General features: G+C 40.6%; 2 protein-coding genes and 2 non-coding genes across 7 annotated transcripts; 2 read left to right on the top strand and 2 right to left on the bottom strand.

Annotated features, from left to right (window-relative positions):
• The first annotated feature begins 34,683 nt into the window (after nucleotides 1-34,683).
• On the top strand, nucleotides 34,684-50,719 carry USPL1 (ubiquitin specific peptidase like 1). 4 transcript variants are annotated; one of them, XM_062567153.1, is made up of 9 exons: nucleotides 34,684-36,937; nucleotides 38,394-38,489; nucleotides 39,110-39,232; nucleotides 40,410-41,067; nucleotides 43,286-43,372; nucleotides 43,774-43,903; nucleotides 45,148-45,273; nucleotides 45,906-46,066; nucleotides 47,259-50,719. In XM_062567153.1, the coding sequence occupies exons 2-9, from the start codon at nucleotides 38,487-38,489 to the stop codon at nucleotides 49,160-49,162; spliced, it is 3,192 nt and encodes a 1,063-aa protein (XP_062423137.1). In that variant the 5' UTR covers nucleotides 34,684-36,937; nucleotides 38,394-38,486; the 3' UTR covers nucleotides 49,163-50,719. The 4 variants fall into 4 exon arrangements, with proteins under 4 accessions (XP_062423137.1, XP_062423136.1, XP_062423140.1 ...); XM_062567155.1 differs by having other exon boundaries at nucleotides 34,700-34,732; XM_062567152.1 differs by having other exon boundaries at nucleotides 34,684-38,489.
• Nucleotides 50,720-54,673: 3,954 nt separating this feature from the next.
• TRNAV-AAC (transfer RNA valine (anticodon AAC)) lies at nucleotides 54,674-54,746 on the bottom strand. Its single transcript has one exon. It is a non-coding gene; the product is annotated as a tRNA-Val (tRNA).
• A 219-nt stretch (nucleotides 54,747-54,965) lies between these two features.
• Nucleotides 54,966-55,039, bottom strand: TRNAN-GUU (transfer RNA asparagine (anticodon GUU)). Its single transcript has one exon. It is a non-coding gene; the product is annotated as a tRNA-Asn (tRNA).
• Nucleotides 55,040-60,206: 5,167 nt separating this feature from the next.
• ALOX5AP (arachidonate 5-lipoxygenase activating protein) lies at nucleotides 60,207-69,583 on the top strand. The gene is made up of 5 exons (XM_062576959.1): nucleotides 60,207-60,289; nucleotides 65,772-65,871; nucleotides 66,893-66,963; nucleotides 68,198-68,279; nucleotides 68,703-69,583. The coding sequence occupies exons 1-5, from the start codon at nucleotides 60,220-60,222 to the stop codon at nucleotides 68,863-68,865; spliced, it is 486 nt and encodes a 161-aa protein (XP_062432943.1). The 5' UTR covers nucleotides 60,207-60,219; the 3' UTR covers nucleotides 68,866-69,583.
• Nucleotides 69,584-71,734: the final 2,151 nt, after the last annotated feature.

The following is a 71,734-nucleotide window of genomic DNA, read 5'->3' as shown; positions in this document are numbered from 1 at the left end:
AAGAAAAAGAAAAGAAAAAAGAAAAGAAAAGAAAGAAACAGAACAGAAAAAACAAAACAAAGTCCCAAGCAATTGGAAGATTATCACCAGCCAGAGTGTCATCGAAGCGGACTCAGCAAAATCCTTCCGTTTTTATGAAGGTCATGCACAAGATGCTACTAGGCAAGGGTTGGACACATGCCATCCTCCAGACGCAGCTATGCCAGATGAAGAGGTGACTGTCCCTTCTACTCCTAGCTCCTCACCCCTGACCCCTTCACTAATCTACCACTCCTCTCCAATATGTTCACTGATCTGCTCACATGAGCACCTAAATGTTAGTTCCTTACTAGTCTAGCTCAGTTGGACTGAAATAAGTTATAGTGCAGTAACATAAGCAATTCACAGGGCAAACTGAAACAAGCAGTGTTTTTTTCTATCAGGAAGGACAATAACAAACAACTAGGGACCATAATGTCAACTAGTAGAGCTTCAATTATAAAGGGATGGGCACCTTAGGTGAGACATCACTTCATCCTGGATCAAAATCTGACAAAAAGAAAAAAGGTAAAATATTTGAGTAAATGATCAGTATAATTATGATCAATTTAATTCATAGCAGAGTTAACAGCCAAGTGTCACAAAGTAATGGATTTGGTCCTATGTTATTAGTATATTTATCAACTATCTAGAAACTGGAGTGGCTGAGTACCAATGACATTTAATCTACAGTTATTTAGATTACCCATGGAAAACTGTGTAAATCTAATTAAAACGAACAAACATGAAATTTAAATGTTGACAGCTAGCAAGCACATACAAGAATAAAAATAAAATGAAACACTATTCATTTTATAGGGTTTCAAATTAAAGGCTCAGTTGTATGGGTTGTTAGTGCAATAAAACTAAATGTGAGATATTATAGAAGCAGAAAGTGATAGTTTACAAAATTTCTGCATAAATTCATTTTTCCCCACTCATATGCATTCTCCTACAGATTCCACCCACTTACACTGCCATGCTCACATACTCACAAGCACCAAGACATGCATGTCCAAATGGTCAGTCCAGGATACTTCTGTGCAACACAAGACAAAGGTCATTAGCTGTCAAGTCCTCATCACATCTCTGAGGTTCTTCACACATAGCAGTAACAAACTAGTTTTTTGAGCAGATCTTTCATAACCTTTAGGAACCATCAGCTGTTACAGGTAGTCCTTTGCCTCAGAATCTTGCTTACGTCAGCTTCCATACCTTACGCGAGCTTGCTGCCCCGTCTGTTTTCCCTTGTTTGGTGTACAGGTCTGAAATGCCTTTCTGCAGCCTCTTTTCCTGTTCCGCTAACAGGAAAAAGAATGGCATCCGTGATATAGCACAACTTGGTGCCATCCTCTTAGCCTTAGGATGCAAGGTCTTCTGCTGGCACATTATCTGTGCTGTGGAACACAGACACTAGTGTCCTGGTGACAGTGTCCCTCATTACCAGTACCTGCCATTCCTTAACTTTTAAAAAATCTGTTTCTCCTTTTTTACACACACATTTCCATTCATACTGCATTCATACCAATCTAAATGTGTGTGTCAAAAATCTAAGCTTAGTAACTTTATGCCAGTTAAACTAATCTGATGACTAGTCAATGCAGAAAGGACAGCTTCTGCATTGCCTTCTATTGCCTCCTTCCTTTGCCATGTGCTTCTACATCTTCCTTGCAACAGCAGCAGTCCTCACTGGCAAGCCTGTTCAGGGAGCAAAACCATTAGGGTGGAGAGAGAGTAGGAAAAAAAAAAAAAAAAAAAAAAAAAAAAAAAAAAAAGGAAGAAAGAAAAAACCCCCACACTTTCTCCTTTTTTACTGGTAAGTTTTGGATTCCTTTTTCACTGGTGTAGCTCCACAAACTGGATCACTAGGTCAAATGAATACTAGTGAAAGGTGCAAGGAAGGTGGCACAACTGACTCTTTTCAATAGCAGTTGTTCTTCAGATCAGTTAAGCTATAATGTAAAAACACATCGAAAGCCTTGGCCCCGTGAAGGAACTAGGGCACCACTTAAGGAGTTTAGTCAAAAATTCTGTTTCAGTCAAAATAAAAACAACAACGAGGCTGCTTAAAGAATGGAAAAAGAGAATCAATTGAAAATGCCATAATAAGATTATTAAAGGGGGGGGGGATCAGTACTGTGACCTTACAAGGAAAACCACAGGTGGTTCAGGTCACCCCTTCTCCAAAAGCGCACTAAAGAACTGGAAAGGGTTCAAAGGTGAACAACAATAAGCAAAGAAAATAGCATATAAAAAGAAACTGGCAATTTTTAAATCAAGAGTGGACATCATATAAAATAGTAAGTGCTTTAGAAAGGTCTGATCAAAAGTTTCTATGCTTGCTGTCTTATATCATAAGTAAAAACATTGAGAAAAAAATGATGTATGCAAAATTCAAAAATGATCAGAAGAATTTTTTTCACATGCCAAGTAATTTATCCATGAAATTCACTGCCATGAGAGGTGACAGAGTTCAGTAACAGAGTAGGCTACCACGAAAATTCAGAGTTACTAATATAAATACAATGCCCCTATCAACAAAGTATTGTTATTATAGACTACAAGCTAAACCTTTTACTGTATAAAGAAACCAGGAAGAAATTTACTTGGCGTTAACATCAGCTTAAGCACCAGGATGTAGTTACTAATGAAACAGGAAACTGAATTATGGTTTAAGGCAGTATGGTAATTCTTATATAAAAATATCAATCAAAAGAAGGAACAGCAACTTGATTTCATTATTAAATTTTCATTCACAATATCAGGCTAACTTTTCCTACAGTTTGTACTATATGCCATTAAAAGCAAAATAACAATAGTATAGTCATAGCTGGAATTCTTGAAATAGATACTTCTAAAGCTTGGATACATTAAGCTCTTCTGTATGCAATAAAAATACATTGAAATGAAAATCAACATATAAATAATCATAAATAGAACTTGCAGTGCTGAAGATGATGAGTTTAAGTATTTTTTTCTTGATTTACAATCACAGCCAATTTCTTAGAAGTTTGTCTGACTACTTTTCAAAGACCTGAAATTGAACATTTTTTTCCCTTACCAAACTCTTCTCTGGATACCTACTTTCTTATCTGTTTAACTTGCAAATGGCTTTCAGTTTGATAACTCAAGCCATATTTGATTTTTTTATGTTTTATTTTTTTTAAAAAAGGGCTGTTTTAAAAGAATTCCTGTCACAGGCAACATCAAAAAGCACCTGAAGAGTGACTACTTACCAATCACTTACAAACATGGGGGCTAGGAATAGCTAGTTTCTTAAAGAATCGGTATGCCTTCACTATACTCCTTGCTTATTCTGATTACCGTATTCTGTTTAAGTTTGAAATGTATACATTGAAATGTATAGCATGTACAGAATACCATTACCTGACTGTATTATTCATTACGCAATACAGAAAACGATAATTTTTTCTCAAAGAGGAAAGAGCCTTAATACAATTTAAAAAGGGTAAGATGCAAAAAAAAAAAAAAAAAAAAAAAAAGAAAAAAAAAGAAAAGAAACAGAAGAGAGAACATAAGGAAGGGACTTCATATACTTTGCGATTTTTTTCCGCCCAGTACCTAGGAAGAACGTAACAGTGTCTGGGGGTATAAAAACAGTGAGACGCTGACAGCAATGCCAAAGCAAGGATGGGACTCTATAGTTTGATAAGAGAATGGATCAGGTTAAACATGTCAGGAATAAATAGCAGAAGCATCATGTAATAGAATAGAGGGAACAAATAAAGACTCACATGGTCAATAATAATAGATAGCACAAAGAATCATAAAGATAGCCTGGTAACTCTTTCTTGGGGAGAGAGAATGCCAGTGGCATCAAGACCAGAGAAACTGAGAATTTTAAAAAGCTAGATAAACTTTGAGCAGTGTCACTTGAACATAGGCCAGGGTACCGGTTCTGTTAGAGAAATAAATTTAAGCTGAGGTATAGCTGTGGGTCTGAGACCAGATTGACCACAGTGATAAGAGAGAAACCGTCTGGCATAAAAGAAGGCCAACAGATTGCAGAAAGGCAACACGCCACTTCTGAAGCCAAAAGGTAACATACCTTGCATCTGTGTTCCAAAAGAGGCAAACCAACAAACATCAGGAAATTCGAACACAAAATTTATTCCCTTTAGTTTATTGTGCTCTGCAGATCATACAGATTACAAATTTGTGAGTAAAAGAATGGCCACTTGCCAGATTTATCTTTTAGTATTATAGCTTTTGCCTGTTATCTTTTTAATAGTATCCCCCATCTACAAAAACTGATCGGTTTCTAAAATAAAAAGAGCATTTGCTCTTCTATGCAAAGCTATTTTATTATATTCTTAAAAATATGTAATAAATATAATATACCACACATTTTGCCATAAAGTTGCCATACACCTCCTTTTTTCTTTTTAAGGAGAAGGAAGACAATTCCAATAAAAGAAACTCATTGTGGAAGAGATACAAACTAACTCTAACTGCTTGAATGTGAAGGGATTTCTTGCTAAAGATGTTTATTTGCTCACTCTAATACTATGAAAACTGTTTATTTGGTAATAAATGAAACAGACGTTTATGAACTTGTTGATGATTAACGTACAGTTTAAGAGAGACGTTACATTGTGATGAGCACCAAGAAACCAAGTGTCGTATTACAAATCATCTTCTACTTCACTTTAATTCTAGTTTAACAGTAAGAACTCTCTCATTCTTAATATCTTGTTTTAAATGTTAAACTGCCAAGAATTTATCAGGATATGTTGCCATAAGACTAGAGCACCTATTTTGGATTGTGAATGTCATGTAAGCACCAAGCAGAAAATATTAAAATATTAACCACAGTATATTTTTGAACATGAAGATTTGGTAACATGCACTGTGTATATCAACAGAACATCTAAGTTCTAAGATATATACCTTGATGATAATAGAATAAAACATTTAAAATGGCAAGAAATATTTCATTTGCTTCAGGAAAATAACTTGTACAACATGGGGAACCAAATGGTAAGTGTAGTCTAAAAGTTTACTGTATGAGTTATAGTAATTTTGCTGCTTTGTTGATGATATTTTTCTTTATGCTATATTCTATTATCATCAAGGTATATATTTCAGAGGTACACAAAAGCTCTAAGTATGACTGTGTCTCCATTCTACATGGCACAGAACAACATACAAAGACCAAACAGTTCACAGCGCGTTGTCTCAATTGCTTTAGAACAACGCAGCATTTCACTACGGTGTTTCTAGAAATACTACAGTAGCACAAGGGCATCCCAGCTACAAGTCCTTTTGTGCAAACCATAGTTCAAATTCACTGTAAAAAGACAGTCCTTGGTCTAAAAACCTTGCTGCTAAAGTAGACCACACAATCGAGAGCAGCTAACCTAGTATAAGCCTTCAATGTGCTAGATACAAGACCACAGCCACTAACTATCCTAGCAGCACAGAGCTTATAGTCTAATGGACAGGAGGGACACAGGAGAGGAAAAGAGAGTAAATATGTAAGGAGAGTGAATTATCATGGTACCAAAGGGCCTCCTAGTTGAGGAACTGATGCAGGGTTCTTCTGGGAGGGAATGGAGGAGCTTAGCAATGAAGGGCTTGCATAAAGCCTGAATGGAACAGGCCACAACAAGGAAGGAGCTTACAGAAAGGAAAAAAAAAAAAAAAAAAGTACTTTGAAATGCAAGATAGCGAGGGAGGAGAAGGTGGAGGCGGAGGAGCCAATGAACAGCAGGCTGTGGAGGCAGCAGGCAGGCGGGCAGCAGCTGGCTGGGCGGGCAAAGGTCCCTGCTGGCCGCTGCAGCTCCCTGGCTGCGGCTCCAGCTGGCTCCTCTCCGCAGGTTTCTCCCAAGGCCGCATGAGGCAGGAAGGTGAGGAATGAGCCCGGTCCTAATGCCCCAGTGTCCGGAGGGGGCTGAGGCTGGTGAGGAGCAGGTTCCCTTGTGCTGACCCCATTTTATTTCCTACCCCTCAGTGCTGCTGTCCCTACATCAGTGCTTCTGCAGCTACCTCCACTGGCTGGAGTTACAGAACTGATGTTTTTACCATCTTAATCGGGACAATTTAATGATCATGCTGCTAGCTGGCCCAAGGCAACATTTGACTCTTGTATTGATCTTACAGAGAAAAATCTAAGGCCACTTGAACTTAGTCATGTGCAATACCTTAGTGTGCTGGGTGACTGGCAGAGCTGTGGATAGCCAGGGGTGAAATCACTGCCCCAAGACAAAAGGACTAAATGATTCAACATAGAGAGGAAAAGGTCAGTACATTCAGCACTTAACATAAAACCTATGTTTATAAGAACCCAGATTAAGTCCCCAAAACAGCCACTAAACTTAGCCTTAGAGCTTTGCTTCTTCGTCATACAGCACAAAAAAAAAGATAAGTGCTCTGAAAAAGGTGGAAAAACAAAGCATGAAGACAGAGATGGTGCCCTCTACATCTATCCTATTCTCTCAAATACATCAGCATAGCTCAGGAGTTGCTGCTGAAGCTACTTCCATTTTGCTGTCCTTCCTCTCCTCACCTACAGTTCAACACCATTTTAACATGGGACAGGGGTCTTACGATACATTTTTATATCAACTCTTTTAGCGAGACATCCTGAAGTGACTTGAGAATGGGTGCTAGAATTCAAGACAGGATTGAATTGATAACTTTTATTGCCCTCTAGGATATTCTATGGGAATTGTGATTAATTCTATTAATAATTAGGCTTAGTTTTCATTTGTGTCAAGTCTTGCAGCTCAAACCAAAGGATCAATGGCTCACCTCCATTAGGTGAGCACAGACAACATGCTCCTGAAAATGAAGAGGAACATAGGCAAAAAAGCTAACATACAATATATTGCCCTGAGAAGTGTAAAGCGAAAAATTTATAGAAACACTACTATTTAATATAAACATATCCATTCACTTTGGTATAGTCTTTCACTACATATTACACATGGTAGAATAGGACTGCTTTTTCAAAGCCAAAATACTTGATTCATGATGTCTTAATAACTCCACAGCAAGCAATCTATCTTACTATCATCAAAACCGCAGTCCATCATCCAGAGAGCAAAAACTCTGGCGATGATGGAAGCTTATAATTAATCCTACAAAATAGCATGTTAAAAAAATAAAATAAACCCTAACAATTCAAAATAATATCTGAAAAGTTTTATTTTTTCAATACCTTCCTCTCAGCTTGACACTGTGAGTACATATTTGTATTCCTATTACAATAGAGATAAGAGTGCACGATAAGAGCTACTTAAGAAATGTAGAACCAGAACCAGTTTAAGACTTGCTTTTTGCACTGCTCCAGCTCTGTATGAAGCTTCTGTATTATAAATGATAAGTTATGCAACCTATCATCAATAAACAAACCTGTTTTACTTTTGACATCTTTGATAAACTACAAAAAATTAAATTGGTAAGAAAGTCAAAATTCAAGGACAGCTAAGATAACCAGAGGCCAACAGGTTCACTCTAGTAGGTGTTTTTACAATATAGAGAACATTACATTTGAGCTATCAACTTGCCAAATAATATTTCTGAATTTGTCTAAGTTACTAAAAAAAATACAGATTGCAACACAAATATCTTTAGTCTCTCATCAAGTAGTCTGGAAATTAATATACAGAAACTGTACCACTTCAGGGAAAATTGAAAAAAAAATCACTTTCCCCACTTCCAACTTACGCTCACAAGAGAGATGCTGCCTATCAGCTCATCAAATTAGGGGCATGAAAAACAGCAATCAGATACAGTAAAATGGAACTTTTAAAAATAAAAGTACATTGAAGTAATTGATAGAACACATCTAATGTGCATATAATTTCTCAAGTAATCAAATGGGTATGAGCATCTATAGTATTTTTATATATAGTGGCATGAAGTTTTGCTGTGGGCTGCCATACTGAGGGCATGCCTTTAGGCTGACATGTTCATTTAGCATATGAGTCATTCAGTGTGGAAACAACGTAACAGAAACATTCACAAACTAATGAATTGTGGAAGAATTTTCCCCTTCAGGCTTCTGCCTACTAGAGTGTCACAAATAATGTTAATATCACAAAAATGATTCAGTAAAAGAGGAATTAAATACTAAATGATAGTCTAGTCTGCCTTTTACAAGATAAATCACTTCACTTTTAAAACCACCTGCTTTGACCATTTTTATTTGAAAAAATGTCATTCAGACATTTAGAATTGATCTTAGAAAAGATCAAAAAAAAGAAAAAAGTAGGTAACACTTCAGCATTGATTTTTATGACTACTTCAAATACAGATAAGATACCTTTATGACATGGAAATTGCAAACTATGTTTTCCTGATTTATATTGTCCTTCAGAATTTGATTTTTTTATAAACTGAAAAGGACTCACCTCCTTCTTTCCACCCCCACCTCACTAAAGACAACTTTAAAATATAAACAGAAAATAAATAACCAAACATTTGTCAAGCAATGAACGAGAAAGATTAGTACTGCAATATATATATATATATATATATACACACACACAAACATATATATGAGCAGTCTAACTTCTTCCTTCCAAGTTACTGTGATAGCCTACAGAATCACAGCAATTTGAAAAAGTATAATAAAACACATCTAGCACACACACACTTGTCCAGTGCCGCTTAAGGAACCTAGTAGTGTCCTTACACTACAGCTGCCAATGCATGTTTTATATTTTGGCATTGGAGTGAGTACATAGCACTTTGAAGGCCAGACTGTCTCTTCCATCCACCTAGAATGTGAAAATGAAAAGCTGAGTGTTGCAGAATGGGATGTTAAATAAAAGTCATTATTAGTCACTTTACAATTGATCTAAGTTCAAATGAGACTGCTCGCATTAATTTGTTCAGAAACTGTCTTAAAGCAGGCCTAACTTGTGCACTCCAGGCCTTTGGAGTATCCTCTGCCTGGCCACAGATCTCCCAGAAATTCATCTACCAGGCATTCTTCACACTTCCTTTCCCAGGCTGTTAGTGAGAATCCTCTGTTTAAAGTAATGCTGCTGTAGGTACCTCCATGTCTACACTGTGCTACTGAAGACAGTGCAACCACATCCGAAGTTCTGTGAACCACGCTGGTACTCCTCCCCTGCCAGGGTACCGTACAGCACTGTTAACATTGCACCAGGTGCCATACAGGATACCTGCGTTAGCACAACGATGTGCCTGAGCTCATTATCCTTGCCTAACAGGGCTAAGTGCTCTGAGGAACATGCAGCAGCATTTGGGGGCGGGGGGGGGGGGGGGAAGAGCTTTTACTCCTGTCAGACACAACCCCCCACCCCTCTAATGGATACTGTCCACCCTATTGATACCTTGCCACTGCTTGTGAATCAGCTTCTGAACCGCTACGGTTTTCAGCCCGGCACGCTGAAATAAAGAGTTCTTGAGGACTGTCAGAATCCTAATTTAACTGAAAACAGCATGCTGCTGGATAGGATAGCCACCCAGGTTCTGCAACCAGATTATCAGAAGGAAGCTCAGTTAGAATCTGCACTGCTATTCACTGCATACTGTATGCACATGCAGGATCCCAAAATACCTTTAAGAAGAATCGTAAAGAATTGCCAGCTGTTCCCAGAACAGTTCCAGGTGGTTAACAACAACCACCAGGGGAATTCAAGGAGTGGGAAGAAATACAAAAGCACAAGTTCTTTGTGAATTTCAAGATTTCAGTATATACAAATAAGATGGTAATTGATTTTAGTGAAAACAAGAATTTTGTGTAAAGATTTGTCGTCCTAAGGTTTTCACAGACTGAATTAAAAGTAATCACTCCTACTGTAGTTGATTTCAGTTAAAATAAAACTTCTGCTGATATTTCTACATGCACCTTCTAGTGTATGCAGTATTTGAATAGTGAAACTTCCAACCAACTAGTACCAGCATAATAGTGTAGCATGTTACAGTTATGTTTTTTTTTTTTTTAATCTATAGGAAGACAAAGTTTCCAGACATGATTAATTTGTCAATAAATACATAAATGTTCCTTATCTTCTGCAAAGTTGGATTGTTTCTTGTAATGTTTATTAGAACAGTTATATGCATACTGGTGAAATATATCACTAAAAGTTAAGTTATAAAAAGTTTGCTATAGGCCCATAAGTAGTCTGAGTGCTAAAATTCTTTTTTTTCTTTTTGACAGTTCAAAGAAAAAAAACAACAACAAAAAAACCCTAGCTTCTAAATATTCAGAGAAGCAGGCTCACAAACAGTGAGCCATAAATGGCTACTAACTACTTTTCTGAAATAGCTTATTGTTCTAAAAAGGTACTTCTAATTTACTTAGCAGTGACTTCTTACACATAAAAACAGTAAAAATTTTGAACACTGGTCCAGAGTTTAGAATAGTGAAATTCTCTTACTTTTCATATTTTATACAAAATACTTCCCTTAAGTGATCAGACAGTCTTCAGGGAGATGTATAAAAATATGTAATTCAGAACCATTACCTTTTGTTTAATAAATTACATTCAGACCCTTACCAGAGTGCCACTCTTCGTGAAGATGCCAGATCCATTCTTTCTTACTAGTACTCTTCCTGTTTCATACTCAATCCTCAAAACACTTTTCAGACAAACAACTCCCACCTATCAAAATGGTTTCTAGAAAGCAAATGTAAAAGCTGTAAAACACGGACAACAAACTAACAACCTGCAAACTACTGCGAGTGCAATGCAAACGTAGTCAATAGGAAATTCATTCCAAAATATTCATCCTATTATTCTGGATTGTAATAAAACTACTATTATAACATCTGTACATTTAAATCATGAGATCACTTGCAGAAAAACTGCAAGCACAGAATTCCTCTAACACGTGCACTCCTTCTCAATATAAAGGTAGTCATTTGCCTAGAAGTGATTTCTTATATAAAGGCAGGATAAAGGAATGTTACTCTTAATCATATTTATTACAGGTGCTTCTAAGGACTAATGAAAATTGAAGTTCCATTACGTTGGACAGCACATAAACACAGACTGTAAGATTAAAAAATCTTACAGTCTAAACAGATAAGACAGACAGCACGGGGGAAAAGTTCACACACAGCACAAACAGCTTGACTGTGGTAAACGCAACAGTAATTTCATTTTGGAGGTAACTTTTGCTTGCAAACAAAATGGAAGGAGATCAAGAATAAGGAGGGTGGAATGGGAGGAAAACATGCATATGAAGTAAGCAAATACCAAAGCAGAAGTGAAGAGGCAGAATGGAAGGAAAGAGAGTGGAGCAAACAGTCACTGAGCATAGGACAGAGAACAGCTAATCAAAGCTAGTCAGTGTTCTCTGGATGGCCAAAGGTCCCTGGGCTTTTGGCTCTTTCCGTTCCTGTTAGCTAGTCTCTGTCTGGGTCCTTTCTTCCCCGCTTTCAGGCTTAAAGCAGGAGGGTTATTCTGATTCTCAGTCTTTTCCCTGTCATGATCCCACACTAAAAGGAAGGGGGGGAGGAGAAAAGAAAACATCAAGATCTCGCTCTCATTTATGGCTTTAAAAATGAAATCATTGGGACCTGTTCAACTCTATTTTATAGAACACATGCATGCATCCTTATTTGTAAGTGTCTGAGTTCTCACATTCAGACTTCCACTTCCTATATTCTTAGCTGGGTAACACGTGTTGGACAAGATACTGATTTAAAAAGCAGCAGTGAAAGTTTGGTCAGAGTATATAAAACATTACGGATCATGCCAAACAATGGAAATTAAGTTAGGATTCAGAGGCTGTAGGTTCTAGTAACATGTAGCCAGATGAAAATATTCTAACCATTCAGTGAACTGTACTTCTTCTAGTATAAAACAAGTAAGATAGGCTTATATCAGAGAGAAAAATGCATTTTTATTACATTTATTACAAAAAACATTAACCATTTGTATCCTGTAACATAGATGTACATATATCAATACAGGGCAGATTTGCCCACACAGAAACAAAACTGAAGTAGCATCGCTTTTTATGCAGAGGCTGTGAAAAAACACAAACTATAATGAAATCACTTTTTTATACTGTCTCCACACAAAGAGTTGAAACAGGCAGAATAATAGCAATATAATTAAAAATAATTTCTGGAATTGAGCCAGCCTCCTAGATTGTTTCCTCCTATGTGGAAATAAGCTATCAATATATACTGTTTAATATCGAGAAGGCTGTATTCAAACTAGGGGGAAAGAGGGCTGCTACTTTAATTATGCTGGTACAAAGTAGCAAAACGTATGAATGGAGTAAGTACTGCTATGTTTAGACAAAGCCTTAAAAAGTCTCATATATAGTATATTAGCTGTTGCAAGATAGCTGCAATATTCCTAGCACAGCCAAGGCTTTAGAATATTAATTCTTAACTTAAAAACTAATCCCTCCTGTGTAATTCCCAGAACATGATCAACCTTTGAAATGTTAATGGAATTACTAGAGACAAACCATACTTTGAATTTCTGCCAGATTCTGTCAGGAGTTCAGCTGATGAGAGTTTTCTGCGTGCCACTAAGGTGTCACTATTCTTTTCAAAATACTCTTTCTTTCAAAAAATGACTTGTTTCAGCAACAACTCTGTGATAATTTCAAATCTTGGTGAAAACACTCTATCCTGACAAAATGGTTTGGGAAAAAAAAAAAAAAAAAAAAAAAAAAAACCCACACATTAAAAGCATCAGTCAGAACAGAGCTTTGAAAATGACCACTGCTTTACCTGTTAGTTTCCTTCACAAGATGGAGGATAAGTACACAATAAGTAGTTGTCTAAAAAAATTCCTTTAGTTCAGTTGCACAACAGTATTTCCACCACTATCTACTTTATTTGGTTGTTTGAAATATCATCTGCAAATTCTGACTGTGCTGTTAAAATAACCCTTTCCGCTTCTACAGGAACTAACTCCAGTTACTGCTACAAGTATTTCCTAAAGGAGAAAATAGCCAAAAAATGTTTAACTAGTACATTCCCCTTAGGACAGTATGAATGGTAGCTCACAGACTCCTGAGTTAAGACACTAGAATTATCTGACCAAAAAAAAAAAAAAAAAAAAAAAAAAAAAAAAGATGCATTTTTCTTCCTTGATGCTTGTACTACAATAATATCCAAAATGGACTCAACATAAACACATATATGCAGAGATGGAAATTCAGTAACTATATTTAAGTTGAAGTTCTAATATCTGAGTCTAGAAAATTTACTCATTACATTCCCTCAAACCAGGAAAACCATATCAACATAGAAGGCATATTTTGTCTCCTGATCTCCTTCTCCCTTCCCCTCTATCCTCTCCCCTCCACACACACAGTCTCCTAGAAATCTTTGGAATAAGTGAAATATCTTAAAGCAGTAACTTGCCTGTCAAAACTGAACTGTATGTATTTCCTTAAGAATGAGAACTATATCATACATAATCTAGTTAGCACATTGAAAGCACTGACAGACGTATTGGTGATAAAATATGTATTTTACAATTTGTTCTAATAACAATAATCTCAGAGATGAGTGGGTTGCAAACTACAGTATTTAAATTGTGTGTGAGAGGGTTGCCACTTGGCCAACTTAAGTCGGAACAAAAAAACTGAACATAAAAATCAACAATACAATTCTTATAATAGTAACACAAATACAAGGGAAATGCATATTTCTGTAGGAGATCTTGTTAAACAAACCTGACCTCTATATAGAGGATTATTTCATTATAATATAGTTAACAGAGTACTTTAAGGACCTAACAGTAAATTCAGTCTACAGTATTTAGGAACCGTAATTTCTTAATGCTATAGAATTCTGTAGAAAAAGTAACTTCATCTGAAATATTTGATACTTACAGAAAGCATTGTGAAGGATGCACATCTAGTGTGAATGCCATAAATTTTAAATTAATTTTGCTGTACATTGAGATGTGCAGGGTTTTCTTCTTTTCAAAGCTATGTGCAAAATTTTCTCCATTTTTTTCCCCAGGCATGTATTGGAACTTATTCTTTTTCTTACAGATCCCAAAGCCAGAATCTACAGTTGGAATTCTGGTTATATCTATTCCACTAAATAATTCCCTTCTCATGGAATTTATCTTTGGGGCCCACTTTGTACCCTGTGGTGCTATGATATTATTCATTATCCTTTGTTGTGTGAAGAATAATCAGAGAAAAAAGGTTGGAAGGTGAGAATGCTTATGACCGGTATCTTCACTGTGAAATGGTCCAGCAGGAAGTTAGTCCACAATGAATTGCAATTAAAGAGACTGAAATGGAGGAGGAGAAAGAAAGCAGTAGCAGAAACAGGGTAGGCTCTAAAATAAGCACCTACACCTGGTGTTTAAAAAGCAGAAGACTCTGCCAATGCAAGCATAGCTTAAAGAATCATGAGCATCTTCACTGACAAGCTAGGCACTGGGAACAGCAGTGAAAATAACTGGTAGAATTGGGTCTTTAACTAAAACAAAGCACATAGCAGTTTGTCCACCTACAAGCTGGAATACTTTGCTCCTTAATATAAGACGATCTTCAGCTGAACCAGTTATCCCTTTTGAGGTATCTGAGTCTCAAACCAAATTTCTGAATGACTGCTGTATTTAGTGCTGCATCAGATGGAGTTCAAGCCACTGACAGTCCCTCTCTGATGTGCTCACTGGAGTCCTTATTTGATAGTAAGTATAGAATTTCTGTCTCAAAAGATGGTATTCTACAACTTGGACTGTAACCTTAGAAAATGTATCCTCTTCCTGACCTACTGAATACTATTCTGTAATTCTTTCCTTCTGCTGTGCTTGTAACCTCTACTATGAAAAAGAATTGGGTGGATAAATACCAACTTGCTCTGTCTTTGGAATAGACATGGTACTTCAAATTTACTATCCTGACCACTGGGTACTGTTAAACCAAGCAACCAGGGGCCAGTACTACCTAACATACTCAATTATGGTAGAATAATGAAGTTCATCTTCAAGGTACTAGGTAGGTTTCATCTCTTTTCTTGAGGAGCATGTCAGGAACGAGATGTCCTCTGCTGGAAGACCTCAAAACTGCTATAGCTAGGCTGTAGATGAGGCAGAATGGTCTCACGCTCCAAAAATTTAACCAGCTAGCCCAATATAACAGCATTAAAAGAGTGGGATCCAAAACCAGAATATTCAACCTCAATTCTGACCATCAGGACAATGACTTCTTTGGTTTGCTCTCAGAAGAGTTTCCGCGATGGCTGGAACAAAAATCTGCACATTATGTTACTTACCTTAGGGCCTAACACTGAATCTCACAGGCAATGAGCCCTCTGCTCAGACATTCTCAGATTATAAGCCCCAAGAAGGTAAGATATGGCTCCAAAAAAGGGGAGACAAAGTTAAATGTAGTCCAAAGAGGAAGGGAATAAAGATGTTCCATAATACTCTCCAATATATTTATGTGTTAAGCATAGTTATGTGCACAACCTACATATTGCTCAGATATCACGCTTCTGATTTAGAATACTAAAAGCACATACCTATCTACTGTGTATTGTCTCTTAAAAGATGTCACTTCTCTCTAAGATTGAATATGCTGTCCACTAAACGATATTTTATTAATTATCAATAACTCTTAGTAACTATTACTCAGATTTTACATAACTTTACTATTTCAGGAAGCACACAAATTTGGCCCCATCTATTTAATATATCTGTGACAAGAATTATGGGAATTACTGAAGTGTCTATAGGGAAAAAAATATATATATTTTACATCACTGCTGAAAACGCATGTAATATCTTTTAACTTACAACAAGTGGGTAATATTTCTTCAGTTTAATTAACTAAATAAAGGAATTACCATGAACATGCTTATATTTTAAGAGTTTTCTCTACCCCACTGCTTGGTTGGAAAAGTTGTTTGCCTTCTTAAACCAGATGATCTGGTATTTGATACATCAGTTTCTCACAGTGTATATTCCCTGTAGAACTGAATATAGAAAATCCCAACCATCTCATTGAGGGTAGAACTTAAATATTTTTAAAAGGCATCACAAGCATTTCATGTTGTGTTGTAACCTCTCTTTTCTTAAAGTACCCTGTCTTTTTGTCTGGATCTTCAACTCAAATTATCGATCTTTTACAGCATCTTTCTTGCCTTTTTGAAGGCAGCAAGGAAGTAAGTCTGTAAATGAAATTGGGTAAGTTTTACAAACAAAACAAAACAAAAACATAAAAAGAAAAAAAATCCCCAAAGCTTGAATGTTTTCTCTTACTTTGATGCAGAAGAAAATAAACTGTTTTCTCTCTTTTTTTTTTTAAAAAAAAGGAATATTTCTATTTCTTCTTCTTCTTTTTCTACCAGTTAAAGAGCATTTTCTACTTTTTCACCAAAACAGAGAGTGAGAGGGGACCCTGAGTGATAAGCTACAGCAAATACAGATGACTGGTGATGGCCATAACAATTCATGTCCTCATTACCCAACCTATCCTCTGAATTTTCTGCCTCTACTACTACTGAGGTTGCAGTACCTGCTGCACCACTGCACTTTACCAAAACACAAGTAAAAGAAAAGCAGCAAAAGAAAAGCAGCATCAATTCAAGGTGATTTTAGGGCTCTAGGTTACAAACTACATTAAGGTGTTGCACAAAGAATGGCGCTGCTCTTTCCCTGGAGGAAGGTGGGACTAACAGGATCAGGAAATAAACTAATCACAGAATGTGAACAGAGCCCCTAACGCATATTTCAATATAGAAGCTGTAACTTCTGAATTTCTGAATTATGCAAGCATTACCAAAATACATCTGTTTTTGAAAAATGGAAATTACAGTAGCTGAACTAGAATCTCACTCATTGCTACACACTCAAAAACAAGACAAAAAGTTGCTAAGAATTGAACTAGATAGTGCTTCAGTGCTGGAAAAGAAGTCCTCTTTAGAAACAGTGTTCCTGAAATGTTAGCTAACTATGTAATGCTCAAATTGTAACCAAAAAGTCCTCTTGTAAACATAGGCATATCTATTTTAAATGTAGTTGTTAAGAGGAAAATATTTATAGTTTAAGTTGCACCCTTTGCTACTTAATTACCATAATTAAAAAAAGTAGAAACCTTTAAGTTCCTCCTCCAAAGAAGTTATTTACCTGAACTGTAGCTTGGAAGTTCCCAGTATCAGTCTGTTCTGAGATTCTCATCCCACTGAATGTCAAAGACCTAGCATTTCATGGATTTCAAAAATTACTTAGTGATGACTTAACTTTGTCTCACTAAAGATAAACCAGCACTTATTCCTACTCAGGTCAACTCATTGATTTCAAGGAAAACACATTTAGAAAGCAGAGATGAACACTTTGAAAATTTACCCATGAGATAAAGAGAAAAATAATCAAATAGTAACTGATAGAAGTCATTTCAGTCTTCTTGATGCATGATAACTGTCAAGTATTTTTGTACGTGCACTTGCTTTACAGACCATTGAAATTACTTTTAACTGCTCTCTGAAATAACATAATGTCAAAGACCTTACCTTCTTAACCATCAAATACGCGATTTTGTTTATTCTTTAAGGAAAACCAGCTTTGTCCACAAACCGGAGATTGTGCTAGGTACAATGGTAGTTCTGCTGAATAATTCAGAAAAAAAATACACTCACATAATACCTGCATTTTTGGCATCATAAGCAATATTGCTGAACCATACTGAAGTTGGTTTATGTTTTATTCTTGTCTTGCTTTGGCTTCTATTGTGCTCAGTAACAGTTTGCCTTCATGTATACCAAGAATTCATTCTCACCAAAAAGAAAATCTAATAAACTTAAAAATACTATTCTTTAAATATTTAAAATAAAATTAAGGTCAGGTGCATCATTTGTTCAGATTTTACAGTTTTGCTGCATTTATAAATAGCATTTTCATAATGATCTCTAGTAGACCTGATTCATTATATTCCTACTGCAAAACACAGAAATTTTAAGATGCATCTCTAGAACAAATTCTCTTCTGTGACGATTTTACTGAAATGCATTTCAATTTTTACAATTTCACTGAAGCAACAGTCTCATTTTCACTGAGTCTTGTTTGTATTTGGAGTAACTTACCAACAGTCCAAAAGCTTTTCTTAAGTGATTTCTAGTTTTTAGTCATCCATTACATTTACAAAAGTATTTAAGATATCCTCACATTTTCCCTAAGTATAAAAAGACTGAAGTATGGGTTTGCACTAAAAAAGCACTATTCTATCTATCCCTAATCACTTAGGCATCACTGTTACACCAGGATGACACTGATATAAAGCTAAGCATATGCACAAAAACATGCAGAACAGGAACCTCTATTTCTGGAGCCAAAAGATACAATAATATTAAGTTTTCAAAATCTGGTACTTAACATTCTGTGGGCTTGTTAGCAAGACAAATGGTATTGTCAAGGCTTTTCAGATAATATATGTACCTGTAAACATACATGCATGTATGCAGGTGATACAGTAATTTAGCAAGAAAGCAGACTCATGTCATAAAAAGGCTTTAGATTCAGGTGCACTACTGACAAACTATATTCTGCTATTCGGATAAGAAGCACCTTGCTTTTCTTTACAGATTATCCTTTTTAACTTATGGTTGGAACACCAAACCCATGGCCAGTTAGAAAACTCCCACAGTGTGTAACAAAAGCACAGGAAAAGAAATTCAAGTATCTTTGTAAATCTTCGTAAGTATTTTACTGATCTGCTGCTAACACTCCTCATTGTATGCACATTACATACAGTGCTCATACAGAATACTACTATTATCTGTACTATAAAACTGTGAACTGTGAAAAAGTCAATGTTATGTTGTAAAAATAAGTTTTAATTGGACGTCTAGAAAAACAAATGTATCATGTGTAGTGACAATTCATTTAAAAAAAATCCAAATCCAACATTAGCATGCCAAAATTTAAGGATCCATTTTGGCAAAAATTTTTCTATCTGTCTGACAGAAAATTTGAAAGTTGATATTTTAAAATAGAAAATGTGAAGACGTTCCAAGTTGTAGAAATGTGACTGCTACTTCTTTGTATTTTCTATCAATGATTTGAGACCTAATTATTAACTTTAACATCCATAACTACTCTGCCATAGCAAAATACTGAATACAGAAAATAAACAGATAAGAAAACTCCAAAAAAAGAATTCTTAGCAATAGTAGAACTGTGTCAGATAATCTCCACCCTCACCAGCTAGTCCAGATATTTAAGCTATGCTAAAATTACTTTCTAGACAACAATTTCCTTCCTTGCATCTCATAAGTATGCATGCTACTACATGCTGTGCCCTTCCATTTCAGGATACTTCATGTGTCAAATGACCAACATAAAGGCTGACAGGCTCTGACATGACACTGCTTATATGCCAATTTAAACAAAATACCCACATATCAAACAACAAATAAGTATAATTAAAAAATAACAGAGAGAAAGCACTTACCTGAACTTGACAAAGCACCTCTTTGCTGCATCAGTACTGTTTCACAAATGAAGGCTCCTCTTTGCAAATAAGTTAGCCTTCTTCGGATCATTATTCTGTGGCACAGGCTCCTCCAAATGGTAGAATAAATGTATTGCCATTACTGAAAAAGTACAGATAAACCAAAGAAAATGAACTGAAAGAAAGAAATACGGTAGCTTTATTTCAGTTATGCAAACTTACTGCAAACTTTAGTTTTCTAGAATTTCTATTATTTATAAACAACATTTTAGAACACATAAAGGGTATGTGTAAGTACTGACTGATAAAGTAGGTATAAATTACTGTAGTAATTAGACTAGATTGACTGTTAATATCATTTGAGCAGAAACCACAACTACAGAACCTTCATTTATGCTACTCTGGAGCACCATTGGGATAAATCTTAGGGCTGTTTCTTTTATAGTGTGCACTCTGAGAAGAGGGTTTCATTAAGGATCTATAAGGATACATGTGTTTTCACAGAGCATGTAATTTAGAAATATCTTCAAGTACTTCAAGTTATGCCTTCCACTGTGAGTTATTTTGTAACTGCAAATGCTGAATGAGATGTACGATCATTATGACAGTATCTCCATATTTAGATGATTGCCCTTAGTTCCTCACATCTTTCTCTAACGTTATGGAATGTACATAGTATATTTTACCTTGGACACTTATTTTAGGACGAGATTAATCACTTCCAAGATAGATGTCTAGAAGCATAATTCGATGAATGTCTATTTTGGAAAAAGATTTGATTCAAACAGATAAGACCTTTCCTCTGCGTTTTTGTCCTCGTGCTACATCCTTCTTTGTGTAGATATATCTACTTATGGAGCGGCTTAGTAAACCAATTTGAGGAATAAATTTGCAATAAAAATTGCTGCTTTTTATAGACTCAGTTTTAAAGCCAAGATTAACTCTCTGATCCAAGTCACTGCACTGCAACACAAATGACTGTGCTAATACAACAGAAGGGAAACAAAAAGAACAAGAACATGTAGCTAATTGCAGCTGCTAATGCCAGCATTTTTGAAACTGTTATTTGTCACCTAAGGCTAAGTTACCAGGTAGATCAGCTTTGCTGCTGAAAGCCCTGTAAGGTATTCCTGCACTGTTTTCCCCTTCATTTCCATTTCCACATCACAATTCACCATCCTCTCAATTGCACCAAAATCAGAGCTTACATAACCACACAAAATGATTTGATTCACATAGTTAAAAGAAAAATCATACATTGTAAATTTAATAAGCTGGAATAAACTGCACATTGAAAGTGGATATATGAATACATATGGCAATGTGTCTCTTCCACTAACAACAGAAAGAATTTACACAGAATCACAGAATGGTTGAGGTTGGAAGGGACCTCTGGAGATCATCTAGTCCAAGCTCCCTGCTCACGCAGGATCACCTAGAACACATTGCACAGGATCACAACCAGGCGGGTTTTGAATAGATACAAGGAAGGAGACTCCACTGTCTCTCTGGGCTACTTGTTTCCATGCTCCCCTCACGGTATCAAGTTTTTTCTCATGTTTAGATGGAACTTCCAGCGTTTCAGATTGTGCCCATTGCCTCTTGTTCCTGTCTTGGCACCACCGAAAATAGTCTGGCCCCATCCTCTTGATATCCCCCCTTCAGATATTTACAGACATTGATAAGATCTCCTCTCAGTCTTCTCTTCTCCAGGCTAAACAGGCCCAGCTCTCGCAATCTTTCCTCACAAGGAAGACGCTCCAGGTCTCTAATCATATCTTTAGGCCTACGCTGGACCCTCTCCAGTAGTGCCATGTCTCTTGTACTGGGGACACCAGAACTGGACACAGTACTCCAGATGTGGACCAAGGCTGAGTAGAGCAGCAGAATCACCTCCCTTGACCTGCTGGCAACATTCCTAATTTTCAGCCTTGAGACCACTGACCTTCTTGGCCACAAGGGCACATTGCTAGTCCACCAAAACTCCCACGTCCTTCTCTGCAGAGCTGCTTTCCAGAAGGTCAGCCCCCAGCCTGTACTAGTGCATGGGGTTATTCCTCCCTAGATGCAGGAACCTGCACTTGCCTTTGCTGAATTCATGAGGTTCCTCTCTGCCCAACTCTCCAGCCTGTCCAGGTCTCTCTGAATGGCAGTATAGCCTTCTAGTTTATCAGTTACTCCCCTAGTTTGGGATTATCAACAAACTTGCTGAGGAGGCACTCCGACCCTTCCTCCAGGTCAGTGATGAAGAAGCTGTACAAAATGGGACCCAGTACTGACCCCTGGGGAAACTCCACTAGCCAGAAGCCTCCAACCAGACTCTGTGTCACTGAGCACAACCCTCTGAGCTCTGCCTTTCAGCCAGTTCTCAATCCAACTAGCTGTCCACTCATCTAACCCACACTTCCTGAGCTTCTCTATGAAGGTGTCATTGGAAACAGTGTCAAAAGGCTTGCTGAAGTTAAGGTACACCCCTCATCTTCCCAGCCAGTCATTCAATCACAGAAGGCTATCAGATTGGTTAAGTATGATTTCTCCTTGGAATCCATGCTCACTACTCTTGATCAGCTTCTTTTCCTCCAGATGTCTGGAGATGACATCCAGAATGAGCTGTTCCATCACCTTTCCAGGGATGGAGGTGAGGCTGACTGGCCTGTAGTTCCCTGGGTCCTTCTTCTTGCCCTTTTTGAAGGCTGAACAGACATTGGCTTTCTTCCAGTCCTCAGGCACCTCTCCTGTTCTCTATGACCTTTCAAAGATGATGGAGAATGGCCTAGCAATAACATCTGCCAGCTCCCTCAGTACTCGTGGGTGCATCCCATCGGGGCCCATGGATTTTCGGGTGTAAGTTTGCCTAAAAGATCTCTAATCCTACCCTCCTTGACCAAAGGAAACTTCCATTCTCTAGACTTTCTCTCTTGCCTCTAGGTTGCAGGATTCTTGAGGGCTGCCCTTAGCAGTGAAGACTGAAGCAAAGAAGGCATTCAGTAATTCTGCCTTCTCTGTATCCTTTGTCCCCAAAGCCCCTGCCCCATTCAGTAGTGGGCCCACATTTTCCCTAGTCCTCCTCTTGCTACTGATGTATTTGAAGAAGCCCTTCTTGTTGTCCTTAACATCCCTCACCAGATTTAATTCCAAATGGGCCTTAGGCTTCTTGCATACTCTGCAACGTTCTTATATTCCTCCCAAGTGGCCTGACCTTTTTTCCACATTCTGTGTACTTTCCTCTTTTGTTGGAGTTTTGCCAGGAGCTCCTTGCTCATCCATGCAGGTCTCCTGCCCCCTTTGCTGGACTTCTTTCTCCTTGGGATGCACCACTCTTGAGCTTGGAGGAAGTGATGCTTGAATACTAGCCAGCTCTCCTGGACCCCCCTTCCTTCTACGGCCTTAACCTATGGGATTCCACCAAGTAGGTCCATGAAGAGGCTAAAGTGCTCTCCTGAAGTCCAGGGTTGTGATCCTACTTACTGCCCTGCTTCCTCCACACAGGATCCTGAACTCCACCATCTCATGGTCACTGCAGGCAAGGCTTCCCTTAATCTTCACATCTCTAACCAGTCCCTCTCTGTTGGTTAGGACAAGGTCCAGCAGGACACCCTTCCTTGTAGGCTCCTCTACGACCTGTGTCAAGAAGTTATCATCAATGCGTTGCAGGAGCCTCCTGGACTGTTTGTGCCTTGCTGTGTTGTCCCTCCAGCAGATGTCAGGGTGGTTGAAGTCCCCCATGAGAACCAGGGTCTGTGACCATGAGGCTGCTTCCAGCTGTCTGTAGAAGGCCTCATCTACTTCCTCTTCCTGGTCAGGTGGCCCGTAGTAGACACCAACAACAGTGTCCCCCATGCTAGCCTGCCCTTTAATCCTTACCATAACCTCTCAACTTGCCCCTCCTCCACCCCTAGGCAGAGCTCAATACATTCCAGTTGCTCTCGCACATAAAGAGCAACTCCACCACCTCATCTTCCTGGCCTTTCTTTCCTAAAAACCATATAGCCATCCATGACAGCATTCCAGTCATGCAAGCTATCCCACAATGTCTCTGTAACTGCAACGAGATCATGGCCCTGCGACCGCATACAGATCTCATTTAGACATGACAATCGCTGTTTAGACAGTTAAAGACAATAGAGATTAACATTATTTTATGTCTAGCTAGATTTTGTCTTACCCTTTATAACTAGAATCCACTCAGATTTCAACCAAATTTGTCAAAGCAGAAGAGTCAAAAGTCATTCACAGTTAGAGTAAGGATTCAAGTATTTCAAAATTTCAAGTGCTGGGTGGTTGAGTATAAAAGAAAGATCCACAAACTGTCTCAACTTAAACAAAACCTGCAGCATAAGCCCATGTTATTAGAGAAACATGCCTTATACAAACCCCATACTTGTAGTTACCTGTAAGATGTAACTGCATAAAAAACTAGCTTACAGAACTACATGACTATTCACTTAGTACTACAATCTACATGCCTGGCATTAACATATGGATTGTGGGTCTGCAAATTTCAAAACTGCTCCTTGTGCTCAGTTTAATAAAAGTATGGTATATGCAACACCTGCTAGCTTCCAGTCTTCTGACATAATATCTCTTCTTAATGAGGCATATTCTTATTAGCAGATCAGCCACTTCATTCTTTAGAACCACGGAAGGAATGAATCTCATCTAGTCCTCATGATGTAGGCATTCTCTCACCCGATAACCAGGTAACACCCCATCAACATTATTTGTGACAAGAATGGAAAGATCCACAACATCTTTTGTGGTGAAGAGTAACACAAAGAAATAATCCGGCTCCTTCCTAGAAGCTTTTACTCCTTTTAATTCCTTTCCACACTCTCTAACAGTCCAGGAGACCTGACAAGTCCTTAACAAATTGCTCATTTCCTCTACTTTGATAATCTTCCTTTTTCTTTTTCAATAAAACACTCAAGCAGTCAACAATTTCTCTGAAATATACTGCTAAATTTAAGGTATGCCAACAGCCGCCTCATGTTACATTGGCTAGTCCACACATTTGGAAGGGTTAAAACACTAAATAAAAACATTTTTTGGTCACATGCACGTGAAAGCAATTGGCCTTTTACAATGAATGATTGTGAGGTTTCCTCACACACTTACTTAAATGTAAATAATCAAAAATACTAAATGAGAACAGTTAAGTAGGTGTAAGTTTTAGCCTAATACAGGAAGACAATCTACATACATTTTGATGAGAAGGATCATACCACTGTTTAATCAAATACTTCTAAAATAATGGCGAGGACTGTTCATCCTAAAATACACTTAACATATTATTTATTAAACTCAAGTAGTTGTGGCAATATCTACGTACATTCAAAATCTAAGTAGTAAGTTTTTACAACTTTTTTCTTTTTTAAAAATATAAGAATTCCATCTCACATACCGAGTCCTTGTTTTGGAAAGATTTAGGGCCTTATAGAGAAGTATAGTGTGTTGCAAACCTTTCAAGAATTTATGTTTGTGTATCTTTTAAATCCAGGTCATTATTGTTATTAGTTTATCAACGACATCTTCTAGGATGCACCATGTCACAATGATTCAGTGTGGTCTCTACAAGCACTTCTTACTCCGACTGCTAAATGTGCACTGATGTCTTTGCTACTATAACCTCAGTGCTAGTAGTACCTGAAACTGTCTGAATACGCTTAGAGACAGCTCATACATCTCACTTAACTGCACATAAAGCACCAAATTTTCAGGCACTCTGTTTTGCACAAGTTCCAGCACTGAAACTGTGTAAACTATATACCATCAGATGTGAAGGAACTGAATTTAACATACAAAAAGAAATGGTGCATTTCCCTTACTGTTTTAAATCTTAAACTTGGGTCAATTTTGCATCTCCACACTGTAAAACATGATGCAATAGGTAAAATATTTGCAACAATTTGCTAGGGCTTGGCTTATTTCATTTATGTAAGTAAATAAATAAATTGAATATCTATTTGCACAATAGAAATAGGTTAATCATAGAATCATTCTGCATGGAAGGGATCTTGGAGATCATCTAGTTCAAACTGCTGCTCAAATTAGGGTAAATACCTGAATACTCATTAATGATACAGGTCATACTCCTAACCTTGCAGACCACTAATCACATGTAATCCTTAATCAGAGCCACTCAACTAACTGATGGGATTACTTACCTGCAGAAAGGTTTATAGGACCAGTTAACTGCCACACATATTCATAAGCATGGTACTTTATTGTAGCTCCCAGCGATGCCTATGAACAGTATTGTGTTTTCATCACATTAAACATCTTCCAAGCAGGTATGGTCTGTGAGCAATTTTGGAAGTGGGCCTGCTGCACGTGACTAGATTTTGGTACATGAGAATAGAATGGAGCAGAGGATGGTAGATCATTAAGTGAGGCAGGGAGCATGGAGCTGGGTCCTGGTTTCAGCTGTGTTTCATTGGTTGATGGACACAGGATAGAAGTCCTGATTGAGAGGTATTTATACAGCTGGAGAAATTAGGGACTGTTAGTGCCAATGGCACTAACCATCCATGCCAGTGACTGAACCTCAACAAACCTCTAGTTTTGTACTGTGGATTTCCTGTGATTTTGCTCTGATAAGGATTTCCATTCTGGATTTCTATTCAAGCTTTTTTTTTTTTTACATATTCTTTTATGCACAAAGAAATAATTTGACATGGTACAACACTATTCATCAAAAAAACCCACAAAAATAATCTAAATGTAAAAAGAAAAAAAGTTGAGTATTTATAAAATCATGATTACCCAACAACACAAGCTGAATTACACAGGAAGCATACCTTATATTAATTCAGTAACATCCCTCAGTTCCAAAGCATGAAATACAGTAACAATTTACCTATGCCGTATGACAATACTCTATCACACTAATTAAATAGAAACAAAAACTCATCTTGCAAACAATGATTTAAAAATTTCTTAGGACTTTGTGGTCATTTTTATTGAGAGTGGACACTTTACTGTGTATCAGAAATGCTCTTTGCATGGCTTGTTGTAATGGCAACAAGAAACAAACAGCAGCAAAATACAAAGAAAGAGATTGGTTGTACACCTTAGCACCTTTGACAGTCTTTCTCTTAAAGGATACTTTAAAACACCAGCAGTTTAAAAGGTTTTTAGTGTATGTTCTAATTATTTTACAGTTCAGGACATTATTTATATGCTCTCCCAAAGCATTCAGTGATCGCCACTACTGTGAACAGGAAGCTAAAAAGGTCTGTCACTTATTTGACCTTACACACTAGTTCTTAAAGTAGAAAGTACTAAAAAATATTTTATTCTTAATTGTCCACAAAAAAAAAGAAAACGAAAGAAAAATAAGTTAAAGTTCTCAACAAACTTTTCTGCCGGTATGTAAGATGCAGCAGTTAGGTCACATGATGCATTAGCCACACAATCATAAAAGGGCTATCGTGAAAAGATGAAGGGAGGAAGCTACTGCTGGACTTCTGAATGCAAATAACATCAAGTAACGATGATACACACATCTTTACAGAGCAGACTACAAATCAGACTGACCACTAAATCTGGCTTGTAGTCCTAACACAAAGAAGAAGTGACAGCACAGCACTGAATGCGCATATAAGGCAGCCTGCTTGCTGAACAGCAAGAGGCAGGAACGGAGCAAGCAATCCTACACCGAGAGTGACAGATCAGATGGATGCATAAACTGACAGAGCATCCTCAACAACAAAATTCCAAGTCTAATCTCAAACTTTTGATTTACAGTTAAGTCAAAAAACATGTAACATTTTGCTGGTTAATGAAGCTGAATAATGATTCTACTAAACTTTTCAGTGACCTTTTAATATCAAACCGTACTGCTCTAGCTTTATTATTTTAGAAAGTAGAAGTTTTTGCAACACAAAACCCCTCTGTTTGCGTGTTTGTTGCAACCTTGCATAGTGGTTGGCATTCTAGTTGAACAGGAAGCTCAATACCTGAACACCAAGTAACAAATCACTGTCCTGGCACCGCCTCTGAGCGCCCCAAGAGACACTCTTGTGATACTGTATAAAGACAGATACGCCCAAACCTTGCTAGGTGCTACTGCCATAAAAAGCCAGTTTAGCAGATGGTTAGTACTGAGTTTGGACAAAGTGCCAAAATACTTCCCTGACAACTCTGACTAAAAAACAAAAAAAGATAGTTTTGAGTGGCAGACACACTGTGCTGTTTACAGAGGACATGAAACTTGTGTATTACCACATCATAGATTATACAAAAATACCAGTATGTCTAGTTAATACCATTTCTGGTATAAGCAAAAGCACTATCAGACTGAAAAGGACAATTACAGTCATTCTCTTCTGTTCTAAAGTGAAAGGTAGAAATTATACTTTATGTAGAAAAATTACAGCACTGCTTTATCACTACTTTGGAACAAATTATTTTTCATTTTAAAGTGTAGAGAAAGGTCAACAGACTGACACAGAAGAGGACATAAAATAGAGGAAGTTAACTGGCCTGTAGGTTGAAAACAGGAGAATGAGAAGAGTGATAAATTTTCACCAGCGAACAAGAAGGTTTTGTTTTGGCTAGAATTTGAACTATTGATATTTTGGACTTGGTGGGGGGGGGAGTCTTGAAAGAAATGCTTTATTTCTCTCCCTCTGACAACATAGAGCCTAAGAGTTATAGAAAAATAGTTCACACTAAGGTGGGGTTTTTTTTTGAGAAAAATAGTAATCTTCAGATCCAAGATATTTGCTTTTTGAGGGTAAAGAACCAAAGAACCAAATGTGCTCTTACAGCAACCAGCATAATGAAACTCAATCATGACGTGGCCTTTTAACACCAGCACAAAATAAAAATTGACATATACATGTGCTAAAGACTATCTTTTTGTTTGGTTAATGCTGCCTAAGTGGAATGAATCCATGCTCTCAGATTTATTAGCTGTCTCAACAAACATGCATTTGCTCTAAGTCCAATGCTACATTTTTAGACATAAAAACAAACACACACACACACACCCCTGAAGTATATTTCAAACACATGAAGATTTTGCAAAGGCTTAGAGGCATGTTTAACTTCATGCACAAGTTGAAGCACCACATTTAACTATGTATACCTGGACGACTTGGTGAAAAAAAATAAGGCAACATAAAACATGTGAGTAATTAGAGAAAGGATAGGTATTTTCAAACTCTTCAAAATAAGCATAAATCTTTCTTTGCATTTATATAGGACTTATTAGAATGAGTTTCCAGTAACTGAAGCCTCTGCTCACACATAACAGCAATAAGGACAACAATAAGGGTGCCCTTACACAGGATAAGTGCTTTCTTAAATTCGTTTGTAGGGTGCAAAAATCTAAGACTAAATCAGATAAGGATCACAGGATAATGTTTACTATTATGCCCATAAATTTCAGCTACAGTGTCTAAAAGTACTGGAAAGACAAGTCTCTAAAGGTTAGGTAACAATATGTCAGCGTAAGTTTAACCAGGCAAGTAACAATGAATTATCTGTCACTACCGTAAGCTTTTCCCAAAATATGTCGTTGTTCCGCTTTATTTCTCAGTATAGATTGCCGTCTTAGTATCACACAAGGAGCCTACTGGAAAAGTAGGCTTCCACTGGAAGTATCAGAAGCTGCAATACTTGAAAAATGATTCAAAAAAAGTTACAGATTACAACTAGAACTGGTTAATTTCTCAGCCAGCAACTATGTTATTTAATAAACTTGGTTCTTGTAACATATGAACCAAGTTCTGCAGGTAAGATTTTTAGAAACTTTTTCCAAGAGTCACAGTGATTCAACATTTACTAATATGTTTATCTTCAGCAGAAGAAAACAGGCAACCTTCAAAATTTATTTGAAAACAAAATGAAACAATCAAATTTTTTTTAATGAAAGAGTCATACATCACATCAAATATTTTATACTTGCATAGATATCATTTGGAGTTGATTTCATTTTTATAAACGCACACAAAAGAGAAACTGATTACTTGTTTTACATCATACCTATATTTCTAGGTTCTGTAAAATACTGCATTCAGCTGGCATTGCTGAAAATCACCTTTCTCAAAAATAATGAATCCTCTTACTGGCAGAATGTCTTTGAATCCTGCCAGAAGTTGATCATTTAAAAATTGAACCACAACTAAGAAAAAAAAAAACTCAGAAATCTGACTTCCATGCAGAAGAACAGAAAGGTGATACAAAGACCAAACAAAATCAGAAATCAAATATAACCTATCTCTAAAGAGCAAACCCAATAAATAAAGCCAGTGCGAGACCAAAAACCAACAGATCATATTTCAGCTTCAAATATTTTTCACGCTTTGTTCACCTGATTTCAAAACACTTTGCTTACTCTACTCTCTTCATTTTGCATGTCTTTCAACTAATGCATTGCCAAACTTTCACATCAGTTTTTAAAGTCCTTGCCATCAAAATTAAGCCAGGTAAGATAATTGCTCATTCAGAGCAAAGACCTGTATCTTGTTTTAACTGTTGTTACATTATCTCATGTAATGGCCAAGTCAATTTCTTCCACCAACACTAATAAAATACCCGTCTATTTATGCTGATGTTCACCCAGAGTAGCAATGCAATACCATGATGCCCCTGGGACATAGCCAGCCTGTACTGGAAGAATCCTAGGGAGACAAGTAGATACCACAGCAGTCATGATTAGATCAAACATCATGCACCTTTATGCTCGTTTGTGAAGGCAGATTTCACCATAATACTTCCCAACCAGAAATTCCGCTAAAGGCAATTCACTTCTGAAAACCCCAAAGTTAGTGGGTTATGACTATTGCTTCCTACTGGAATGGAGTTGGAAGACTTGACATTATAGGACAGGGAGGTAAAAATAACTCTGAGAACAGAATGAAAAATCAAAAAGAGGCCTGCTGCAATTCCCAAATAGAAATCTTTGCAGTGATTTGACAGAACATTGAATCAGGCCTGAAGTTTTCAGTATAGGACAGTTTCTCTTCAAGACCACCTCTGTGCTGCAGAACAGAGACGATACTCCTGTTAAGGATGACAAAAGCCATCTCCAAGAACTTGGGAATGAAAAGAATCAACCTGTAACTCAGAGCAGCAAAAGGATTTCTGTTTATTTGGAAAAGGCTACAGACACTATAGTATGGAAATAATGTAACAGTTATCTTCAAAAATAGAAGAAACACAAAAGTCAAGTTGTTCAGTGATATAAATAGCAGAAAAATTAAAAAATATATCTTATAGGAGGTTACTCCTCCAGAGAAAAGGATTTAAACAGGCCAGCAGTTGACAAAAAAGAATCTGGCTTCATGTTTTGGCTACTTATTTTACAGTATCTGTCTCAAAAAAAGATATCCCTTTCTTTGGTAAAAATATTACAGTGTAATAGCCAAAGGATACTGCATGTACACATTAAATTCAGTAATGCTAGTAGTAATGTAATATTCCAATCTGCGGACTTAAAGCTAGTTATGAAAATACAAGAATGTTTACAGTCACAATAATCCTAACTTTATATAGGACAAAAAGTATCAAAGTTATGATTATTGCAACTGTAAACCTTTTTGTAGTATATATAACGGTTTTATATATATATATATATATATATATATATATAAATAACATTAATAAAGTACTTATATGTTTAAGAAGTATTAAAAATGTACATTTAGGTAATTAGTTACTGTATTCCTGCTAAATTTCCTAAAAGGTGCTTTGCAATTTTAGATTTTAATCTTCCTCCTTTGTTAGCTTAAAAAAAAAAAAAAAAAAAAAAAAGCGCAAACATAAACCCTGAGAAGTGAAACCTTCAGAGCAAAAGTTTTCAGATGGTACCTCCCACTCCCTGTTCAACTTCTCAGGGACCATCATACAGTGACAATCTGGTTAGAAGTCAGCTGCCAATGGGTATGTGATTTGCATGCAAAAATAATTCTAGAAGACACACATGAATAGCATATGTTCTCAGCCTGAGTACAATCTTTTAACTACGTGCCTAGAATATTATTTCCCCAGCATTCATAATTATTTTTCAGATAACGATTCCTGATACAGATCTGTTACTCTGAGCAGGGAGGTTGGACTAGCTGATCTCCAGCAGCCCCTTCTTCCAACCTTACTGATTCTGTAATTCTACTCTTTGAAAAGAACACACACATTGAATCCTAAATCTCACTCACTTTAGAGTTCTCCTTGTATTATTAAAAAAAAAAAACCAAACAACTCTATGCTGATTTTTTCCCCTCATATATTAAAATCCTAGGTCCCCCCATTACACTACATGTTCAATTCACACGCCAAAAGGCTTCAGTTATGGAAAGCATCAATACCAGATATGTGTTCTAGAAATGTAATAATGCATGAAAAAAAACATTTAAATAGTTCTAAAATCTTTACTCTGGATGCAATTATGAAGTGTACAAATATTTGAAAACAGAATGCAACAACAGGAGACCTCAATTCAGAAAGGTAGGTCAGATGCACACATAGTACACTTGCCTGAATCAAAGCCATTTCAAAAACATATCAGAAAATCTTTCTGCTCTTCCTGTGTTAACCAAAATTAGGGTTCTTTTTTTTTAAAAAAAAAAGGGGGGGGGGATGCAAGTTAAATTAATAAGATCAGCAATAAGCCACGTGAACATACAAGGTTAGCCAATTTACACTAAAATAATCAAATTGACACAATGTGTCAGATAGAGTAACATTTAAGTAAATAGTAACTCTAACTAGATTCCCAAATCATTACCAGCCCACATCTGGAATGACCAAACCAAATCCTGTTGACTCCAGAGTCTGCATCATGTAGAAGCATGACTATGCTTCCTGCTTTACGGCTGTTTTGTTCAGGCTAAATAGGGTTCTACTGTTTTGTGATTTAAAACCCTTAGTTTCTTTTCTTTGTTAAAAATGTAAACTCTTTCCCTCAGATCTCTATGAATGTGCATGCACAGGAGAAGTTCTCTCTTTATATGGAAAAGCTCAGGTCTGCAACTCTTTGGCCCAAGCTTTCCTTTATTCCTAAATGTCAGGGAGGAACAAACAAGGAACACCAGCAAGTCATTCTGTGGCACTCCACATTATACAAAAAATACCTGGCAAATGAATTTATTCAAAAAGTTAGGGGGGGTGAATAGAGAGTGGAAGCATTAGCCAGCTTTAAAATCTTAACAGCTTCAGGCCATGAATTCTAACTGATCAGAGAACTGAAATCTACGTTAGAGCTTTTTTCCATAGCCAGCTCACACTAGCAAACAAGGAAAAAGTCTACTTTAGTCATGCGAGATCACACACGAGCTCATATAAGCAAACAACTTTTACCACACCATCTGCTGAGCAGTGTACACTTAAAACAAAAGCTTACATTTGATGAAAGTTTAAAACAAACTATGGACTCTAGTCACCCCTGGGAAATGAAAAAAAATTAATTTATAATCAAAATAAGTTAAAACTTTACTATATGATCTGTATCTTAATTTCAGTAATAATTTTCACACATCCAAGCTCTGCAATTTAACCATAAGGAATTATTACCAGGACTAAAGAAGGAATATATAAAGAAACCTAAAATGCCACGAGGAAAACCATTATGTAAGTACTGCTATCCATTGAAACTACTTTACAACATTGTTCAATATATTGCATTATTCACCAGTTTTAACAGTCACCTACATCAACTGAAACAGAGCTGAAATACACATGTGCTATTTAATGTGCTATGGATATAGAAAGGCCAAACTCAACAGCTGTCAAGTCACTCATTTTCCTCTCTTATTCAATACAGCCAACAGTGCTTTACATTTCTGATGGGAATACACAGAAAAAAGTACCTTCTCCGCAATAAAAACACTAACGGATCAAACCTCAAGACCAAGTAAAAATTACTCTTCACAGAATTATTACTGAATTTCACTGCAATCTTTCACCAGTCAAGCAAACAACTTTTTCCTCCAACACAGAAAATATCTCAAAATATTAATTCAAATTTCAAAACATCGCCAAAGGAATGAAAGGAAGAATAACTATACCAAATATATATATATATATATATATAAATGAATCTCAGCAGAACCATTATACTATCAAATTTCACAATGCAAAATACACAAAGCTAAACACTTTTTAAAATCAAACCAAGAACAAGTTCTCAGCAAACCAGACAGACAATAAAATACAAGGCATTTCTCATGCTATTCCTGGAACAATTTCCTGAGTCATTCCATTCTTCAGCCCCGGGGACCACACTGGCCAGGGCCACACTAACAGACTTCGCAATGTAGCTGAAGCAGAGCGTTGACCTAAATGCTGTTGCCACTGAGCTCCTTGCAACTCACGCTTGAGGAGGAGGGGCCGGTACGGATTTAACAACTTGCATGAAATACTTAAGCTATTTCAGCTTGAAACTGCTAATGCAGAATTTTTCCTTGAAACAGCCATAAATCACTTCAATTTCTACAGACTGAAACCTCCAAAAATGACTGCAAGAATACTCTACGCCACCTAATCGGTCAGAATTTTTTAAAACAGAGCCCGAAACACTACCACGCTTCACTAGAAGCGAACCCGCCCCGTGGTGCTAGCCGAAACACGAGGCCCTGGACTTCAGACAGGGCTGAGCCACACGCTGGGCGCTGAGACAAGCTGGGGCTCGATGAGCTGCAGCTTAAACCGTCCGCTGCCTGCCCAAGCAGCGGCCCGCAACGCGGTGAGGTGCGGCGGGCCGCGGGCAGCGCCGACGCCTGCCGTCAGCGGCCCGAAGGCGGGCGGCTGCCGGCGCTCCGCTCCGCTCCGCTCCGAGCGGCCGCGCCGCGCCCTCCTCGCGGGGCCGGCGCACACGGCGGCAGGCGGCGCGGCAGGCGGCTCCCCCCGCCCCTCGCTCCGCCCGACTAAACGAGAGGGAAGGAGAAAGCGGGAGGGAGGAGAGCAAGTTCCTCCGGCGCGCCCAGCCCCGCGGCGCCCCGGCTCGGGCCCTCGCCCGCCCGCCGGTGGGCGGTGGCTGCGCGGCCGTTGGCTGCCGGGAGCGGGGCGGGGCCGGGCTGGCATGGCGGCGGCGGCGGCGGCGGCGGGCCGGAAACTGCGCAGCAGCCGGGCCCCGCTTGGCAGCGGCTCCTGGCTGCGCGCGCGTGCGGCGGCCGCCGCGTAACGGCCGCCGCGTCACGGCCGCCGCGTAACGGCCGCCGCGTCACGGCCGCGGCGCGCGCACGTGCACGTGCGGCGCGGGGAGGCCGGGCCGGGAGCGTGGGGCTTAGGGCCGTGCGTGCGGTTCGCAGCGCGCCGCCGAGGGCCCGGAGCGGCGGCGGCGCGGGGAGACGAGAGGCGAGGCGAGGCGGCGCGGAGCCGTCGGCAGGTGAGGGGTGGCCTGGGGCGCCCCGTGCCCTTGCGTGCGGGGAGGAGCGGCGCCGGGCTTCTCGGCGCCTCCGTTTTTGTGGGAGCAGCGTTAAGCCCTTTGCCTCGTTCCTCGGTTGCCTGTTCCGTAGGTTGTGTTGAGATGACAGTCTTGAATATTTCTAAATGCCGACTTAGTATTTCTTGTCAACATCCATAGCTTTGAAGTCTTGTTCTTCTATTCAGGTATCGCTATCTAAACCAGTGTTTAATAACAGATGTATGTGGTGAGGTACTAGCATGTATATATTTTTCCCTTGCACAGTTTTCTGATGTTCTAATAATTAACCATACATATATTTTTTTCTTCTGCAGTCTTTTCCTAATGTATGGATCACTCTGGATGTGGGGAGAAACCTAAGGAGGCTGTTTACCCATAGGTTTATCTTGAAGCATTTGAACCCTACTTGGTGTTGAAGGAAGGGCAGCAACCAGGACAGTGCCAGCCTGTTAGCGGGAGCCCTGTCCATGAGCCTTTCACTTCATGCCTTGGGGTAGAGACCGAGGCTCTGCCTACACCAAGTCTCTTTCTGAAATCTTGCATCTATTTGCTGTAGCTATAATAAATGTTAGTTTAAGGTATATTTTTCCATACTAACTTACTTTTCTTTGAAAAGGCTAAAAGGCCTCATCGACGAGATGCTTAGTCCCTGTACCTTACAGTACTCCTATCAAAGCATTCACTATTAGGACATTTAAGATAAGTCCTAACAACCTAGTAATCATGCTGCAGACTAGTTTATTTCACAGCTTAATGCATTTCAGCTTCATTTGCCTTAGTCTGTATTAGGCTATATGCGGGAAGGAATCTTGCTTTTGCCCCCGCACGAGACGGAATTGTAATTCTGCCTAGCACATATGGCCTGTGATGTAGGAACAGTGATCAGGTGACATGGCAATGTCTCTCTAATGTCACAGTTACTGGAATGTGTTTTCATGGCGAAAGTTGTAATTTTTTCCTGCACTCTGATTTGAATATTAATAGTTATAGCTGGAGTTAAAAATAATACACTGTTCTCTTGCATAAGGAATGCACACATATCTAATAACATGGTTAATGTAAATGTGTGTGACTTTCTTCTCAGACTTTTGGTTTTTCATCTTTTCAATTTCCTTTTGAAGGAGAGAAGACTTACAATTTGCAAGAAGTTTATTCTTAAGTGTCACTTTAACCTTTAAATTGAGAAGAGATGTTCACTGAAATGTAATCACTGTTCTATCACTTGCCTACTGGAGTTCTTAACTGATTTTCTGTCATGAGATCCTGAAACTGTTACTGTATTGCAAGACAAGCTCACTGTTATCAAAAGCCTTTTTGCAGTATGAATTCTTTACCTCTTCCCTGCTTTCTGTCTTCTGCCCTGTTATCTCTGTGGCTCATCAGACCTTTTCATAAACCAGTTTAACTCACTAGAATAGCAGAAAAAAAAATCTTTCTGCTGTTTCATGAGTTCAGTTAGCTTATGGAAAGTTTGATAAGGAAATGAGCTATGGGGTTGGTGATGGAAAGAGAAAGAGGAGAAAAAAATATGTGAGACCTTCCTGTTACGTAGCAGTTGGATTGTCAGCTACCTGAGAAGCTTAGCAATTATACCTGGTTTGCATTACGTTTTGCAAGTGTCCAACATAAAAGAAGAGAAGGTAGTGTAAACCTTTTAAAAGAGGACCAGTAAGCTTGAAGGCATGTTCCTATGTACTTTCTGATATGTATTGCTGATGCTGTATGCTGCTACAGTGGGTCATTTTAGTGACCCGTTCTACCGGTGACCCAAACTACCAGTTCATAAAGCAGTCTTTTAGTTGTCTGTTCTCTTGGCAATTTTTCTTGTTTCTTATACATTTTACAAAGACCACGGAAAGCTTACTGTAATTCTACACATACTGAAATGTACAGATAGGTCACTTAGTACTGTTCTGTATATCTGGTACTGGCATCCCCATTTTATTTCCTGGGTTCTTTGTATATCTCTGAAATAAAAAGTTGATTAAGAGTATCATGTTAAGTGCAATAAATGGTATGGACTGCAACATTATAATACTATTGCTGGGTGATAGCAATAGGTTTTTTTTTTGTTTTTGTTTTTTTTACCTTGAGTGAGCCTAGGACCATGTTGTTTCTTGTACGCCTTCCAACCGTATTCTAAGTCTGTCCCTGGTCTCTGAGCAGGTTTGTACAGGTTGATACTTTTGTTCTTACCTTTAAAAACTGTTAGTTTTAGAAGTCCCAGTGTGCTAGCTCTTCATCTTACAGTCTGATTATTCTGAAAAGAGCTTCTGTATGTGTTGAAGTATCTGTAGGACATGTCATCAACTTAAGTTGTCCTTGAGGATTGATATGAAATAATGAATTGTTATAGCTTGCTGCTGTACTTTTTTTAATTAATAATCTGTCCGTTTTTAGCAGTCTATACAGTTCTGTAGGGTCTCTTGTTGCTTAGTGTTATAAATGGATTTAGTTGAACTGGTATCTGTGCAGGTCTCCAAAAGTTCTTGTTTCAAAAGGAATTGTCTTTTAATCTGAGCTGGTGTCATAGTGTAGGAGTTGTGGAGCATTGTGCTGTGGGAGAGGTTCTTGATCAGTGAAGGCGTTGAAAAAGAAAGTATTAGCTGCTCAAGGAAAGCTGTTAACTTTGACTTTGCTGCTTTTCAGCTTAAATGTATTTCACCTGCCTTAACTTTCCCTTAAATCCTGAAGAGATGCGTATTTATTCTGGTTAGCTCCATTTGAAGTCAGCCAATATAGATTTGGGTCTATATAGTTCTAAACCTCTGTATTCTTCTGACTCAATCAAGATATAGTTAGCTTCAGAGCCAGAGAAAGAATGGACTTTCACGAGTTTGAGGACCTGTCTTCTGATGTGTGTGTAGTCTATACTGGAGTCATCCCACACAGATGTGTGTGTAGGTAGATACGTATGTTACTTCAGTGAACAACAACATATGTGAATCAGAAGGCAAAATTTGGCCCTGAATTTGAGAAATGATATTAAACGAGATATACAGTGTCATTAACAAAGCATGAAGTAGATTTATGTGGCAGTAATACTGTAGAAGAGCTTATTAGGAAGTCCATAGCATTGTTAAACTTCTTATAATCTAGTCTTTTTTCAAATAACACTAGCAGCAGGATGCCCTTCTGTAGTTAGAAATGGTTCCTTTTGCAGGATAAGCTTTTTATTGTTAGTGTATTAACTTCACTTTTCTGAAAGCTACAGTAGTTAGTTCTTCACTGCCTAAGCTGTAACTGTGTGGCATTTTATTCTAGCCATTTTTAAAGAAAATATCGGTCAGTCTTTCTGACAGTGTTAGATGTAGTATTTAGATGCACAGACAAGATGTTTACGTTTCTGCTAAATATACTGCACTTGGAAAATAAATGAGATCTTGCAGAGTGCAAAGAATACATAGATTTGAAAATCCAAGGTCTAAAGCTGCTAATCTGGTATGTGACTTAAAGTTCTGAATTTGTAATTGCACAAGAAAATAAGTATGTTCAGTCAAGAAACTATGCTTCTGAATTCATTCTCACAGAAAATACAGATTTCATTACCGTTGGTATATTTTTATTCAAAATTTAATCTATTTTTTTTCTTTAATTGTTCTATTCATTTCTTATTTTTCAGGGTTCTTTGAAAATTCCTTAGTGGTCTTGACATTGTTTCAAGTGACATAAATTAGCCAGTGGCTCAGAATGATGGATACCCAGAAGACTACAAATGGTTTGCAAGTGATTGGACAAGGGACTGGTATAGGGATATCGACACTCCACATGGTGGGGTATTTGGGAAAAGTCAGTTGAAACTTATTTTACATGTGTGCAAAGTTCATATTTTTCCTCTGTTTTGAGAGATTTTTAATTGGTCTCAATTTTCCCCAAAAAAATCTCAAAATTATTTTTTCCACGGAAATCTATAACAATGGCGAAAGATTGTTCTAAGTACATTAGTGTCTATGTTTTTTTTGTTTTTTTTTACTGGTGTTGTTTTTAAAACTGCTAGCTTTTCTGTGAAAATTTATTTGTCTTTGAAAGATCTGAATTTGTGTTCTCTGGCAACAAATATCCTTTGGTCTAGTGCAAACAGAATGAGATGTTATGTAATAGTGTGGTTAAAGATACTTTCTTAAATATTTGAATATTTAAATCAAAAGATAAATTCATTTAGAACATTCTGTTGTTTGAGTATATACTTTTATAGCTATGATCAAAACCTAATCCAATTAACTTTTTTATACTATATCAGATATATTGCTTTTCTGTCTTGGTGTGTAAATCTTATTCTTGAAATAACATATATGAAATACATAAGCTAATGCTGCTTTTTTTTTTCTTTTTTAATAGAACTGTAGTCCTGTAACTACACATGAGTATTGCCCAGTCTGCAAAGAGAAGGGCCAGACACAAGCTTTACGGACTTACCGCATTAATTTTCAGGAGTCCATTTTCCTTTGTGCAAATCCTCAGGTATTATCCTAATTAACAGTTTTCTTGTGTTGTGTTATCTTCAACATTTACGCCTCTTTAAATTCAAGAGTTCATTAGTGATAAGCAGACTTGGAACAAGACTCTTTTGAGTTGACCTACTAGAGAGTATCTGGCTGTGTTTAGACAAAAACAGAGCTAACCTCTATATGTATAGTGTTTATGCATAGCTAATCTAAAGAAATGTTTAAAAAAATTAAAAAGGGAGTTTGGCTTACCTAACAAGGAAGAGTAAATCTGTATATGAACCAGATTACAAGTTAAAATTTGGTGATCCCTCTAACTGGTATTCTATCCATGCAGATGTTAGTTTCTCATTCTTTTTTCTTTAAGCTTTTTGTTTTTCTTTGCCTTTTTTCCTTATTTTGCTTTTCTTTTGAGTAATACAAATAGGTTTGTAATTATAACCGCAGTGTTTCTGAAGTTTTCCATTTTAAGTTTAACCTTAGCTAGATTTCTAGACTGCTTAATAGTGGTGACTTTTGCTGTCTCTCCATTCTCTTTTCTGCACTGTACCATGTGTGTGTGGTGAGGGTATAGCAATCTTATATGGCCTGGTACCATTATATTAACGGAGTGCAAAGACTAGATACAGTGCTGTAAGTTGGTCTCACAACTCCCTTCCCTGCCCCCCCCCCCTTACTCCTCCCTCTGCAGTAATCATTGTACTGGTTTGGAGGAGGAGAATAGTGGATTTGATTATATTCTCCTGGTTGCAAAACATTCCTATGTGTAAGACCCTACTGACACCCAGTCTAGTGCACCAGACTAATCTGAAAGATAGCCTTCTAGCTTTGGAAGTCTCGGAAAGAGAAATATTCATCCTCCCTAAAGGAATAGATGTAGCAGAATGAGCGAACAGGAGTTTCCTTATCAACGTTAGGATGTCTTTAAGGGATGGGAAGTGGGGAGTCAGCTATTTACTGGAAAAGTGCTGTTGATTATCACTTTTGATACTTTTTTTTCAGCACTGCTTGTAAGACAGTAGGTGGATAAAACATCCTTCCTGTCATATATGTTGAATTTATATGTCAGTTTCATGAAAGTATCACTTTACAGGAGTCCTGCACTCTACTTTAACAGTATAGTTTGTATTTTTAGCTACTATTTACCTGAAATTGCTTTGTAGATTTCATTATAACTTTTTTCTTTCCTTTAGTGCATCTACCCACTTGGTTATAAGCCATTAAACAGCATAATTATTTCTTCTAATTCAGAAAAACATCAAATTCCAATTACTGATAAGAAAAGGAAGTTGTGTGATATTAGTGACTTTTCTCCCATTGAATTACATACAAAACAGACAAGGACTAATAATGGGATAAATGTTGAGCAGACTATTAATGCAAATCCTGCTGTCAAATACTGTGAGAATAGTTTATATTCTCCCAAGCCAAGCATACCTGATGAATTGCAGAATGACCAGCAAAAGACTAGTAGCAAGGCGGAGTCCGTCACACAGCAGGTGGATATTGAAACAGCCAACAGAGCCAGCAGTTATCAAGAAAGTCCTTCTAAGACTTCTTCAGCTAGAACACAGCTCTTACCAAGTTCTGAACTTTGCTCGGCAGCATCTGAAATTTTGCTCAGAGATGATAAAGGTTCCACTAATAACAGAGATTTATGTCTTCAGTGGAGGAACGTGTATGCTCTTTGTTGGTTGAACTGTATTTTGTCAGCACTGGTACACTTAGAAACATTAAAGTTTGCTCTAACAGAAGAATACACTGAAGAAAAATGTTTACTGCAGAGACTCCTTACAAAATACAATCAAGCAACTGCACTTCTAAATACCTGTAAAAGAAGTAAGGTAAAAGGTGAGTAAGTTTAGCTGCTGCTTCTTTATAATCAAACTGATATATCTACTACAAATACCTGGAATTCAGTAGAGTGTACTGAAGTCTGCTTCCCTTTTATTTCAAGATCACAAACACACACAAAAAAAGTTACACCTCATTTCTGTGAATTTCCAGACCAGAGTTCTTTTGTCTAGCAGATTCTCAGTAATCACTGACAATATCTGTCTCAGGGAAAATAGGCACACTTTGAAAGCAAGTATTAAGTATCTCTTGAAATTTTCTGTTACATACCGGGTAGGTAAGTTGTGAATTGTTCGGGTAATTGAGCCTGAATTTGTTTCCTTCCCCTCTGTTAGTTAATGTATTATTACAGTGCTGTTCTAATATTAACGTTTAAAATCTTTCCTGATGTGATTTTTTTTAATATATCCCTGTATAAATGCACAGTTGCCCTGTCACACCAAAAACAGTAAAGCTGGGAAGATGAATGTTCCTTTCTGGCTCCAGTTGAGCTGACTGAAGGAATGCTTCCCCTGAGGTCTACAATCTGCCCTGCGGATGATGGTGCTTCCTAACCCTTTTCAGTCAAAATAGTCAGATCTGTTAACCTGGTCCCTACTGTCTGGAACAGGTTAGGAGCATTCCACGTGTATGACTTGGCAGACTGGAGGGCAGTCACTTCCAAGCACTGGGGCAGTGATGAGTAGCTGGAGGCAACCTTTTAGCCAGCACAGCAGGAGTTAGAAGATGTGTCACTATAAGCTGTTAGTATGAGCTTTGATCATTTTGTGAAGTCTAGATCCAATTTAAGACTCTTAAACTACTAATATATATTTTTCCTATTTCTTTTGAACTGACCCATTGGAGTCATAAGTCTGAATTTGTAAAAGATATTCCTTCAGAGAATTAATGCAGGTCTCTTGACTAGCCAGTACCTTCTGCGAAGCCTTTTTCAGTAGATCTCCCAAGAAGAGTGAGTGTGGGGCTATATAGTACCGTAACAGCATTAGGTAACTTAAAATCACATCGTCCCTAGAAAAAAACAGTGGATATATGGAAAAAAAATGAATAGACTTTTTGACAGAAAACCATAATATTTTTAAAGAAGAGGAAAAAAAATCTAAAGAAATTCTAAAAAATTTCACTTGCTCTAGTTCTAGCCAGAAATTCTGGCTGCTTATTTTTAAGTTTTTAAATGTTGCCTGAAACGCCTCTGCCATCACAATACCTGTGAATCTGGGATGGTGTTTTCCCCTTTGCTGTGCTACTGCTGTTTGTGAAGAAGCAGTGATACAGAAGAGCCCTTAGTGGGGATGGTAGCTTACCTTCCTTAGGAAAGGTGTTGTAATGTAGTGTTACTTGAAATGACCTAAACCTTTCCATTTCTAGGAATCACTGCAAAACAAATTAGTTTATGTGGGCAACAGTGGAATGGTGTATTGTTACAGTGTAGTATTTATTTTGCCCTGCTATCTAATTTTTCAGTATCTTTTACTTTTGGTTGTTTTTAAAAACAATCAGAAGCAGTAGAGCTGCAGAATTTTTTAAAAGTTTTTTTTCTATATACATAAATATCCTAAGTAAGAAATAGTTTCCACAGCTATGTTAAATTCTCCTTTAATTTGTGGAGGTTATGATCATGATTGTGTAGTAGAAGCTATCTTCTTTCTTGAGCTTAAAGAATCCGTGTATAAACAATGCAACTGTTGTAAAATTAAGTTACATACTGAGATACATGATGTAAGCTGTGTAACAAATTAATTTCTACAAATTTTAAATGGTGACCTAGGAATTTATTATTTAATCTGAGACAACACATTAAGATATTTTTTAAACTAATTGTGTGATGTCAATTCAAAGTATTTAAGCAAGTTTTTGCCCTTTTGATCTTAAAATTTAGATTTTTAAATCTACTCTTAAACTCCAGATCTCCAGGATTTATAATGTCTGGCTACCTTATCCTTAAATACCTTTACTATCCAGTTAATAGTACACAGTCTTAACCATAATTTAAGTCAGGTTAAGTAATTTCTAGTAAAATGTGTATAATTTGTGTAAATTCCACTCTAAATTTCAAATCAATTAATATTAAGCATTGACTGTTTTACCAACAGCTATAGAGAAGTGAATGTTAATATGAAAAGCATCTGTTTGCAGACAATGAATGCCTTAGGTGAACATGGAACAGGGGAGGGTTGCGCATAAATAGATGGAAATATGTGGTTTTTTTCTTTAGATGTTCTTCCAAAAGCAGAATCATATCTCAACGAAATCAGAAACAGAATTTTTACACAGCTTCAGCCTCAGCTTGGGTGTAAATTGGGTGAGTAATTATTACAGAATATCAGTATTTATTTTCACGAAACTGCATGTGAAGCTTTGTAGTTTGTCAGCATATAAAAATACATATGGTCATAAGCATACAAGACAGCTTGCAAATACATTTTATATATCATGTATTATATGGTAAGCTTTTTTGTCCCCTAACTAATTTTGAAGTTTAGAGAGCATATTCTTCTGTTGGTAACTATGCTATAGTCACAAAACCGTCTGTGAGAGCAACCTAATAACAGGGATCTGTCCCTTTCTGAGAATTAGAAATACAGCCTTGAAAGGTTACCCAGAGTTAGAAGCAATAGCAGTAAACTTATCTTCTTTCCTTTTGATGTACTGAGGGCTGATTTTAAATATTCAATGACTGTTCTTATTCCTCCATCTTTGAAGGTGAAAAGGAAAGTCCAGTGTTTGCACTTCCTGTACTTTTACGACTGGATCACCAAGCTGAGAAACTATTTCTGCATTCATTTTCATGGCAGTTTGAGTGCTTGTGTTGTGGTTACAAATACCAAGACCGGTGAGATTTTTCTTAAGTAGCTTCTGTCTAAAAGCTGCTTCCTTACCTTTTTAAGTCTGCATTTAATATATGTTTTTTTCTTCATCTCTCTAGGTTTTGTGCAGCTTAAGCTTTTTGGTAGTGTTTTATGTGATCCACTTTTTTAGGCTGGCATTTGCAAATGGTGTACTGCTGTGTCATTTCTTAGGAAATCATGTTACCATACAATCCAAAAAGAAATAATATGCAATCGTGATGCCTTAGCTGCTCATGCTGATTTTTTGCTGAGAGTATACAGATTGCTGCTGTTCCAAAGAATGTATGCCTGGTACACTTTTGCTGTTGAATAATACCTATAATATTCATTTGGATTGCAAAGAATCAGGAATATAAATATATGAGGCTTGTTTGCATAATTGATATATTTTACAATAGTATTACAGGGAAGTTGTTTCTTGATAATTGATCAAATTCTCTATAGCTGTAAGTGCAAGCTACTCACTTAGCCTCCTTTTAGAGTCAGTGGAAAAACAGGCACCTTCAGAAGACAGCTCATTTTACTTCAAAAATGCCTGTTTTTCTCCACTGTCTTAAATTTACACAATAAATTTCTAGACCCGCAAATGAGGTAGGATGAATTCTGTCCTTTATACCTCGAGCTAATGTGTAGTCCTGGTTAATAGGATGTGTTCAAAAGCCTCTGTTACATGCTGTGTTTTCCAGTAAGTTGAAAAATCTAGGTTAGGTTGAATATAAAATAAGATCCTTCTGAGGCTGATGAATGAACTACATTGTTTCACTGTAATATTCCATACTTTGTATTTTCATGTGTGTAAGCTCTGCTCTGAATGTACTGGTTCTTTGAAAACAAGGCCTTGTATTCTGCATTCTGATGTAATTTTTTACTACTTCACTCTGTCTTGAGCCTCTGTATTAGCTAGTAAATTATTGAGGTCTTGGTAGAAGTTTCACTATATTTTGGAAAGGAAAGAGATAAGATGTTAAGGGAGAAAGAGCAGATAATGTGGAATTAAAGGCCTTAATGCTGCTGAGAACAAATGATGACTGATACTGTTTGACAGAAGTGAATTCAGTGCTGACTTGCATCTGATGCAGTCACACTGGAGATCATGCAAATGGCATGAATATGAATAGAATTTGACTTAGTCATAACATTTTTTTAACTTTTTTCCCTGGTATGAAGTATGTATTTCTATTGTTTTCTGGTCAGCAACTCAATTTACTCTCTTTTTCTGTGTGTCCAGATGTAGGAAAACATTAACAACCTTCACAAATATAATCCCTGATTGGCATCCACTTAATGCTATTCATATTGGTCCGTGTAATAACTGTAATGATGCATCTCAAAGAAGACAGATGATTTTGGAAAAGTAAGTTTGAATATGTGAACTTGAAAAGAAGATAAAATTTTGAGACTTCATCTAGTGAACATAGTTGCGCTTGTGAAAACAAACTGTTGTGTTTAAAGAAATACTAAACTTTTAACTCTGATAAATATTCAGTTTCTTAGATTTAAGGTCTTTCTTAGATGCTGAAACTTGCAAATAGTGTTTAATAAACCTGAAATATAGAAAGTGCAGTGTTTAGCTTGCTGAATAGCACATTTGTTTCAGCCAGGGAGTAAATACACTACTGATACCCAGTAGCAACCTCTCCACAACCCCTGGTGTTGATGGATAGAACTGCTCTCTGATTGTCTTCATTGGTTTGACTTGGGAGTGCTGTCACTTATAGTTCTGTTATAACAGTTACCTCCTGTCTTTCTCACCTTCACTCACACCCTCCCCCTGCCATTCCTCCAACCTCGTGTGTTGTTTTTCCCCTACATTTATAACAAAACGGAATATCATCCTGGGAGTATCACTCAATCTTAGGAGATTTATGTGGAGATAAAATAGTAACAGCAGGACTGCCTACTCTTTGAGATGCCTTGCTTGTGATTTTTCATTAGGAACTTCTACTGATATTTTGTTGTAATTAAACTGTTCTGTTTCTTTATTAGAGTACCTGCAATATTAATGTTACATTTTGTCGAAGGCTTGCCACATAACAACCTGAAGAATTACTCATTTCAGTTTGAAGGAGGTTCCTACCAAATAACATCTGTTGTTCAGTATCAGACAGTCAAGAAACACTTCATAACCTGGTCTTTGAATCCTGATGGTAAGAGCCATAAATTCTGTTATAGTAGTGCATGAGTCTGTATCAAATCCTGTTTTATGGATTACTGAAATAGTCCCCAAAGTCCATAAATAATAACAAGTGTTTTTATCTGTATTCTAAACTTCATGTTTAGAACTGTAGGAACTTTGTTATTCTGGATGAAGCTTTCATTTTGGTTTAACTAATTTGTTCAGCAGTGTTCTGTCCTACGCAGTCCTCATTAGGAAAAGTTATTTGGGTAGTATTGTTTGCTTTCTTAACTTTGAAAAAAGGAAAAAAAATACAAGCTGAGCATAGCTGTTAGACAAACTGTATTGGTTATTTTGAAGCCAAATATTCAATCATTCTTGGGCAGGAATGGGGACTAGGAGCACTGATGCTTAGTTTCTCTTTGTTTCTGGACCTTGTTTCACCTGATGGTTGGGAGGCACAATTCAGTTTTAGAAACATGACTCATGGTGTAAAGGTTCTGTTGGTTCAGCAGCAGAGCTTCATCCAAGTGGAATTCCAGAATCAGGGAGAAGGTGGAAAGTGGACATTTTGATTCTCATGCTTCCATAGAGGGAATGGATGCAGTCCTATCAAATGTTCTGGCAAAATGAAAGTTGCCTAAATTGTGCAGGTAGAGTTTAGGAAGAACTGAGATGAGGAAGCATCTGGGAAGCAACTAGTTAAGAACACTTGATGTATTATGTATATATATGTTATACATCTATTTTATAGGTTCTTAAAGCTGTAAAAATTATTTTTTTGGTGATTTATAAACAATTTGCAGATGATGGGGCAGATTACTAAATGAGAATATCTCTTTGCCTGATTGAGATGCACAACAATTTATGAAAGTTTCTACTGAGAAACATTTTTGAAAGGTGGTTCTTCCCTCAGACCTGTGCAGATATTTTCAGACAGGATGTCAGCATCATTAGCTCGGACAAAAAGCATTAGTTTTGCTTTTCTGGTTGACCTACTCTGACCTGTAATAGTGCTGCAGCAAATTCTGCTTGAGTGTGAGCTTTTTAGGGTAGAAGCCTCCCAGTTTTCCTCTGATACAATAAAGAACAGAGCAGAAGAATCTTGATTTTCTGCATGTCAAGGGAAAGGGGTTAATAAAAATGTTTGACAAGTGTCAGAAACAGTGATTTCAGTTTTAAAGATCTCTGAGTCTCCACGCTGGTTACTGTTTGTTTTTCAGGAACTTGGCTTGAATGTGATGATTTAAAGGGTCCGTATTGCAAGAGACGTAAAAGATTTGAAGTTCCTCCTTCAGAGATTTTTATTGTCTTCTGGGAAAAGAAAACAGCTCATGTGCCACAAGAACTGAATTCACAGTTTCAGAGTAAAAATATTGAAGATTTGCCTCTTAATAACATACAGTCAAATTCCACAGAGTTGCCTTGTGGTTTTGAAAATGCTGTAGACAAAATATTTGCAGAACATCACAAAGAGGATTCTGTGAGAGTTTCAGATAAGAAACAACAGCAGGTTGCTGAAGATGAAAGTAGTGTTCATCGTGATTTAGAAGGTCTGGCACATGATGATGTTATAACTCTGACGCTTGTAGAAATTCAAGTTGACTCAGACGCTAAATCACTGGAGAACAGACAGATGGTGGGAAATAACCTTGTTGTTGAGATGGACACACTGCAACAGCAGGAATCAGCTTGTTCATCTGACACTCCACATACAGGAGAGGTTGCTGGAACTAGTCTGGCTATGAATAATAAATGCACGTTATCTGAAGGTCGCAGCATTTGCTTACCCCTAGAAGAGTTAAACCCAGCAACTACTACTACTCCTGTGCCTAAAAACCAGGACCCTTACCCATCTTGCTCACCACTTAATCAAAGAACAGATGACAGAGCAAATTTATTTAACATGGAACATTGTACTGGCTTAAATTCAGAAGTAGAGCTAAACAAGAATGTGTCGCCAGCAGAGAATGTTGCACAAAGATCACCTGACTTGAAAGATGCAAGCAAAACTGTAGTTGATTCTCAGATTGCAAATTCTTCTGCTGCCAATCATCTTTTTCAGCCTTCACACAAAGACCAAAAAAGAGGATTTGTTGGAAGCTGGGTAAAGAAATTATTAAGTAAGAATACTTCTTTTATGCCTTCAAGTGCCTCAGCTCTTAAAAATGAGAGAAACTGCAAAACTTCCTCGGTGCAAAAAATAAGTGATATGCGGCTGCCAGTTAAGGGAGCAAGTAACTTTGATGGATTTCAAGGTAGAGGTACAAATAAGATGACTGAGACTCCTAAATCAGCAGTTCCTCAAAGTAAAAATATTCATCCTTTGTCAGATTTCAAAGGATTTTCTCAAGACATTCACCCTCCTACAAAAAGTCATATTGCTAATGAAGGTCCAACTTGGAGAAAGTCAAGAAGTGTGTTGGGTACCTCAGGTAAAGTAATTCAGCCTAATTCACCCAGCTGTAATTCTGGGAAGACAAGTGAGTCAGATACTGATAAAACCAAAAAACTTCGCCAAAAACTGTTAAAAAAACTTAATGCTAAAAAGAAGAAGTTAGCTTCACTGGATAGACTAGCAGTGGAACGAACAAAACATGAAAGACCTGTGAATGGAGGTGAAAGCACTCCATGTTTTGAATCTCATAATGATAGTGAATTATTACAGACTTTTTTAAGGGAACTGCAGCATCAGATTGATGTGGCAGATAATGAATCTGATGTAAACTCTGTGTTGATGTGCACTAGCCACGATGCTAATAACAAAATATTGGCAGAATTACTGTCCCCTACCTCAACTGTTGCTTCCTTAGAGGTTCCAAAAGGTGAAGATGAATGTATGTATTTGGAAATGGTGGATAGCAATGTTGCAGCAGCTCTGCCTGATGAGATGACCAGTATGTCACATGCAACAGCGCCATGTGAAGACCACAATTACTACAGTCCTGTAAAGGAGAGTAATTCTGAAGTTCTTACAATGAACAAATCCAGCATGAAAAAACTTGCTTTTGAAAGTCCTGCAAGTGAAGATATCCTTGAAGACCTATTCTCCATTTCAGCACCAAGCTCAATACCAGGCGATATAGATTTACCTCATTTTGATGAAACTCTGTTTGAAACTTGGTGAATATTCAATTTCTTAGTTTTAGTATTTTTAATATGTATGTATTCAATATGTATATTTTGAAGCAAAGCACTATTTAAATTATATTTTCTAACTAGTTTAATTGCACACTGGCAGTACTTGAACAATTTACATTTGAGGGTTTCTTTTTCTTAAAAGTGCATTGTAGCAGGCAAAAAAGGTTTTAATCCATTTTGTCCGTGAAACAGTTATTTTAGCTGTAGGATATGAGGATAGTTTTAATTAAAAGCTCCTATAAGTTTTAATTTTTGCTGCTTTTAATATGGAAAACTCATCCATATTTTATTGAGCTTAAAAATCACAATCTTCACTACCCTACTTACGAAGTTCTGATTTATTTTTCAGGATCTCTGAATTCCTGAAATCTTGTTGTCCAACCTAAAAATAAATAAGTAAATAGAAACTGACTGTAATTAGGGATAGTTGCATCCTTTTATACAAAGATTATTTGCAATACTAACAAATCAAGGATGGTGTTCTGCTAGGCATTTTACTGTTTTCAGAACTACAGTTCTGCAAGCTCTTTCTGGTGTGTACGTCCTTGGATCCAAGGAAGGAGGGATATATAAAGTAGAAATTTTCCTATTTAAAGTTAGGACACATGCTGAGGTTTTTATTCCAGGTTAACTGAAAATACAGTTTTGCAGAATATATTTTGGAGCCTGCTAATCTTTTAAGTAAAATAAATAAGATTTGGCTCAGAGTTTGCAGCATTAAGAAAGAATTAGTACCAAATGTAACTTTCATGTATTCATGACTGCAAATTTAGTAGCGAAAGTAAACTATACATTAGCATCCGTTATTGTTACTACTAGGAGTTTTTCATGGATAGAGCTATATACTCCTGTCCATATATAAGAGAATGCCAGGGATGATCAAGGCCAGTAGGAAGAAGAAGATGGAGAAATGTGCCAAGAAGACAGTGAGTGAGGAGAAGGGAGGAATATTTACATCTTGATGTTTCCAGATTTTTATATAGCTTCCATTTGGTTTGATAGAGAGTCTTACATGAATTCATGTCTACAAAACTGAGAATATTATGTGCTAAATTAGATCACCTAAAATATTTTTAATGTACATGGAAATAAGACTTTTATCAGCAAATCTATTTCAGCCATTTTTAGAGATACTCTTTAATTACAAATTCAAAACACAAGCCCTTCTGTCATACTCTTAAACAAGTGCAGTGGAACATAATTCTTATTACAGGTCACGGCTGCAGAGATGGATAGCTTGGATAGCTTGAAAAAATTCAAAAAGAGTTTGAAAAACTGTGAATGTCACTGAACTCACCTTCCCAAACTATTTCTTTTGCAGTTGTGGTCATGTTTATCAAACTTGTACCACGGAGAATGAATGGTTTCATTTTTGATACATAACTTCTTTAAAATCTTGAGCTCCTCCTTTGTTTTTTTAAATGTCTTATATGATGTGTTACAATGGAAAACAAATCGATGGGTTTTGAGTGTAAAGTCCTGATATAATGCTGGAGAAATGTTTGTCTGTGAATTCCCCTCATTAAAAAAATTATTGACCAGAGCTAGAGTTTGACTTATCAGTAGATAACATAGGTGCCCCTACAAGATGTGAGGGAGCAGTAAGATTTTCCTCTAGAGTTTCCCAATCAATTGTTCCTGTATATGCAAACCACTTAAAAGCCATGTACCACTAGCTCCTGAACGCTTGTTGCAGAGGTTTCCCTAAGCTGAGGGGAGGCGCTTCCTGAGCAGATGACATCTGGGTTGAGCTGAGTTGCAGTTACTTAGAGCTGAGAAATGGAAACTTCCTTGCTGCTGCCTCAGGACGTGGCAGAGAGTCCAGAGAGAGCAAAGCAACAAGCTTGGGGCTGCTGAGATGCAGAAATGTGTTGGTCTGCATGGGGAAGATGCCACTTTATTGGGATGTTGAAGGGAGAGGCTGCTGCAGATGAGAAAGTCCGGGTGCAAGCAGTGTGATAAGGTTAACAGCAGAAAAAGCTATGGGGGTGCAGCTGCTCGGCACGTTCCTAGACAGAACAAGGAGTCACCGTGGTTAATGCTGGCAGCACCCCTGTGAACTCGTATTAGGAGTTCTTGGGTTGAAGCTGTGCAGGGTATAGTATGGGTGCACATATATATAAAGTCTCCAAACATATTTAAATGGCACTTGAGATTAAAGTGAATATGAAACTACTTACGTTACTGGTGCAAGCTTTTTGATGATTTGTTCTGAAATAATTGTTAATGACAGATGATGCTGTGCAAATTTGTCTGTTTCCTAATTGCATCAACATAACTCTTTTACTCCCACTGATTCTTTGCAAGTGAGCATCCAGCTGAGATCGAATAAAAACTCCTTCACTGAAAAAAAACAGCTTGGAATTTGGTGATTACTGCACTTTTCGTTTTAAACTATTTTAAAATGGATTCTAGATGATCAGCCTTTCATTTGCAGTAAAGAGATTATAATGTATTTTCTGTCAATTAGAAATATATTAGGTGGGCATATAGCAAGTATGATTACTGAATAGTTACTTGTAACTTTATTTTGTAGGTTTATCAATGTGTTAGGATAAATTTTAAAAGCTCCGATGGCTTTGTGCACTTAGGATTGTATTTTACATGATTTTTTTCACCTCTTGCATCACAATCTAATTTGTCTTCTGATTTGAGAAAGGCAGAGTTATGGCACTTAGAGATTTATGGTCTAAATCAGCTCTGGATGGAAGGAGTTGCTCTGGTTCTGATCCTACTACTTTATGATATAGTAAAACACTTCTTAACAAAGGGTATATGAAAAAGGAGGAGATGTCCCATGCTGATTGCGGGAAACTTGCCCATCTGAAAAGGAGCTGTATACACAGGGTTTTTTGTATGTGCTAGAAGACTGGTCTAGAAATTCATTGTGCTACTTGATAGAAGTCTCCTAATTTCCATCTTGTTATTTTTCATGGTTGGTTATTGCCATTTATTCTTGTTCTGACACTGGGTTTTGGCTTAAATAATTATTCCCTTCCTGACCATGTATTAGTAGAGAGCAATTGTCCTCTCTGTCTTCCTTTTGCAAAGCTACATAGCTGCTGTTCCCTTAATGAGCCACTTTGTGCTCCGAAGAGCAAAGCAGGCAACCTCCTGGGCAACTTACTCTGTATCCCACTCTGCAAGCACGCGCTGGGCTTCAAAGCCAGTCGGGTTCGGCCCCGCAGGGGAAGAGCTTGCGGTCCAAGTGTAGACCTATGGGCAGCGTGTGCAGGGGAGAGACACTGAGGTCAACCACGTGATGAGAGCGATGAAGCCTTACTGCAGCATGTCCCGTTCTGCGCTGTACACAAACAGAGTTTGATTGCCTCTGGAAGAAGTACTGAAGCTGCACGGCACAATGCAGTGGAGCGGTGGGACACATGAAGAGCAGATGATGGAAAAGGAGTGTAGAAAAGTACTCCTTTGCTCTCCAGTTTTGAGGGCCAATGAGCCAAACTCACATCTTCAGTTTGGCAGTTCTCGCAGACTCAGATTACAATACAAGGCCACGCAGGGCTTTTTTTTTCAGGCCAAGACTTTTTTTCAGGGGGTCCAAACGCCTCTGACTTAAGTTTATTCTGGAAGGAGTTTGAAGAAATCTTAAGAGGAGGCTTTTCCCTGAATGTGGGTTCATACTGTTTTTTTGTTTTTCATTGAAATCATGAAGGTGCTTAATTTACTAAGGATGCTCAAGATAGGATTTAGGGTAGCTCTAATCCTCCCTCGATTTTCCAGTTTAAAAATGAGGGAAAATACCTGTGAGCTGTAAGAACTGGCAATATTCTGTGAAACCTGACCTCGGAGATACCGAAGTCTAGGAGGCAGGGAAGAACAGCCAGCCCCCCTTCTTTATGTTTAGAAAAATGAACTTCCAATCCTGGTGATTGATACTGTTGCAAAATTTTTCAGTGAAATTGCCAGATATGAAGAGCAGAGGAGTCAGAAACCCTGTAATCTTTTTATCTTACTCTTAGTAGGCTGTGTGTTCCATTTCTTTGGCTTAGAGAGGGTGGTCCATAATTTTTAAATATTTAGGAAATACGTATTTTATCCTTTAAGCAGTATTTTACAGTTCTTGCATACTCGTTCTGTAGTTTGTTTTCATTTTATTTTTCAATACTCATATTTTCAGTGATTTTTCTGGAGGTGTAGCAGTGCAAGAGGCACAAATAATGGGGAAAGTAGTGAGAAGGAATTAGGCAGTGCTTTGAATTTTCTAAGGAGCTAGCATTTTTAACGTAATCTTTCTCTCCTCCCTCAAGCCTTGCTTTTTCATTGGGAAGATGAGGTTTTCAAATTCTTCATTCCTCAACACCATAAATTTGAGTGTTAACCGCCACTATCTCTCATGCCCTCATTTCCAGTGAAAACTTCAGCAGTGCTTAGGCTAATTAGCCAAACCTCTTCTACAAACCTCTTCTGCCACTCAAGTGCAAGCACTGAAAATGCTGTCATTTGGCTGTGGAATCGTTTTAAAGGTTTTGCTGCAGGTTTTCTGATGACACTCAAGCCATTTCGATTTAGACTCATTTCTCCTCCTTCAGGTTATCTTTCCAACCAGACGGGCTGAGATTAAATTTTTAAAAGGAAAGCTTATGTGACAGAATGAACCAAATCTTGAAAATAAAACATCTGGCCATGTCCTGGCGGTAGCGTGCTCCTCCTTGCAATGGTATGCTTCCAATCCTCTGCCTAGCTCAAGTGCAAAACCTTTTTGTAAGGAAGGCTGGACAGAGGTTGTGGCTTCATATATATATTGCAAACATAGTACATACATACTATATAGTCATACTGTTTACTTAAAGTTTAAAATAGCAAGTAGAAAAATTATTAGGAATATTCTACCCTTTATTAGCGACAGTAGATTATAACAGAGGTTATAACTTTTGATTCTACGAAAAAAATGTATCTGTAATACTGTGACAGTGTTAGCAATTTTTGAAAAATAGTTATCCCCCAAGAAAGAATTCCATACGACACAGTCTTTCAGCCCCATGGTAGTGAATACTGTGCAACCGTGGGACCCAAGGCCTGGGTTTAAGAAGCAGCCTTGGTGATTGAGTTTCTGCTGTGTGCTGCTTGGGTTCCTGAGAGGTCTGGTTACGGGTCTGAACCAATGCGTGCGTGAGCAGTGCCTGGGGTGGTGGAGCGCAGCCCAGCAGCGCGCTGTATCAGTGCAGCACGGTGTATTTGCCCAGCAGCGCGCTGTATCAGTGCAGCACGGTGTACGGGTGTACGTGCCGCTGGTGTGCTGCGTCCGTGCGCACCTGCGATGAGCGGCGGCCTGCCTCCGAGTGACTCCCCTACAGCAGCCTCCTCGAAGTCTCGCAGAAGCAATAGGTGCCGCTGCAGTCCTGTGGCAGCGAGGAGGCAGCGTTCAGGTTCCGTTCTGCTCCCAGTATCACACTATGTTTACAGACTGGTTTTATCCGAGACGTTGGAAAAAACGTGCAGGAGGTAACAAGGCGAGCGGGAAGGAAAAAGCGACACCCGTTGTTTCCGCCCGGTTTCGAACCGGGGACCTTTCGCGTGTTAGGCGAACGTGATAACCACTACACTACGGAAACTCCCGGTGGCAGCACTCCTCCTGCAGCCGCCCTTGCCCTCGGCCGGGCGCATCGGCGGCGGCGGCTCTTCCCGGAGGGGCCGCGGCAGAGCGGGGCAGAGGCGGCTCCCCCGGGCCACCAGCCCGGCGGGGGTGGGGGAAGGCTCAGTCCCACTCAATTCCCCAAGGGAAGGGGAAAGGGGAAAAAAAAAATCGCCGCCGCCTAAAAGCACCTGCGCTCCGTCCCTGGGTGGGCTCGAACCACCAACCTTTCGGTTAACAGCCGAACGCGCTAACCGATTGCGCCACAGAGACGCGCCGCGCACCGGCGGCGCCGCGAGCGCCCTTCGCCGCGCCGCGGCCCCGCCCCGGAGCTGCGCGGGGGGAAACGCGGCTGCTCGCGAAAACGGGAAGCGGCCGCCGCGCGCCCCGGTTAGCCCCGTGGTGTGCACCCTCACACGGGGAGAAAAACTCTAAAGAGGAACGAAAAAGGCTCAGAGAGCCAGGGAAGCCAGAAAAAGGAAAATGAGGAAGGAAGAGAAACAAGGAGAAGTGGCATGGGCTTACGTGTTCTTCACACAGATGCTGAATGTGGCAATAAGAAGCTTCATCCGTAATAAATAAAAGTATCATTTCCTCACAGTGGCACCACTTGCGTGGCTGGGAGGTCTGGTATTGATCAAGTATAAACAAATCGAGCTTAGACCGCTGCAGCGAGGCAGGCACCCTAACGCGAAAGAGCTTTTCCCACTGGCTAGCGATGGCCGTAAATGCTTGGCAGCGGGGCCGGCGCGGGAGCCCTCTGCCACGGGGCACAGCAGCAGCAGAGGTGCTGTGGAAAAAAGTGCTGTCAGCAGGAAGGAATATAACCAACCTGCAGCCTCGTTCATTTAAATCATGCAGCTAAAGGCAATTTCTGTGAGTCTCTGTACCAGCGGTGATGGCTGTAAAACTGTATTTGGCTTAAGTTTAAAACATATTTTTCTCTCTGGTCGCACCACAGGCGCAATGGAGATACTTCTCTCACCCCCAAATTGTGAAACCAGCGCTGCTCCCTGGAGGTACCGTTTTGCAGCTGATGTAAATCACAAGCAGAGCTGCTTCCTACGCCTGGGAAAAGGTGCTGAGGGAAGGGCCCGGTGCTCTGCCGCGGCCCCTTTTGCTCAGCACCGGCGGCTCTTGGCAGCGCAGAGGTCCCGTTTACCACCACAACGCCTCCCCATTGCTCAGGGCCCTGGGAGAGTTTAGCTTCATATTTCTCCTTCCTTTCCTATACAGCATTTTTTTTTTTTATTCCCCTAATCTGAAGATATGCGCTTTGGAGTTTGCATATTCTTTAGATTAAAAATATAAGCATTCTCATTCTTTTCTGTTGTTTCTATGGCTTTTTATGTAGGAGCAAGGAACACAGCGATAGTAGACGAATAGAAGAAAACGGTGTTTAAAGCAGTGTCCATTGGCAGGAAGCTGGAGGTGATCTGAAAGCTTCTCTCAGAGCCGTAAAGCCAGCGCAGCAAAGTTCTGCGAATACATTGGAAGTACGAGGAAGACAAAACTTAGCCTAGGCCCATTATTTAATCGATCTCCAAAGTATTCAATGTCTTATTTTCCCTACGGTTTTAATAAACAGGGACTAACTGTGACAACAAGCTTAAGGAACAGAAGTCAAAATTCACCCCGCAATATTTAAAGATCGCTGAAGCAACATCTGGTGCTTTAGTCATTATTTGCAAAAACTAAACACCCCATGTAGGAGTCAGGGCACAAAACCCAACGTCTTAAAGGGGAGAGGATAGGAAGACCCAGGAAATTCTCGCCCAGGCAAGGCTAGATTCGGATCTAAAAAATTTATAAAATAAATTATTAAACAATCAATCTGCAGCCGTTTAAAAGATAATAAGGGGATGCAGACAGCCAGCTCGGGTTGTCAAAAAGAAACCCCATCAAAACGATCCAGTTTCCTTCTCCGATGAGACGACAGGGGTGCCGGGTGACACGGCTCGGTTTCGGCACGGCCGCTGCCGAGCCGCTTCCCGGGGCAGGCGACAGGGCCGGCGGGGAGGCGGCGCCCGCACGGCGGCTCTGCCACTCGGTGCAAAGCCGCTCGCTGCAAGCAATCGTCCCCCGGCAAACCGCGAGGACGTCCCCGGGGCAGGCCTCCGAGGAGGGGGGGGACGCGGGACCTTCGGAACGGATGCGGCGGCGAAGCACGCGGTCTCCTGCGAGCTACGCGCAGGAGCTTCGGCGCGGCCGGTGCCCCCGGCCACAGGCTTACGCGCGAGCCTCTGCGGGTGGCAGCTGAAGAGCTGCAGCAGCGGATGCGAGGAGAGACAAGATGACTATCCAAAAAGATATTTTCAGATCTGCATCCACAGTTGCTTCCGATTCAGTACGCAAGTATTTCTATGAAGGAATCATTTTGAATGGCTGTTAAAGATTTCCAGAGAAGGAGGTTAACGTGCTGGAAGCATCACGGCACAACCGGAGAAGCTTGCCAGCTGCGTACATTTTCATGGGCTCCATAGCTCACGTGGTCAAGTTTATCGTTTGCAAACAGGAAGATGTGGATTTCAAGCAACAATAAAGTAAGCAGAAGGACTGGGATCAAACAGCAGCTGAGGAAATGCAAAATTACCTGTGCTTGAACAGAACGGGCTGGAACTGGTGGTTACTGTGGAGGCAGGCATCTCTCCTCAGGGTTTCCCTCTGCATACACTTTTATTTTCCTCTTTTTTTTTTTTTTTTTTTTTTTGCTTATCTGAGAAAATTGTATTTCTATTGAAAATTGTATGTTGTGTTGAAAATTACATTTCAAATGGCCAGGTGCAATATGATGGAGGTGCTTCGCACCAATGTTTCTTTCTGTCAAGCAGCGTTTTCCTGGAGTGCCAACTTTTCCCTTTCCCAGCCAGTGGTCCTGCAGGTTCTCCTGCAAAGGAGGGCAGGCAGGAGAGGCTGCTGGGCTCACGCGCTTTGAGCTGGAGGAGAGGAAACAGTCTCATGTACAGGTGTGACAGAAACAGTTTGCAGAGCCCCTTTAGCTCCACCTTAGCCTTTCCTTGCCATTCCCCAAATTGCAAAAAATTTGCCAGTGCTTCCTTCCACCCTGCAGCCACTCCAGCACCAACAGGTGTGAGAAGATCATATCCCTCCAGCTGGTTTTCTGCTCTATCTGACTACATTTACAGGAGGGTTGCTCTGCTGTGGTAATAGGTCTCATACCCTCTTAATGTTTTCTGCTTTCTCTTAAAAATTGTTGGAAATGTTCAGTTTAATGTTATACTTTAAAAAATCCCCACAACATTTATTTTGGGTCAGTCATACCATGCACTCATTGGCAAAGTTTTTAGGGGGAGAGGGGTTCCTGCACACGCATAAATCAGCTCGAGAAGGCCTGGATCTGGTGCGATGGGTTTTTGCAGGGGGGCATCTCACCTGCGGCCTGCGGCGCATCCCTCTCCGTGCATCACCAGGCCGAGGCAGACCGGGGGGGATGAAGCCTCTCGCCCGGATGGGTCGGTGGGTTGGAAAGCCTCGCGTTGAGCCTGGGGATGCCGGCCCGGCCCGACCGGCACACGTGGTGCGGGCGCTGCCCTTGGGTGGGCCGCCTTGCAGCCTGGTCGCCGCACACCCCTGCGATTTATTTCTTTTCCTTACGGCAGCTTCAAGCAGCAGGAGCCCGGCTGCGGGCACCCGGAATTTGAGCCTCCTGCTGAATCAAAGCCACCTTTGGGAAGCCTTTGAAAGGCGCGTTTTCACGGCGCGTTTGAGGCTTACCGCCTCCAGAGCCTGTAAATCAAGAGCGAGTAGCGAGCCGCCCGGGAGGTTTACACCGGTGTAAAAGAGGCAGGGGAGAGAGGGCAGGAGCAGCCGCTGCCGCGGGGAAGGCTGGCAGACGTCCCGCCACAGCCGCCCGGGCTCCGGCGCTGCCTCCCACCGGGAGCTCCCTCCCTGCCCGCGGCCGAGGGTGCCGCCGCGCGGCTCTGCCCTTCCCTGCCTTCTGCGGGGCCGGCAGTCCTCTTCCGACCTGATTTCATCGCACTTCCAGGCAGTGGGTTTCTCCCTGTTAGTAACAAGTCACAACTCAAAGACTATGTTAATCACATACCTCCCGGCCAGTGTGTATCTGTATATTTGCCTGTACCCACGGATATTTTTCCATATCAAATAACTCAGATGTTTTTGCATGATAAAGAGCCTAGATAAAAATACAGTTGCAGTTAAATCTGTCACCATTGTACGAGATGAATTTCACAACTTTGCATCTGCTGGGAATTATTATCTAGCTGAGTCACATCCAGAAGGCTATGCCCAGTCATCCGGATGTGGCTTGGACATTGGGCGCTATCCAGACCTCTTCGGTAGCCTGCCCTGGAGTATGGCGAGACAGAGATGCAGCAAAATCTGTCTGGGGCTCAATCCAGTGAAAATATTACTTTTATTAGTGTTAAATCCCTACCAAGGTAAGCATTTTTAGCAAGTCTTTTCCCATCAGAATATAGGCAAAAGAGAGCAGGGGGTTATGGTGAGCAAGTAAGGTGCGCTTTGGATGAGGATGCTTTCCAGCAATCTGACAACCTGTGGTAAGTTTTCTGCAGCCTTCCCATGCCCTAACCCATGCCTTTCTGCCATTTCTTTAAAGGACTCAATAGCGTAATCTTGCAATTGTGAGGCAAGGCAATAAATATGCTGCAACACTTAGGTTCAGCTGCACTGCATCTGGACTAATAAAACTGGGGTACAACTGGGAAGTCCAAGCCTGTAAAATGCTGAATGCTGACAGCTGTCGCTGTCTTCCAGGCAGTTATTCACAGGGACAAGAGCTGCAGGATCCATCCCGGAAATGAAAGATACATTTCTTTGCCCACCCATGATGTTCACAGCATTTCCATACTCTTTGTTTAACCTGCCCGGTCACATATGCTATAGGGTTGAGGAGCTTTTGCTTATGACCCAGAGCTGTGGGGCCCTATCACTGGTGAGACTGATGGAGCTGTGACCAGGGAGGGTCCATGTCTGAGAGCTGTGCTGTTACTGCCACTGCCCAACAGTTTCGTCCTCCCACCCTCTCCTTGTGCAGTGGCTGGACTCTTGCAGGCAATGAAGTGATAGCTTGGCTGGTCTTTTCCAGCCTTTCTACGGTTCAGCGCAGCTAACCAAATGCTAACCAAATCAAACGATACACTTTAGACGTGGAGGCTGCTGTTTTGCTCCTAAAGGGGAATAGCTATCTTTCTATATTACTTATCCTCTTGGACCATGGACATATTATCTCTTATTTCTCTTGGCTTTATCTGTAAATAAGAGTGTATAGTGAGGCTGTGTACTGCAGCTGTGTTGCACTGATAGATATCTAAGTAAGAGATGTTGCCTATGCTAGCTCTGAAGCCATAGGAAGTGTTTCATGATTCAAGATAAGAAAGCCCATCACTTCCTCCTTCTGTGCTTTGCAGGGCTGAGCTGCTGCTGAGCACACAGACCAACCTGCTGGCAAAATGGACCATGAACTGCTGGGAGGTATTGTCCTGCTCGCCATAGTCACCTTGATAAGTGTTGTCCAAAACGGTAAGCCAAAAAAAAACCAAAAAACAAAAAACAAAAAAACCATTTATTTAAGGGCTAGAATGGAATGGGGAAATATTGAGTATGATATGTGCTGATCTGATATCTGTACATGCAATCTCTAGTTGTACATGTGTGTGTGCTTAGGCATGACTTTGGCTTTAGGAATTATTCTTCTAAGCATACCATTTTGCATGATATTGCCTCAGTATTTTAGCAGTCACGCTGCCCTATTCTGTGATATCCTAGAGTGAGTTTGTTATACTTATGCCAGCTAATGTGAGGGATAATATGTTGTGGTTGCCTGCGAGAGTTGCCATCGAGCTTCAGTGACCAGGACATCTTCTGCTGTGAAGTCCCTGCCGTGGGCAGCCAGGGCTGCTCCAGAAAGAGCCGCACCACGAGGTGCACAGGGGTCGGGGAACCGAGCGACCGCGCGCAGGGCTGGGTGAGACTGCACTGGCCTGGGTGAGGCCACCGAGACTGACCCCCGAAGAGAAATCTGCTTCTCTGCCAGTATCCAGTTATCCTACTTTTCTACCCGAGTACTGCAGCCGGACTAGTTTTTACTAAGTGCTGTCCGGGGAATGCTGCGCATTTTCTGCAATGGAGAGATTTCGTTTTTTTTGTCTCTTATCTTGTTCAGAACTCTATAGCCTTAGTATTATACTTCAGAGTTTTTCTTTTTTTCTTTCTTTTTTTTTTTTTTTTTTTAGGAAAACTGTAAGTTTTTCTCTTCTGAAAACCTTTTCTTTAACTTCATCCTCATTTCTTAAATACTTAAGCAGATCAATATTAATATTTAATATTTGAGCATAAAATTCTGCCCAGAATACAGACAAGTGAGTGAGTGAGTTTTCCTGCAGCTGCACTGAGATTGCCCTGAGTTCAAGAACCGTGTGATGGGGATCTGGCACAAATGCTTGAAATCTTCAGGAATGGCTTCAGGAGGCAAATAAAAGATTTCTGCTGAGTGCAAAACATATCGGAAAAAGCAAAAAACTGCACCTTGATTCTTGGAAATAGGCTATTCTTGGTACTTCTTCTGGGGAAGTACCAGGAGCCACAGCACAAGCATAGCTGCCACAGAGTGAAAAAAAAGGGGTGAGAATTGGAGTAGTTTTGACGTAGGCACTAAAAGCAGTGTCGTTCAACCCAGTCCCATTTCGGGGTAAATGCACAGTGTGTAATGTCACCAGTGCTAGAATAAGGCTCGCTGTGATCGCAGCACATGCTGCAATTAAAAAAAAATGTGTCGCATTTCCCCTTCTTGTTATTTAACCAGATGTCTGACTTTATATACAGGTTTGTGCTCTCACTCAGAAAAACTCAAGCATTCGTACTGCAGCCTGAGACAGGCTTTCGCTTCATGGAAATCTGTCTGTACGAGTACAACCCTGCTGCTGTGAGCAGGCAGAGCCGTGCTTGGCAGAGGGCTCCGGGTGCCATTCAGAGGTGGCACGCAGCCCTAAATTTTGCTTCCTGAGCTTGCATCATTTGATTTCCTCCTCCCGAGTTTTCTGCCTAGAACGGCCCGGCTGCTAGTCCTGCGAGGCGTGCAGTGACTACAGCAGGAGAGCAGATCGTCAGGGGATATTAGGTGTACAAAACTCTTGCTATGGCTTTGGTTCAGCAAAGCACTCAGGCATCTGCTTAACTGTCTTTAAGTACATGAAGCCAGTGCAATGTAAATTCAGGCTTGAATGCTCTTCTGCATCTGGTGCAGGGCTATAAAATACTTCTGATGAATTCTGTTGGTCCAGGGGTGGAGGCTGGCTGCAGTTCTGCCCCAGTCCAACATCCGTCTTCTGGTGCCTCATTACCATTGGGAACTCGACTGTTCTGCAGAACGCAGTGAGCTGTCAGATGTCACTTAGCCACACATATTGCTCTAAGTTTTGTTCTTGCGTCAGTGAGATGTTGTAATTAAAAAGCTCTTCCTGGGTAAGCTGTGGGCAAATGCTGAGCAGATCAGGAAGTAGGAAGCAAAGTAAATCAATGGAAGGAAGGGGCAATCTGTGAATTTGCCAGCTCTCTGGGGGTTAAGTATTTTCTACTCACATGGACTTGTGAAAAAAAACAGACTTGGATTTAGCTCTTTTGTACCTTAACTTGACCTCAGTCCAGGCTGCTGTGGTTTTGTCTCCACCCTTGATTCCAGAGACACGTTCCTCTCCCTCTCTCACATGGCCCAGTCATGAGCCAGTTCACAGGAATGATCCCACTGAAAATAGATTTAACAACAAAAGTGTTTTATTTTCAGCTGGACCATCTTCCCAGCCCACCCGCTGCATGCACCCACATCCTGGCATCAGGGAGGGGACGGGAGTGCAGCTGGGCTGGAGGAGATGGTGGGACTGCAGCAGCTCCTGCTCCAAGCAGCAAGGCAGCCCTGGAGCCTGGAGGCATCGGTGTCTGCTGCAGCTGAGCCAAATTAAATCCCCCAGACAGGAGAGGTCCCCCTCTGCCCTGCTCCTCTCTCTCATTCACACCTCCCTGCTCTGCTCACTTACCTCATGCCATGTTGTGAAACTACACCCTGACCTAGAGGTTCAGAGTAAAAGAGTAGGAAATGTAATTGTGGTGTTGCGAATGGCCTTGCTCTGTAGAGTCTTCCATCTTCCCCAGCCACGTCAGTCTAACACAAGCCCAATGCCTTTGTGCTGTGAGAGTAAACTTGAGATCCGGCCCACCACTGGATGTAAGCCACCAGCTCTGGTCCAGTCCTCCGCAGAGCTACGGCCTGAGCGAGCACCAGGCAGGTAGGCTCCACCTCCGGGGTGCCTTCCAGGGAGATCTGGGGATCCTGCAGAGCGTGTGAGATGGGCAGAGCCAAGGAGCAGCACAAGATGAATGTCACTTCCAAGGGAAAGAGCTCACTTGAAGTGAGAGGTTCCACTCCTCCTAATGACAGCGAGATGCTGGGGTCTCTAGAAGTGTAGTCGGAGGTGATCTCCTCCCATGTGTTGCTCTTCCCTTGGAGGTTCACATGGTCTCAAGAAAATACAGCTGCTCCAGTGGGCCAGAGTGGTTGTTTCAAGGACTGTTGCTAGCTAAAAGGTGGCAAAAAGAGGCAAAAACCTCTTTTTTGGTTGTCTAAGCTGTTTGTGAAGTCAATGGAGAAAGACAAGCATTTCCCTGGGGTGATTTCTCTCATGATGGCAGCTCTGTGAGGAATGGATTGCCCTCTGGGGGTGTTTTTCCTCTATTTCCCTCTGTAATCCACTGAATCCACAGGTGTTTTTAAAGAGGAAGCAGCGTGCTTTAACTTCTAAATTCTTTAGTCAACCCACAGAAAAACTGAATTTCCAAAGAAGGTTGATAGTAATCCACTGACTGCAGAAGGAAAACATCTATCCAACATTTGTGAATGGCTAAAATGAAGTGAGATGAATCTTGTTCCTCCTCTGTGAAAAAGGTGCACGTGGTGCACCTACCTCTGTCTTTCGACCTAACACAGGATCCTTTGACCAAGGACAAAGGCATTAAGTAGGCAGGCAGCAGAGCATCTTAAGTACAGGCCAAGGTGCTCCGGAGAGCCTGAGCCCCATGCTCCAGCCAGAGTCGCTGCAGTGATTTCATATGCCGTGTCAGAGACAGTGAGAGCTTCCAGGACAGTGCCTGGATTGCCATAGCTAGATCCCTGTCCCGGGGAAAAGGACGGCATTTATAGGAAAAGGAGGTATTTGTGAGAAGCAGTGCTGCGCTGTCACCCCAAGGGTGGTGGTGTCCCCAGCCAGCCCCTCCAGGCCACTGCGCTCTGTAACCCTGGCATGTCAAGGCGTCGGGGCTCAGCCTGGCAGCAGCTCTGCATCACTGCGCCTGACGGCAGCGGCACGCTGGCGTACGAGAAGCGGCGGTGCCGGCAGCAGCTGAGAGGGAGGTACATATACAGCTCACTCCTGGCTTTCTCTGGAGCGGTGGCATGTTCTAGTGATTTCATGCAGGAACTCAAGGGAGGGGAGGGCTATGTACCCCAGCGAAGCCATGGAATCCAAGACCATCAGGAAGGAGAGGCTGTTTCCCACCAAGAAAACGCTAGCCAGTCTAGTCTTCTTTGATGAAGCCCTCTCAAATGATGCAGATCGGTTAATAACCCCTGTGTCAGTGGCTGCAGCAACAACCGGGCACCTTTGTGTGGATCCCACCATGGCTGCGTCACCAGATGGTAACTACTCTGGGTCCCCAGTCTTTGCTTCGAGTCCTCCCAGGTCCCAGCTAGTGCACCACACCAGTGAGCACCAAGAGGTCCACTGCCCACTGGAGGCACTGGTTTAAAAACACAGAGTTTTTTTTTTTTTTTTTTTTTTTTTTTTTTTTTTTTTTTTGAAGAAAGGCTGCAGAACAGCTAGATGCGCCCAGGGAATCACTCATTCTTGGAAAGCAAAAAACTCAGTAGCTTTTGGTGAAGGCAATTTGAGTAGAAAAGGCATGCAGCATCTGTGAGGGAAAAAGAGAAGTAACTCTTCAGATTCTGGGGATGAAATCCTGCTATTTATCAAATTCTACCTACTTATGTTGTTACAATAATGTTTTTCCTGGTGTTTTATCTTTTATATATATCTTTTTCTGATATTCTAAATTGTAGAGCAGTTTGCGTACACTGAGATTGGGTACATGATAATACACAGCAGCCTGTGAGAGATCTGTCTGATGTATTTAGACTTATGATTGACGGTGTCTGTTTTAGTGTCATTAGATAAAATGTGTTTGTTATGTACTCATGATACATTACCTCACGAAACTGCATTTTTTCAGCAGTTAACATCCTGACACAAGACTACTGGTTAGATGGGGAAAACCCAGTGTGGATACATAAAGAGCCACAAACGAGATAGGCATCTTTATGCTAAGACTTCAGAATAATGTCTCGCAACTGGAGCGTCGTTGTTACTTATTTACAATATCCAAGGACTCACCTAAAGTCTTTAACACCCAACTCAGGTTGAGAAGAGAAGTGTGTTGATTTGGATGGGGGATTTCTCCAGCTCGAATTCTGCTTTGGAATAAGACTCCCTTTTCTTTAATTTTCTGTGAAATGAGTAAAACAGCAGCACAACAGCTTTTGCAGAGCCCTGGCCCTATAAGCCTTGTGATCCTTGGCTCGGGAGCTGCACATCTGAACAGGTGCCTTTTTCACCAAAAGGGAAGCGATTCCCTTGCCCCCCCCCCCCCCCGCCTCAATCCTGACTAGGAAGCTTGTTTCCCCCAGGAGCAGGAAGGCTGAGCCTGGGGCTCCCAGCGCCGCGCTGCAGGGATTAACCGGGGCTCAGAGGCAGGACCGGCTACGGGCCATAGCGGCGTGGGACAGGGTGCGAGGCTGCACCATGCTGTACCCAAGCACGAGGGGTTCGGCGATGGCATAGGGACGGAGCAAGCGTGCCGGCCGCATCCTTCCAGAGGCACGCCTGGATGCCACAAAGCTGAGCCTCCGAAATATCCCCAGATTACGTCTGCGATCAAACCCTGTTTCTTTCTCATGCAGCTTTTTTTGCTAGCAAAGTGGAGCACGAAAGCAAGCACTGCAATGGCAAAGGCTTCCAGCGGCCGGGATCCTCCGCCTTCGACCGCGTCTACACCGCCAAGTGAGTAGGCAAGCCCTGTGCAGCCGGCAGAGGACAGCTCCGTCCTTGCTATAGCTTAGGGCAACCCTCCCGAGGCCCAAGGGTGGGCTGCAAATGCCCTCGGAGCAGGGCTTTGCTCCGCAACCACGTTGCTGCGAGTGCTGCGGCAATGTTTAGACACAGGGCTCTCGGGCGCTTTTGCTGGTTAGCCCAGCTCTTTTCCAGGCTGCCTGTGCATTGCTCTGGTTATACTGATCTTGCAGCCCTGTGTGTATTATGTCCCTTCACCTGGGGACCAGTTCACCCAGTAGTACCCAGTGTTGGAAGGATGATAGCAGCCCTCATAATAAACACCTGCTCTTAGTCCCCCGGCAATCCCCTGAACGCTTGGCTCTCTGCTGGTTCAGTACTTTCCTTGGGTCTTGTCTTTGACACCCCCCTAAGAGAAAGTAGAGGGGAAAATTAATTCCCATCCAGAAGAGAGAAGAACGTAAAATATTTTTTATTACCCATGAAGTACTGACGATGTGCCTGAAACAGTCCAGAACAGCAAAATCCTGCCCTTCACAGGGGTGTAACCTCTGCCAAGGAAAGGTTTCTCCCTGGAAAAGCATTTCCATCTGAAGGAAGAAGTGGGAAATAGTTCCCGTTCATGCACGGCGCTATGTAAACTTTGTCAGACACTCCTGCTTGCTGTGCGCTTTTCCTTCGGCTGGTTTCACGCAGATTTCTGTGCCAATAACCTGGTTAACATGACTCGATGATAAGATTGTTTCCAGGCCGCACAGTTATCTGTCGTATAGGTGCCACGATTAAGCAGGTTAGCGGAGGAAATGCCAGGCGGGTGTGCAGGGCAGCCCGCGGCCCCACGCGCCGGGGGCAGGAACCCCCCGGGCGGCAGCTGCCTCGCGTTAGCGTGCGGCCGAAGCCTCTGCAGCCGCGGCAGAGCGGATAGGGAAGGCCGGACGCGCGCCCGGGAAACCTAACGACTCCTTTCGGTTTTCCCTGTGTTCTTATTTCTCCCGTATAAATTCCTTTCCAGCCAAAACTGTGGACATACCTACCCTACGTTTCTCGCTGTGCTTTGGTGTGCAGGGCTGCTTTGTAGCCAAGGTAACTCAGGATTTTATTCCCCCCCCCTTTCAGCGGTTCGGCCAAAATTAAACGGGGACCAGACTCCCCCAAAGCCCGGGAACCCATCTCACCGGGCTCGCGGGGCGAGAGGAGAAAACCAGCTTGTTCCCGCGGTGGGTGGGGGGAGTCGGGGGCCTCGGCTGGGAGGAAAGCGAGTTTGTTAGAGCGCAGCTCCCCGGGGGGCTGCGTCCACCCCGGCAAGCCGAGCGCTGCCGCGGCACCGAGCCGAGCCCCGTCCCGCGGCCGTCCGTGGCATTCAGTTATTAGCACCCTCCTCGGCGCAGTTCTGCCTTATGCCCACAAATGTGCTCCCAGGCACGATTCTGGGGCTACTCCAGGCTGGGGACTAGTCCCAGAGGAGTATGGACAAGATCGCCTTGTTTTGGGAAGGGGGAAAGAGAGTTTAGGAGCCTGGATGCTGGGCACGCCGTGTTATTCACCCTCCAGACTGGAAATGGGCTCGTTTGCAGCCTCCTCCCGGGTTGTCTTGAGGGCTGGAGGCAGCTAAGCCGGGAGAAGGTGCCCAGGATGGGGGCAGGTGAGTGAAAGCAGCTAAGCCACCTCCTGTCCTGAGACAACTGCTGCTCATGAGGTATCACTGCATTCCTAAATGTGCTCCCATTTAATGCAAGAGGGATTTCCCCAAATTTAAAGTTAGGTGCATGCATAACTACTTTCTGAGGGTCTTTGACTATTTTTTCTGGAAGAGGGGAGTTTCTCAACTGGGAGAAGAAGAGCTTTTGCCTGCTTGTGTGGGGAAATTAGAATTAGGGAGAAAGGAGGAAAAGCCCCTTTCCGTGTGCTCAGAAATGAGTATTAAGCCATAGTGTAGTCCTTCACCTGCTCCTGGAAAAGTGCATTTATTGGTTACCTTTTAGCTCTGGTGAAACCAGTGTCTAAGCTGACACGCTCCTTCGCAGGCACGACATGACCTGCAGCAGGTCTCCAGCTGAAATATGTGTGTGCACTGCAGCAGGCAGAGCTGAAGGTAGAATTAGATCCATGAAATTTCCTGAAAAAGTGGAGTGTGTGTGGGTGGAGGAAAGTCTTCTGTTTTCCATACCAAGTTTTATGTCCTGGTCCCACTGTTCACATCATAGCTCAAGACTGTGGTTTCCCCACGCCGCTGCCCAGCATAGGCAGCAGACGGGGACAGCATGTACAGCGAGATCTGGGCCGGCCTTTGTAACGCGTTGCTTTACCCTTTGCTCAGCTCCTGCTGCCTTTGCGGGACTGATGTACCTGTTTGTGAGGCAGAAGTACTTCGTGGGCTATCTCGGCGAAAGGACTCAGAGGTGAGAATTTGCAGAGCCTCTTTACAAAACCCCCAGCGAAGCCCTGCTCCATCACCTTTCCTGCACACAGTGTAGGTAAAGGCACATATGTGTGTTTGTGCTTCTATTTGCACAAGATCTTTCCTATTAATAAAGCTGATTTTGCACATGTGCAATAAAATAGTCCCACCACCTTTGATGGCTAAGAGAGCATGTGGTTCTCTCTGAATAGCCACTGTGGTAAGAAGCAGCACAGGGCCAAATCCAGAGGGCTTGTAGCCGGCCTTTGCAGAAATGCAAGTCAGAACAGAAATGGGCCATCTCCATCTCGCCCCCTGAGATCTCTCAGTTGGTCTCAACAACAAACTCTGTAGAAGTCTGAGGGCTTCTCAAGTGAGATTATGTATTTCAGTTAATTGCTTTTCTCCTTTTCTGTCTCCTCAGCACTCCTGGTCATTTATTTGGAAAGCGCATCCTTTTGTTCCTGTTCCTCATGTCTGTGGCTGGAATACTCAACTACTATCTCATCTTCTTTTTTGGAAGTGACTTTGAAATGCACATAAAAACGATAACCAGTGCAATCTCTCCATTGCTGCTCATTCCGTAACTTTCCATTGCACGGAGAGGGTCAGCATGCTTAATGTATTGATGCCCAGAAGCAGCCATAATTCAACTGTTTAAGAAATGAACCTATAACCCTTTTAGATTGCTGTAAATCTAATGCTCAGTGAGCTTTGTAGTTTGATTTTAACCTTGCTTTTTCCTTCAAGAAAAAGATTTATGGTGAACACTCAGCATGCCCAAGGAATGGTAACAACTTCCAGTTAATTCTTTAGATTCTTCTGTAAATTGCACTTTTAAAGCTGATTTCATGACCATGAGGAATATTTTATGCTTTCAGCATAACGGTGCTGTGCTTAGCTCTTGTCATGAAAACCAGGAGCCTCACAGCCTTGCTTGCATGCAGCCACCCTGACAGATGTGCAGCTACAGCTGTCTCCTGCAGTTATCCTCGCACACAACACCCAGGCTTTCACCGTCACCTGGCATGCAATGCCCACACAAATGCACAGTCTGGCCTCTTCACCTGCCATGTCCCTTGTGCTCACTGGTGACCACGCTCCCACCGGTGCCAGAGGATGGCGAATTGGCCCCTCTTTGGTCTTCCTTGATAAATATTCATGTGCATAATTCTCCTAACATTGGCCTCATTTACACTTCAGCCTTTTTATGCTTCCACAGGTGTGGAAAGTGGCCTCATGTAAATGAGGATCTGGTGTATTCATGATGGGGCTGGTTTTGTTTTGTGTAATAAAGCAGTCTAAAAGGACGAAATCTGTTTTCTCCCGTGTTCTTTGCACAGTGCTCGAAGCCGATCCTCCCAGGAACGAACGGGCCGGCGAACGGAGCAGCACAGGGCCGGCTCGCCGCGAGGGGAGCGGCGCTGGGCTCCGCTGTGCGCTGCGTGTGCCGTGAGCACGAGCTCGAAAAGATGCGCACTTAACAGCTCCTTCTCCATTAGCAAGTTCAATTCTCCAGCACTTACAACGTGCCCCTACAAGTCAGTATCAAGGAAGAGTTTGATTATAAAGGCAATCGAGGCAGGCAAACAGACAGGCACAATCTTTTTAAACATTGCTGCTGTATGAATGCTTAAGCTCTTAAGCCTGTCTGATTACCCCGTGCAGGATGGATAGAGCTGTATTTTACGACTCCTTTGGGAGGGACGGAGTCTGCTTGCTACGTGAGGAGAGAGTCTGCAGAGCTGTTTTCAAAAAGGATCCAAGAAAGCCGCCTGCCTTTGTATGGGGTTTGTTCCCGTCCCGGTGTGCGGCAGAGGTGCTTGTGAGTGCTGCTCTCCTTGACATCAGCCTGTGTTATCTCTGCATCTAACCAGTTGCAGCATCAAAATAACATTTTTTTTTCTCTTGTCCTGTACAGGAATGTTGGACATGAAAGATTAGTTATAAATGTGCTTCTTGCATGACAATTACCAAATAAATGCTCTGACTAGTTAGAAGAGGTAATAAAAATATATTTTACCCTTCTAACTTACAGCTGCAGAAACACCTTATTTCCTGGTACAGTGCTTATATTCCTTTTCTCCCCTTCTTTTCAAACCATCCCGATACACTTCAGAAACCTGCTTTGCACCGTGTCTTTCTCCCTGCTTCTCTCTCCTTAGCCCATCCACAGCCTTAGCATCCTTGGTGGTGACCTGCACCCCTCAGGCAGCCCAAGCAGAGGGGAAGGCGATGCCCCTCTCCACCCTGCCCAGCTGTTTCACGCCAGTTTACTGCAGCGGGGCTCAGGGCAGGGAGGGAGAGCCTGGCCCCAGCTTTGGGGACTGTGTGGCTGAGAGATGAGAGCATTTCAGCTCTGTCACATTTCTGGTACCAGCAAAGGCCAGCAAAGGCTGCACCACAATTGACCAGTTCAGAGGAGTGACTGGTTTTGGAGGACACTAGTGGGACCCCACGAAGGCCACAGTCCTGTTCTCCAGCCAGTCTGGTCTCTCTGAGCTCTGAAACTTGTTTCTGGAGACCATCACTTGTTAGAGGTGGCTACCCCAACCCTATGTGTCTGCCCTGCAGGTATCAACAGCTGGGCCAGGCTCCCTTGGCTCTTCGTGTCACGAAACAGGTCACCCAACCTCTTGACTTCTACCGGTAGCATGAGAAGAGATCCTCCACAAAGATTCTAATGCTCTCCACTGACTATTCAGGATAAAGAATTCAAATATCTATTATGGGTCAGATAATCCATCCCAACACACCCAGGCCTCTCCATTGACAAGGTGGCTAAGTAACTTCACAGGGAACAGTCAGGTCCATCTTTTGTTGTAACCACTTAAATTCAGAATAATGTCACCTACTTATTTCTTCAAAGCCTTTCTGCTAACGGAAGAAATGAAAATGTAGGCAAAACCTGTTTTTCATCTATCTATAAATGAAAATTATAATAGTATCAAACAGATAAATGGGTAGTCACTATGCAAATTCTCCTGTGAACGTCACAGTGTGTTTTCCATGTTACAGACAAGGCTTGTGGTTGCATTTGCCTTTTCATTCTTTCTAAGAAAAGAAGGCAATGTCAGTGTTATTTGGGCTTTCCCCACTGTGTTAGAGACCTACAGCTTTTGTTTTTAGCAAAACTGGGCAGTACAATCTCTAGCACTTTGCACATCAGCTACTCAGAAAGCCACAAATGCAGATCCACACGCAAAAACACACACGCTACTATGAAAAACACATGGCACATATTGGGTTCACATACACGTGAACCTACTCAGGCTCACAGACCTGCACTGTACCTGGGGGTACAAGTGGCAGCGGAAGTAGCAGCCCTCTGTCATTGCTCCTGTGTTAGGCTGGCTTGGAAGCTTGGGTTGTCAAAGCCTGTCTCTCATAAAACACATAGCACAACAGCTCCTGAGCCTCCTGGGGCTCTGCGTGAATGACGATCACTTCGTCGTC

This window comes from Rhea pennata, chromosome 1, assembly GCF_028389875.1.
Source record: "Rhea pennata isolate bPtePen1 chromosome 1, bPtePen1.pri, whole genome shotgun sequence".
NCBI lineage: Eukaryota > Metazoa > Chordata > Aves > Rheiformes > Rheidae > Rhea > Rhea pennata.
The sequence above is the reverse complement of the archived record's forward strand: the minus strand, read 5'-3'. Positions and strand labels throughout refer to the sequence as shown.

Coding starts and splice junctions, on each gene's coding strand:
- USPL1 (XM_062567156.1), top strand. CDS start 38,462: ATGATGGATACCCAGAAGACTACAAATGGTTTGCAAGTGATTGGACAA. Junction 39,233..40,409: donor TCCTTTGTGCAAATCCTCAG/GTATTATCCTAA, acceptor TCTTTCCTTTAG/TGCATCTACCCACTTGGTTA. Junction 41,068..43,285: donor TAAAAGAAGTAAGGTAAAAG/GTGAGTAAGTTT, acceptor TTTTTTCTTTAG/ATGTTCTTCCAAAAGCAGAA.
- ALOX5AP (XM_062576959.1), top strand. CDS start 60,220: ATGGACCATGAACTGCTGGGAGGTATTGTCCTGCTCGCCATAGTCACC. Junction 60,290..65,771: donor GATAAGTGTTGTCCAAAACG/GTAAGCCAAAAA, acceptor TTTCTCATGCAG/CTTTTTTTGCTAGCAAAGTG. Junction 66,964..68,197: donor AGGGCTGCTTTGTAGCCAAG/GTAACTCAGGAT, acceptor CCCTTTGCTCAG/CTCCTGCTGCCTTTGCGGGA.